General features: G+C 50.0%; 3 protein-coding genes and 1 non-coding gene across 4 annotated transcripts in view; all 4 read left to right on the plus strand.

Moving 5' to 3' along the window:
* GNA11 (G protein subunit alpha 11) overlaps positions 1-7,701 on the plus strand; it is a 21,900-nt gene extending 14,199 nt beyond the window's left edge. The window contains exons 2-7 of the mRNA XM_063111299.1: positions 261-445; positions 3,042-3,196; positions 4,674-4,802; positions 5,303-5,432; positions 5,563-5,716; positions 6,496-7,701. Of these exons, the coding sequence (XP_062967369.1) occupies positions 261-445; positions 3,042-3,196; positions 4,674-4,802; positions 5,303-5,432; positions 5,563-5,716; positions 6,496-6,686 (944 nt within the window). The 3' untranslated portion in view covers positions 6,687-7,701. The remainder of the gene's footprint in view (positions 1-260; positions 446-3,041; positions 3,197-4,673; positions 4,803-5,302; positions 5,433-5,562; positions 5,717-6,495) is intronic.
* Positions 7,702-17,277: 9,576 nt separating this feature from the next.
* On the plus strand, positions 17,278-17,437 carry LOC134389888 (U1 spliceosomal RNA). Its single transcript, XR_010024840.1, has one exon. It is a non-coding gene; the product is annotated as a U1 spliceosomal RNA (small nuclear RNA).
* Positions 17,438-29,243: 11,806 nt separating this feature from the next.
* GNA15 (G protein subunit alpha 15) lies at positions 29,244-50,502 on the plus strand. The gene is made up of 7 exons (XM_063112048.1): positions 29,244-29,388; positions 36,259-36,443; positions 41,758-41,912; positions 42,561-42,689; positions 45,810-45,939; positions 47,148-47,301; positions 49,589-50,502. The coding sequence occupies exons 1-7, from the start codon at positions 29,244-29,246 to the stop codon at positions 49,813-49,815; spliced, it is 1,125 nt and encodes a 374-aa protein (XP_062968118.1). The 3' UTR covers positions 49,816-50,502.
* A 7,985-nt stretch (positions 50,503-58,487) lies between these two features.
* On the plus strand, positions 58,488-59,728 carry S1PR4 (sphingosine-1-phosphate receptor 4). The gene has a single exon (XM_063108970.1). The coding sequence runs from the start codon at positions 58,571-58,573 to the stop codon at positions 59,726-59,728; it is 1,158 nt and encodes a 385-aa protein (XP_062965040.1). The 5' UTR covers positions 58,488-58,570.
* Positions 59,729-60,948: the final 1,220 nt, after the last annotated feature.

Consider the following 60,948-nt stretch of genomic DNA (forward strand, 5'->3'; position numbering starts at 1 on the left):
GGACCGTTGCAGTGGCCATACATTGTGTGCATCCTGATTTGGCCCTGAGACCGTGTGGTCTTTGGTGCAAATACCAAACTCTTGCCCCCCAGAAAAATTTGGTCTCGTGGAACTCTTGGAAAAGGAGTCTGGTGGAGGCCACAGAGATGGTGTCCGGCGTCAAACAAGACTTGGATGTGGGGTGGGGGTGGCTGCGCGGGTCTGGGGCGTGTGGGTGGGGCCGCTTTGTTCGCGGGTCTCACTGCGCTGCTGCCCCGCAGGCACGGGCGAGAGCGGGAAGAGCACGTTCATCAAGCAGATGCGGATCATCCACGGGGCCGGCTACTCGGAGGAGGACAAGCGAGGCTTCACCAAGCTCGTGTACCAGAACATCTTCACTGCCATGCAGTCCATGATCCGGGCCATGGAGACTCTCAAGATCCTGTACAAGTACGAACAGAACAAGGTGAGCCGCCTGGCGGCAGCGCCTACAGAGCCTGGCTTCTGGGCCTGGGGCGGGGCCGCCAGGGGTCCTGGAGGGGTGGGCCCCTCCCATGCTCGGTCCATTCCCGTCCTGCGTGTGGACGTAGTGGCCACCACCTTCCTCGGGTGTCGACTGGCATCTGTGACGGGAGTTGCCCAACTGAGCCCCACAGCTTCCCTCTCATGCAGCTGTGGTGCCCCCATTCTGCAGATGGGGAAGCCGAGGCCCAGCCAGGTCACCTGGGGAGCAGCAGGGCCAGCTCCCAGTTCCCAGCCGCACTGTGGGCTGAGTGGCCCACCACGGGCTTCCTGTACCTGATGTCGCCCCTCACGGTGACCCCACGGGTTTGGGACTTTCCTCCCTGCCTTTTCAGTAACAGTTTTATTGAAGCGTAGCACACATACAGCGTAATTCACCCGTTTAAAGTGTACAACTCAGAGGCTTTTAGCACATTCATAGAGTTGTGCAGCCATCACCTCTATCTAATTCCAGAACATTCCATCGTTTACAAAAGCAATGCAGTCCCCATCAGCTGTCACTCCCCAACCCTCTTCCCCAGCCCCCGGCACTGTGAATCCACTTTCTTTCCCTGTGGATTGGCCTGTTCTGGATGTTTCGTGTAAATGGAATCACACTATGTGGCCTTGTGTGTCTGGCATCTGTCACTGAGCGTGATGTGTTCAAGCTCCATCCACGTGGCAGCATGCGTCAGAGCCTCACTCCTTTTCGTGGCTGAGTGATGTTCCAGTGTGTGGATGGGCTGCGCTGTCTGTCCATTTATCCATCAGCTGATGTTTGGGTGGTTCCCACCTTTTGGCAGTTGTGAATCATGCCGCTGTGAATGTGGGTGTGCAAGTTTTTGCGTGAATGTGTTTTCATTTCCTTTGGGTAGACACCTCGGAGTGGAATTGCAGGGTCACGTGATGACTCTGAGTTCACTCTTGGTAGGACCTGTGCGATTCTCCTGCCCTCTGGGTCTTGGCTTGCTGCCTGCCCTGGTCTCCCTCCATGATCTCTTCCAGCTGGGACCCTCTCTAAGAGCCCAAGTTCACATTTGGACCATAGACCTCCATCAGCACCGGGAACGGGGGCAGCAGACTGACCTGTTGTTGTAAATAAAGTTTTATTAGCACACGGCCACACTGTCCTGGCTGTTTTGCCACGGTGGCAGCATTGAGTAGCTGTAGCAGAACAACATGGTCCTCAAAGCTGAAAAATATTCTCTGGCCCTTTATAGAAGCAGATTGCTGAGCTCTGACCTACAAGTGTCCAGTCAGTGCGATCTTTAGGGGCTTGGTGTGTTTTTCCAAGTCCCCGCAGGTGTGCTTGTCCTGGCCCAGATTGAGAGGCTGTGGGTTGGGATAGGGTGTGGGGGTGAGTCCAGGGCTGAAGGTCATGGCTGTGGGAGAGCCTGGAGCCAGGGACAGAGAGCATTGTTCAGAGGGAAGCAAGTGGGGGGCCAGGGTCTCCAGCCTGGGAGGCCCAGGAGAACCCACTGGGTTTTGGGCCCTAGGGGCAGGGTTCTCTTGTTCCCTGTTTGGGGTTCCACTCACGTGTGTCCCTTGCCCAGTCCCTCAGCCCTTAGGTGAGGGGACAGCAGAAGAGGAGTGGATGGTCTCCCCAGAGCTGTCTGCCCCGAATGATGTGTGTACGCATGTTTGCGTGTGTCTTGTGTGCATGTATGTGTGCTCACGTGTGCCCGGTGTGCGTGTGCATGTGCCTGAGCATGGGGGGTGTGGGTGTCTGCATCTGGATGGCGTCCCTCAGCACGTGTTTGTTGAGGGCTGACGGTGGGGACCTCGGGTGGCAAAGAGTGGGTCCAAGCTGTGGTTGTCGTCCTTTGTGAGGGGCAGATAGCTGAGCCTCAGTGTCTCGGCCTCATCTGCAAACCTGGGGTGGTGACGCACCCCCTGCCCATGGCTTTGAGGGTCAGACGACCTTGTGCAGAGGGGACATCATGTAAAAGTCCAGTGGTGCCAGCTGTGCGGATGTGCGCCATCCTGAGCACCAAGTGCAGCATTTAGTCAGCATCTCTGATGGAAGGCAGAGGCCCCTGGGCAGAGCCTGGCCCTGGACACATGCTCTGTGCCTTAGGGACTGCTCTGCTGCTGATGGGCGGTGCCCTGTGGCTCGGTTCCCCCGGCGGAGTCTCTGGGAGAAGTAAGGGCAGCGAGGTGCCAGCAGGTGTCCTGTTGTCATGTTTGAGGCCTTGCCCTTTTTCAGATTTTAAAGAGTATGCTTACTTTTTCTGTGGTCGTTTCCCATTCCCACGTCCCCTCCTCACTTTTGTGAAGCAAACAGAGTCAGCCACTCCGGTGTTGGGGAACCCGGGGGAGGTGCGGCCCCTGCCTGGGGAACTGCTTCACTGATGGTTTTGCTTCCAGGGACCTGGTGCTGAGGAACCCAGGTGCTGGTTGGCCTGGCTGCTTTCTGGCACCCGTGATTTTGGCTCTGCCACAGGCACAGCACTGCCCAGGCCGGCTGGGACCTGGACACGCAGCCTGTCATGAGGTTTTGGTGGCTCCAAGGCATGTGGCCCCTGGTGAGCTCATGGCCTGTCTCCCTCCCGCCCTCGCAGGCCAATGCGCTCCTGATCCGGGAGGTGGATGTGGAGAAGGTGACGACATTCGAGCATCAGTACGTCAACGCCATCAAGACCCTGTGGAATGACCCTGGCATCCAGGAGTGCTACGATCGGAGGCGGGAGTACCAGCTCTCGGACTCCGCCAAGTAGTGAGTAGGGCGCAGCCCACCACCGCCTTTCTGGAAGCCCATGGTGCTGCCCCTGGCACCCCTCCCGCCCCCTACCCCGGGCTGTGACACCCCACCCGGGCCACACCAGCCCTGCTTGGTTTGGGTGTGGGGGAGGCCAGCGGGATGAGGGGACACGCCCTGGCCCATCTCAGTCCTGCCTGCCATATCAGTCCTCAGGGTCACATCACCCACCAGTGAGCGTTCATAGCTTTAATCAGAAGTCAGAGTCCTCTTGGTCTCACTGGCCTGGGATAAGAGGGTCATCTATGCTTTGATGAGGTGCTGGGGTCATGGCTGCTCCTTGGCTCCCTCCCTGGTCTGAGGGAGGCCCAGGGTCCCTCTCCCTGCCAGTGGACCCTGTCCTGGGGGAGACCTCAGGGGACAGGACCTGGCCACCTACCCATCCCTTCATGCCCATTCTTCCTGTGTTTCCTGCCTCTGGGCTGGTTGCGGGAGAGCCCAGATGAACACAGATTTGGAACCAGAGGCCATTCATGGCCTCTTGGGTGGGATTGAAAAGGTCTGAGAGGGAAGCTGGCCTCTGTGGTCTTCCCTGTACCCAACTCCCCAGGCTGACTGTGAGGAAGACACCAGACAAACCCAACCCAGGGGCAGCCTTTGAAACTCCTGCCCAATCCTCCTCAGGACTCCCCAGGGCATCGGATGCAAGGAACGCCCGAGAACCTGTCTCAGCCCGGAGCAACAGGGGAGATGGTCGGCCAGATGTCCTGTGGGGTCCTGGATGGGGCTTGGGGGCAGGAATAGGATTGGGGGAAACAGGACACCTGAAAAAAGTGTGGAATTCAGTTAATGACGCCGTAGAGACATTGGTGCATTGCCCGTGACACGAGCCCTCTTGTGTGAGACGTGAGCAGAGGGGACCTGGGTTCTCATGCTAGGTTTCAGAATAATCTTTGGAACTCCTCTGTAATTCTGAAACTATTCTAAAAAGATATATATATATTTTAATTTATTTTTATCTTTTGGCGGCTGACAGTACAGGGATTGAACCTCTGATCTTGGTGATGTAACATCGTGCTGTAACCAGCTGAGCTATTGTACAATCATAAGATGGTTTCTAAACAGCCGTCCAGAAAGCCGTCCTTGAGCCCACCCAGGCCTCTATTCCGGAAGCCCTGGTGCTGGTCGCCGTCTCCCTCTGGATCGTCCGTCTGGGTGGCTTTATGCAGAGGCCCCTGAAACCATTGGGAGTTTGTGTCCTGGGAGCTCTTTCTGTTCAGGGCCATTTCTGTCCCCCAAGTCTCAGGGAATGAGCCCATTCCTTCCTGCCCAGGACAGTGGCTGGGAGGCCTCCATCCGAACCCTGGGGCCTGTTACCAACCCGAGAGCCCCTGGCTTCTCCAGCCCCTGCGGTGTGCATCACGGCCCAGTGTCCCTGCTCTCCCTGGCAGGCTGGCCTGCGCAGCACCCCGTCCAACCCCCACGTGTGTTGCAGCTACCTGACCGACGTCGACCGCATCGCCACCTCGGGCTACCTGCCCACACAGCAAGATGTGCTGCGGGTCCGTGTGCCCACCACGGGCATCATTGAGTACCCTTTTGACCTGGAGAACATCATCTTCAGGTACCCGCTGTCCTCAGGGAGCAGGTGATCAGGATAGGAGATCACAATTATCAATAAGCAACTGTCATCCAGTCACAGGCAGGCAATGAGCTACAGGACTCGGGGGCTGGCGGCAGGGGCTGCCTGGGGGAGAGGGCCTTCTGGTGGGGCCTCGAGAGATGGTGCCATGGGCCTTGGGGGGGTGGGCACGTGGCTGGGGTGGTCTGGAGTTCTGGCCAGAGCAGGGAGTGATAGGAACTAATAGATATGGGGGTCTCTCCCAGCTCTAACAGATATGGGGGCTTTCCTGTCTCTAGCAGGTGTGGGAGTCTCTCCCGACTAACAGATGTGGGGGCTCCCTGGCTCTCACAGACATTAGGAGCTCCTTGGCTCTTGCATATATTAGGGGCTCCCTTGCTGTAATGATGTCCAGCTGTGTCAACTCCGATGGCAGAGTTGGCCCTCAGGGCTGCAGCCAGTCTCCCTGTCACCGAGCGCTCTGGGGTGCTGTTTCCTTGCAGGATGGTGGACGTGGGTGGACAGAGGTCAGAGCGGAGGAAATGGATCCACTGTTTTGAGAATGTGACCTCCATTATGTTTCTCGTCGCCCTCAGCGAGTACGACCAGGTCCTCGTGGAGTCAGACAACGAGGTGGGCACTGCGCGGAGCAGGGGAGGACTTGGGACCGGCCCTGCCTCCCTCCGTGCGGGGCTGAGCCCGGGGTGTGGGGCACAGGGCCTGTCCCACAGCGTGGCTTCCGTCCTTCCCTCCCTCCCGCCAGAACCGGATGGAAGAGAGCAAGGCCCTGTTCCGCACTATCATCACCTACCCCTGGTTCCAGAACTCATCGGTCATCCTCTTCCTCAACAAGAAGGACCTGCTGGAGGACAAGATCCTCTACTCCCACCTGGTGGACTATTTCCCCGAGTTTGACGGTGAGTGCCGGCTGGGGACGTGCAGGGTCACACGAGAGGGGTCTCACGGGTCGGTCACACGGGAGTGGGGTGTCTCACAGGAGTGGGGTCCCACGTGGGAGGGGGCCTCACGGGAGGGGTCTCATTCAGAAGGGGAGGTCTCACAGGAGTGGGGCCTCACGCAGGAGGGGTCTCGCACACTCGGCCGTACTCCAGCCCGGGGACCCTGGCAGGGAGCTGAGCGTCCTCGTGCCTCTGGGCCCCGGTACCCCCTCATGCTCTGACCCATTTCCCCTGCGTGGCCCCCAGAACCAGGTGGACTCGGACTCTGTTCTTCTGTCGTCCCCGTGGGGCTGTGCTGGGGCAGGACAGAGTGCTGGGCACCTCCAGCCCGCCCTGACCCTCTCTGGGACTCCTTTTCCTGACTGTGACTTGGGGGGACAGCCAGGGAGTGTGTCATGTGGCCTGTCCCTGTGGGGGAGTGGGAGCCGCGGGGAGAGGGCGTTTACACGTTGTCTGGAGCTGGTGGACACTGGCTGGGGGGTCGCGGCTGGGGCACTGAGTGGGTAGAGATCAGCGGAGGGGCAAGGGGAGGGGCTGGGCAGGGGGAGCTGGGCCAGGGTGGACCCCAGGGTGGAGGTGGGGCGGGCGCTGGTGGAGCCCCCGGGGGCAGCAGTCAGCCAGGGCGAGACCACAGCTCCCCCTGGAGTGAGTGGCATAAACCACGAGAGCAGCTGGGGCTTGTTGCTGGGCACACCCAGGCTCGGGGGAGGGCCTGGCTCACTGGTCCCCTCCCCCAGGGCCCCAGCGGGACGCCCAAGCAGCCCGGGAGTTCATCCTGAAGATGTTTGTGGACCTGAACCCCGACAGTGACAAGATCATCTACTCCCACTTCACGTGCGCCACCGACACGGAGAACATCCGCTTCGTCTTCGCCGCCGTCAAGGACACCATCCTGCAGCTCAACCTGAAGGAGTACAACCTGGTGTGACCTCTACACCCCCAGCGGGCTGGAGCAGGGAGGAGCAGAGGCTGGGAGCGCGCAGGGACCGGCCCTTCTTTCACGGCGCCGGGCGGCCAGCTGCCACCCCAGCAGCCTCGGCTTGGTGTCACGTCTCTGCCCGCAGGAGGAGTTGATTTTTTTTCCTTCATATTTTTAACAAATGGTTTTTATTTCACAGTTATCAGGGGACGTACATCTTTCTTCCTTCACACCTCGTGCACCTTCTCACCTTTTGTCAGCGGCAAGGGCAGCCTTTTTCTGGCCTTGACTTGTGGCTCGCTTTTTTCTAAAAAAAAAAAAAGAAAAAAAAAGAAAAAGAAAAGAAAAACGAAACACAGAGATGAAACAAGCGTGTGCCCCGTGCCCTCAGCACCTCCGACCTCACTCAGCCCCCGTCACCAAGCGCCAGGGGCTCCTGGCCCCAGCTGCAGGTCACCGTGTCCCCCCTGCAGCCCAAGGCCTGGCCAGCGTTGACGCCACATGCCCAGCCGGGGCTTCTGCGCGTCTTCTCCACCCCATTCCTGTCTTCTGAATCACGAAAGACTTGGAGACACCTTTTCCCCACTTTTTTTAAGTTATTGTCATCCTGTGCATCCTCCCCATGTTCGCTCACTGGACTCCAAGACGTGGGGGTGGGTGGCGCCCCCAGCTGCCCGCCCTGGGAAGTGCCTAACCATTTCTTTTTTTTAGAGGAAAACAAAAGCCCACCTGGCTCTGTAGGCTGGAGAGATACCTGTGCCCTCTCTCACGGCGCCCAAGCTGCCGCCGGTGCCCTGTCCCTCTGCTGGGCCACGACAGTCCCTGTGCTGGGGCATTTGGGGCTTGGGGCTACGTCTGGCCGGCCTCCGAGTGTCGTGAGAGCACCCCTGGGAGCCTGAGCAGGCAGGCAGCGAGTTGAGGGCGGCCGGAGGGTCGGTCCCCGTGTGCCTCCTGGGGGCCCAACCGGGAGAAAGCCTACCTGGATGGGTGGGGGCGCCTTTTGTTTTGTTCCATCTTGTTGCCAATTTGGAAACAGGGAGGGTGGGGTGGGGACTTTTAGAATATTCTCAGGTCTGTCCCTGGGAGTCAGAGAGTTGGGAGAAGCCAACTCTGCTCGGGGCGTGGCCCTGTCGCAAGCACTTGCTCCTGCTCCCAGCCACCCGCGGGCTGCGACACCTGCGCTTTCCGGAGTCCTGCGTGGCAATGGGGTGGGAGGTCCCTGTGGCCAAGGCTGCGACTCAGCCAGACCCACGGGGCCGCCTCCCCGGGGCCCCCTCTAAGCACCCAGACCCCCTTCTCCCCGAGTGACCTTGAAGGCAGGGAACAGAGGGCGGGGACTTTTTGTTGGGGGAAGGTGGCTTTTTCATCTGTTGTAGACTGAACACTACAGTTTTTTTTTTTTTTTTTTTTTTTTTTCCACAATCGTACTGGGAACAGGTCGCCAGTGATGCCTTTGTCCCACCGCCATGCTGGGCCCCAGCATCGCAGCTGCTGCTTTGGGGCTTGACATTACAAAAGAATTCAAAAATCAAACCTATCCCAGCCCGTGGTCCAGCCACCCCCGCTGTTCCAGCCGCCCCTTGCTGTCATCCACAGTGCTCTGCTGTGTTCTGGAGGCAGGAAATGAGGGGACCCCTGTTGGAGGGGGATGGGGACGTGGAAGTCGGGGCTGCTACATTCCTGGGGACTAGCCCCGTGGGGGGCCGGAGGGGCCTGGGGGACCCACCAGCCTCCTCACAGCAGTTTTCCTCGTTGGGCTCTACCAGAGGAGGCCTTTTCTGTGCCACGTGTCTGCCTGAGAATGTGAGAGTGGAATGGGTTGCGTCCTCGTGGGAGCAGACATACTAGCTAAGGTGGCGGCCACCGTGTTCATTGTCTGTGAAGGGCCCAGATCACAAAAAGGGAACTGGACCTGGGCTCTGGAGGAGGTGACCCAAGGGTGGGGTCACAACACTGGGGTCAGGGCACCCCCAGCCGGTCAGAGTGTTAACCCTTCCCAGAGAGGGGCGGGTGCCAAGTGTCCAGAGCCAGCCGGGCCGCCAAACGCCTCAGCCCGGCCCTTCTGGAACCCAGCGTGCTGAGTGCCACTTTAAGAGCGGGGGACAGTGCCTGGGGTGGGGGCGGAGGCACCTGACCTGGGAGAATCCAAGATAGCAGTTCCCGGGCCAGTGCCACCCCGGGGCGGCAGGGATCGTGCACGTCTGACCGTGGCGCTTGGCCCCATTGCGGGAGTGTTTGTCCCTCTGTTTGTACCCTGATGAATGCACCTCTGTAAACGCTTTCTCCTGAGTACCAACCACCCCCGGGGCCGTGTCACGTCTGGGCGTCAGCTGCTGCGCACGACGTGACCCGGGGATAGTTGTAGATTACACAGTCCTGATTTCAGACCATTTAAACCTTAACCTATTTAAGAAAGAATATTCTATAAAATGCTGTTTTTAAACCTTTTGCCCTTTGAAATGCATGTCTCGTGTGTGTCGGGGATGGGAGGGAGTTCGCTCGAAGCCAGCCTCCTGCGGCCCAGGCTGCCTGCGGCCAGGGGGGGGGACCGTGCGGTTTGCTCAGCAGGTCGGGGCCCTGACCCCTTAATCCAGAGACACCTGACGGAAATTGACTTTTCATATCTTTCTCCTGAAATGAATTCTGTTTTAAATTGGAATAAATTTTGTTCCTAAACGCTGCGGCCCTCTCCTGGTTCCTTTCCTGTTGCCGGTTAAAGGGGGTGCACGGGAGTGAGCGGAGCACTGGCCCCAGAGCACCCCCAGCTCTGAGCTCACCTGTCCTCCCCGGCTGAGCAGGCTGCCTGAGCAGTGCCACCTTATTTGGGGGCAGGGGACTGAGATGGGGGTGGAGCCCAGATTCAGGACCCAATGTGCCACCTGTCCATGATGCCTGCGGGGAAGGCACGTCCTCCTGGCCTCCGTCTCTGACTGAAGGCGTTGGGTCAGAGGGCCTCTCTGCAGTCTTCCTTCAGCTTTCTTTTCCTCTTAAAAAAATTTGTAATTGTGGTAAAATACGCATAACATAAGATTCACCATTGTAACCATTTTTAAGTGCACAGTTCCATGGCATTAAGTATATCCATATGGCTACCGTCAGCACTATCGCCTCCAGAACTTTCTCATCTTCCCAGACTGAAGCTCTGTCCCCATTAAACACCCACTCCCCGTCCCCCTCCCCTAGACCCTGGCACCCCCATTCTACTTTCTGTCTCTGTGGATCTGACGACTCTAGGGACCTCCTGTGAGTGGATCACACAGTGTTTGTCCTTGTGTGACTGGCTTATGTCACTGAGCACAGTGTCTTCAAGGTTCATCCACGTTGTAGCACGTGCCAGGATTTCCTTCCTTTTCATGGCTGAGTAAAATTCCAGTGTGTGGACGGACCACGTTGTGTTTATCTGTTCATCCATTAATGGACACCTGGGTTGTTTCCACCTTTTGGCTGTTGGGAATCGTGCTGCTGTGAACATCGTTACACCAATACCTGTCTGAGTCCCCGCTCCCAGTTCTTCTGGGTAGATACCCAGGAGTGGAACTGCTGGGTCGTATGGTAGTTCTGTGCGATATTGTGAGGAACCGCCGTGCTGTTTCCCACAGTGGCTGCCCATTTCACATTCCCACCAGCCGTGCACGAGCTTCCAGTCTCCGCATCCTCCTTCAATTGTATTTACTCTTTAATCAGCCAGAGAGGCCTTGAAGGCCCCCGTGTGTCAGGCACTGTCCTCAGAGCTGTAGACACAGCAGGAGAGAGAACTCACCACAACTTCTATGATGAGAAATAGGGCAGGGAAGTGGGCAGGAGGGGCTGTTCTGGAAGGACCTTTCTGAGAAGGTGGCATCTGTGTAGGATCTTGGGGATATGAAAGGAAGGAGCCATACTGTTACCTGAGGGAAAGCATTCCAGGCAGATGGCGCAGCCTGTGCAAAGGCCCTGGGGCAGGACTGAGTCGGGCATGTTGGAGGAACAGCGAGGAGGCCTGTGTGGCTGCAGCAGAGAGAGCGAAGGGAGGGTGGGAGGGGATGGGGCAGGTCATGCAGGGCCTGGTGGGCTGCAGGAGGACTTGGGCTTTTATCCCAAGGGAGGTGGGAGCCATGGAGGGCTGTGGACAGAGGAGGGACAGGACCTGACTCAGGTGCTCAGACGCGCCCTCTGGTGGCTTCTGTGGGGAGGACAGACTGGAGGGCGAGGGTAGGAGCTGGTGGTCGAGGGTGGAGGTCAGTGGCCTGGTCTAAGTGGGAGATGAGGGGCTGGACCAGATGGCAGAAACAGAGGTGGGGGCATCAGGTCGGGGTGTTGTGCTGGGGGAAGGGGCCCCGGGCCTGCGTCAATGTTGCAGGTGGGTGTCGTGCCACCCATGTCCAGCAGGTGTCGCCTGAGGCAGCTCCCGCCCATCTCTGACCTGGGCCTTTCCTGCTGGCTTTAATTCACATCCACCCCTGGGGGGAGACCCTCTTATCATGCCCATTCCAGAAGAGAAACCGAGGCACAGAGGGCGAGTCCCTTGTCCGAGGCAACTTGTCCCCGACGCAGGCCAGCTCTTCTGGGGTGTTGGCACCAGCCCTGGCCAGTCCAGCCAGCCAGGGCTGCCTCCAGCACCCGCTGCAGGATGCGCAGGGCCCAGAGCAAGGGGAAACACAAGGCCTTTGCTGGAAAATTAGGAGGAATCTCAAGACAGCAACAGCAGAGCACGAAGACCCCTGCCCCCTCCGAGCCCAGCAGAGCAAGGACAGGGAGAGAGGAAGGAGCAGAGGATGGGGAGGAGACAAGGCAGGTCTTGCAGGGCTTTGGGGGCTGCGGGAGGACTCGGGCTTTTCTCCCAAGGGAGGTGGGAGCCATGGAGGGCTGTGGGCAGAGGAGGGACAAGGTCTGACTCAGGTGCTCACAGGTGCCCTCTGATGGCTTTGGGCCTGGCTGGCTGCTTGCTAGGGACACAAGGCGGCAGGAGACTGGCTGTAGGGATTCCTGGTGTGGGTGGGAAGTCAGGCCTGAGACCCCCAAGCCAAGATGGGTGTGCATGGTACCTGGGGACACCACCAAGCAGGAGCCTGACTTCTTGGGTGTGTCAGGAAGAACTGAGCTGCTCTGGGCTCCCCAGAAACAGGCCAGGAGACAGGGCACTGTGGGGGGCAGCTTTTGAGGGGTCTCTCTATAGGAGAGGACTGGGCAGGTGAGGTGGCTACCCTGGGGCCTGGGGTGACTCTCCATAGCTGATTGGAAAGGACAAGGTGGGAGGAACAAGAGGGCTTTCATCATGTGTCAGTATGGTAACCACAATACTGAGTGACTGTCCCCAATCCAAGTGCGCTCTCCTGGCTGTAAGGGGTGCGTGCGTGTTACCAAATCATGCACCCCCAATGAGAAGCAGCTCATGGGGCCAGACTGAGATGAATTCTATGGCAAAAGAGAAAAACTGATAAACATGAAATGTTTGGCTTAATGTATGAAAGGAAACAGTGTAGAGAACCTTTTTTTTTTTTTTTAATGGTAATACGTATAATATAAAATTCACCATCTTAACTATTTTTAAGTGCACAGTTCAGTGGTGTTTTAGTCCGTTTTGTGTCACTATAACAGAATACCTGAGACTGGGTAATTCATAAGGAAAAGAGGTTTATTTGGCTTACGAGTCTGGGACAGCTGCATCTGGCATGGGCCTCAGGCTGCTTCTACTCATGGCGGAAAGTGGCAGCAGCTGACGAGCACAAGCAGATCACGTGGCGAGAGGAAGCAAGAGAGAGAGGGGAGGTGCCAGGGTCCTTTAAACAATCAGCTCTCGCGAGAACTCATAGAGCGAGAACTCACGCATTAATCCCCCTCCCCCAGGGAGAGCATGAATCCATTCATGAGGGATCCGCCCTCATGACTCAATCACTTTCCACACTGCCACATTGGAGATGAGATTTCCACATGCGCTTTGGAGGAGACGACACATCCAAACTCCATCAAGTGGCATTCGGCACATTCACGTGGCTGTGCAGCAGCCATCAGCATCATCATCTCCAGAATTTTCTCATCTTCCCAAACTGAAACTCTGTCCCCGTTAAACACTCACTCCCCGTCCCCCTCCCCAGCCCCTGGCACCCCCCGTTCTACTTTCTGTCTCTGTGGATCTGACGACTCTAGGGACCTCCTCTGAGTGGATCACACAGTGTGTGTCCCTGTGTGACTAGCTTATGTCACTGAGTACGGTGTTCTCAAGGTTCATCCATGTTGTAGCGTGTGAGAGAATTTCCTTTCTTTTCAAGGCTGAATAATATTCCGTGGTGTGGATATACAGTCTTCCATGGGTATCTGTGGGGCATTATTTCCAAGACCCCCACAGATACCAAAATCTGCAGATGCTCAAGTCCCTGATATAAGATGATGTAGTGTTTGCATATGACCTGTGCAATCCTCCTGAAATTTTAAAGCATCTCTAGATTACTTGTAATGCCCAACACAATGTAAATACTTTTATACCATATTGTTTAGAGAATAATGACAACAAAGCCTGTGCGTATTCAGTACAGACGCATTTTAAATTTATTTTTATTTATTTTTATTAGAAGATGACTGGTAAGGGGATCTGAACCGTTGACTTGGTGTTGTCAGCACCACGCTCTCCCAGGTGAGCCACGGGCCGGCCCTCAGATGCATTTTTTAAAAAGTGTTTTTGATCCGCAGTTGGTTCAATCCACAGATGCAGAACCCACGGACACAGAGGGCCAACGGGACCACGTTGTGTTTATCCAGACACACGGGCTGCACATTTTTGTTATTGTGGATAACGCTGCTGTGTGCCTCGGTGTACAATTTCTGTTTGAGTCCCTGTTTTCAGTTCTTTGGGGTCTATACTAAGATGTGGCATTGCCGGATGGAGACTTTTTTCTCATCCAAATAAATGATTCATCAGTTTAGAAAAGGAGGAGGGGGTAGGCCTTTGCACCCGAGCCCTGGCCTTGGGCCACCCCTGAGAGGGGTGTGACCTTGGTGTGGCCAAAGGTGGCCTCCAGGGAGGGATGGAGCTGTGGACCCTCAGCAGCCAGTGCTCCTAGCAGCTGCAGGTGAGGGGTGCCGGCCAGGAAGGGGGACCCACTCCAGCACAGTCCCCCGGGTTCATAGGTAACGCCCCAGGAAACAGCGCCAGGAGAGGCCCCAGGTTTCCTGCTGCCTCTTCAGCCCACTGCAGTCCCTCAGCTCATCCTTGACTTTCATGACCTTGATTCTTATGAAGAGTATAAACCAATCCTTTCAGAGAATGTCTGTCAGTTTGGAATTATGGGATCGAATCCAGGTTGTGCATCTGTGGTCATAAACATTGCATGGCGCCCTGCTCACAGTCTTTGTCCCATTATTGATGACAGTCACTTCGGTCACCCAATGAAAGTGGTAACTGCCCTGCTATTCCTCTGTAAAGTACCTCTTTTCCCTTTATGGCTATAAGTATTTTGGGGGAGGTACTTTCAAACCAGGTAAATATCCTATTCCTCTGTCTTAAGAGCCCCCAGCTCAACTGGGGTTCCAGCACCAGAGCAGCTAGAAACCCTGCCCTAACAGGAAATCAGGGGGAGCAGGTGTGGGTGTTTATGGTGCCCTCTCATGGGACACTTCTACCTGGCGGGTAGCCTATGCCCTCCACCCAGCAACACCTCTTTTGCCATTGGCCACGGTGCCCAAAATGCCCCATCTTCCTTTCGTTCCTTTGGGTTAAGGCATCTGTCCCTTTCTAACAGCATCGTTTCTGAATAAAGGAGGTTATTTGTTTGTTTGTTTGTTTATTATTTATTTATTTTTGGCAGGTGGCCAGGACAGGGATCGAACTCTGGACCTTGGTGTTATCAGCACCACTCTCTAACCACTGAGAACCAGCCAGTCCCAGGACAGTCATTTTGATAGAATAAATTTAGTTTTATAAAAACTCATTAGAGCTAGCGGGAGTCTAAATTGGTGCATGCACTTTCGCTAAAGGCATTTAATATGTAAGAAATACCTTCTAACCCAGCAATCCCACAACTGAGTATTTACCCACATAAAGCCATCCATATAGTTACAAAAAGGTATTTACCAAATATTCATAGCTGCCCTGTTCATTACAGCCTCAAACTGAAATTTAACCAAATGTCCATCAACAGTAGAATGGATGAATTGGTTGTGGTATACTGACCCAATGGGACAGTCTATGGCAATTAGAATTAATGACAATATGCAACAATATGACTTTATTACATAAATGTAATGTGGAGTGATAGGAACCCGTTGCTTTGCGTTGCTTTGCCCCCCATGGATTTGTCACCCCACTTCCCCTGGGTGATGGAGGTGAAAGGATTACTCAAAGCCCATCTCTATTGAGCAGTGAGAGGCCCCAAAGTGGTTAATCTCCCTGGGAATGCTCAATCGAGAGCCAACCCTTCCATTCGGGAAATTAATGCCGAATTGGGCTTCTCTTCCTGCATTTATTTTCCAGACCAGGAAGTTATAGGACGAGACATAGGTAGGGTTATAGTTTAACAGTATAGGCTGGTAACTTTCAGTGAAACAAGGCCAGATGACATTCCAGTAAGGCAATTAAGTGGTCCTATCAACAAAAACTTGATCTTAGCAAACATTCTTTCCTATAGCAATTTCTCAGTATCTTTACATGACAATCAGTAACCTGTCTGTCTTTGAGCCAGCAACCTGCTGTGCCACAAATCTTTATCTTGCAACAGAGACTTATAGCTTGAGGAAAATTTCCTGTCCTTGCAAGGTCAATATTTGAAACTGCAAGGCTTTGGAAAACCAGGCCCTGTGAAGTACATATGCTTTATAGTATATTCCACAGGAACCAGACACACCAGGATTCATATTATGCAATTCCATTTAGATAAAGTTAAAAAATGGCATTTAGTTCACTTGGGAGAGTGTGGTGCTGATGACACCAAGCTCAAGGGTTCAGATCCCTGTACTGGCCAGCCACCAAAAAACAACAACAAAAAAGTAAAGTTCAAAAATGGTAACAATTGAACATGATTTTTAGGATTTCTTAATTCTGTTGTAAATCTATAGAGAAAACCAAGGAAGTAAAGAAGGGACACTATATAATGATAAGAGGATTGATTTACCAAGAGGACAGAACAGTGCTAAATGCGTATACATAAAAGCAGATAGAACTGAAAGAAGAAATAAACAAATCTGCAATTATCCTTCAAGACTTCACCAGGTCTCTCTCAGTAATCAATAGAAGCAGAGAAAAAAATCAGCAAGATAGATCTGAACACCACCACCAGCCACACTGATATGTTTGACATTTATGGAACATTCCACAGCAGCAGAATATATATTCTTTTCATGAGCACATGAGATATTCACTATGATAGGTGATATTCTATGTCACAAAGCAAATCTTATCAAATTTAAAAGAGCTGAAATTATTCAAAGCATGTTCTTTGACCATAACAGAATTAAACTAGAGATCAATAACAGAATGATTATGTGGAAAGTCTCCCAATATCTGAGAATCAGGCAACCTATGTAATCTATGGGTTAAAGAGGAAGTCTCAAGGGAAATTAAAAAATACTTTAAACTGAATGGAAATAAAAATACAACTTATTAAAATTTGTGGGATGAAGCTAAAGCAGTACTTGGAAGGAAATTTATAGCATTAAATGCTTATATTAGAAAAGAAGAAGACCTCTAACATGTTTAAGCTTCCACCCCAAGAAATCAGAAAGAAAAGAGACAACTAAACCCAAAGCAAGCAGGTAATAGGGATAAGAGCAGAAATCAATACAATTTTTAAAAAAAATGAAAAATCAGTGAAATCAAAGGCTGGTAATTTGAAAAAAAAAATCAATAAAATTTATAAAACTCTAGCCAGATTCACCAAGTAGAAAAGAGAAGACAAGTTACCAACAACAGGCACAAAGGAAGGAATATCACGATTTACCCAACAGAAATTAAAAGGAGAATGAAGAAATACTACAAAGAACTGCATGCACATGATTTTGACAACTTGGAGGAACTGGACCAATTTTTTGAAAGACACAGCTACTAAAACTCACTCAAGAAGAAATGGATATCTTGAATTGTCCTATGCTTATTAAAGTAGAATTTGAAGTTGAAGATTTACAAAGAACAAAACTTCAGGTCAAGATGGCTTCAGTGGTGAATTCTACCAAACACTTAAGGAAGAAATAACATCACATTTTTTACCGTTGGTTCCAGAAGACAGAAGAGGGCAGAATACTTCTCAACTTATTTTATGAGGCCAGAATTATCTTTATAATAAAGTTAGATAAAGACAGTACAAGAAAACTACAGATCAGTATCTCTCATGAGCATAGACACAAAAATCTTTGACAAAATATTAGCAAATCAAATCCAGCAATATATAAAAAGAAAAATACGTCACAGGTGGGGTTTATCCCAGGAACACAAGGCAGGTTCAGCATTAGAAAACCAATCAATATCACTCATTGTGTTAACAGATGAAAGAAGAAAAACCACATGATCACATCAATAGATGAAGAAAATGCACTTGACACTATTCGACATCCATTCATGATTAAAAATTATCAGCAAATGAGGAATAGAAAGGAATTCCTCAATCTGATAAAGGACACTTATAAAAAATTACATATATTTACCTGGCAGGGGAGATACCATGTTCATGAGTGGTTCTCCCCGGGCGAGGCTTAGCCATTGCACTCTGGATGTGTTGATCTCTGTGATTTCCCCAAACGTGAGAAACTCGACTGCATAATTTGTGGTCGTGGGGGACCATGTTCATGCTCTCCCCTGTTTGTTTGTGGTTTCAAGAAGACAGGCTCTCCCAGCCCCGCAGCACCAAGGCCCACCCGCACTCCTGGCCGGGCCCCCAGCCCAGCCCGGGGACGCGGCCTGCTCACCCGGTAGCTCACCCCCAGCACCTGCACCTCGCCCCTGGCGCCTGTACCTGGGCGGTGGCCTCCAGCTTGCCCTCGAAGGGATTAGAACACTGTGGTTCTATCCAAGTGGGCTTCAGACTAGAATTTTACAAGCTACAGTCCTGAAAGCAGATACATGTTTCATCCTTTTCCCGAACAAGGAATTAAAATGACTTCCCAGCCTCAGAAACTAACCTCCCTCATGACGTTGCTGTGAAGATTGAGTTGGATGAAGAGTGTTAAGTGCACCCTGCGGTACCACCTTGTGACCCAGCAGCCCAGCCGAGTCCAAGCTGACCAGAGAGGTGGCTCCCCGGAGAGGCCCAAGACCCAAGGCAACCACACACACAAGGCACTAGTGGCCAACTGAGCAGTCACTGAGGTAGCCATGCCAAATTGGAAACCCCAGCAACATCTTAGTCAGACAATAGTGTCAAACCTGTGGACTGTGAAACCTTCTGCCACAATAAATAAACATCAAAGAAAAGATACCAGAAATGCAAAAAATCAAGAAAGTACACCACCAAAGGGTAATAACTCTCAAGCTTTAGATCCTATAGAACAAGAAGCCCTTGAAATGTCTGACAAGTAATTTCGAGTGATAATTCTAAGGAAACTGATTGAGATACAAGAAAACTCAGCTAGACATCATGATGAAACAAGGAAAAGTATACAGGACCTGAAAGAAGAAATGTACAAGGAAATCAATGCTCTGAAAAAAAATGGAGCAGAACTTGCCGAACTGAAGAAGTTATTCAGTGAAATAAAAAAACACAACAGAGAGTTTAACCAGCAGGCTTGCAGAAGTTGAAGAGAGAACATCTGAACTTGAAGATGGGCTGTTTGAAATAACACAGGCAGACAAAAAAAAAAAAAAAAAAAAAGAAAAAGAAAAAGAAAGAAAAAAGAATCAAAGGCATTGAAGAAAATCTGAGAGAGATATCAGACAACCTTAAGCGCCCAAATATCTGAGTCGTGGGTATTCCAGAAGGGGAGGAAAAAGGAGATTGCATTGAAAACATATTCAACAAAATAGTGGCAGAAAACTTCCCAGGTATAGGAAAAATCACAGATCTTCAGATCCAGGAAGCTCAAAAATCCCCAAATGTATTCAACCCAAAAAGGTCTTCTCCAAGACATGTTATAGTCAAATTGGCAAAACTCAAAGACAAAGAGAGAATCTTAAAAGCTGCAAGAGAGAAGCGTCAAATCACCTATAAGGGAGCCCCAATCAGACTAACATCAGACATTTCATCACAAACCCTAAAAGCCAGAAAGGAATGGGATGATATTTTCAAAATACTAACAGACAGAGATTGCCAGCCAAGAATACTCTACCCTGCAAGGCTATCCTTCCAAAATGAAGGGCAAATAGTATATTTCTCAGACAAACAGAAACTGCAGGAGTTCAGTACCACACGACCACCCTTACAAGAAATTCTCAAGGGAGTACTGGGTTTGGTTCCTGAAAAATAAATACCACTGCCATAAAAACCCAAGAAAAATCAAAACCCACTAGTATAATAAAAATGGCATTCATGAAGAGAAAACAAACAAACAAAAAGGCTACCTACAACCCAAGGAACCAACAAATACAGAAAACAAACAGTAAATCAGAAAGAAAGGAACAAAAGACACCTAAGACAACCAAACAATAATCAATAAAATGCTAGGAATAAATCAACAATTTTCAATAACAACTCCTAATGTAAAAGGCTTAAATTCCCCAATCAAAAGACACAGACTGGCTGATTGGATTAAAAAAGGAGGACCCAACTATATGCTGCCTTCAAGAGACCCACCTCACCCATAAAGACTCACATAGACTAAGAGTAAAAGGATGGAAAAAAGATTTACCATGCAAACAGAAAAGAAAAACGAGCTGGAGTAGCTATTCTTATATCTGATAAAATAGACTTTAAACTAAAAACCATAAAAAGAGACAATGAGGGACACTACTTAATGATAAAAGGACTGATCCACCAAGAAGACATAACAATCATAAATATGTACGCACCCAATGTTGGAGCAGCCAGATTTATAAAACAAACTCTATTAGACCTAAAGAAGGAAATAGACACAAATACCATAATAGCAGGGGACTTGAACACCCCACTGTCAATATTGGACAGATCATCTAGGCAAAGAATCAGCAGAGAAACACAAGATCTAAACAATACTCTAGACCAATTGGACTTGGCAGATATCTACAGAACATTCCATCCAACAACCTCAGAATATTCATTCTTCTCACCAGCACATGGATCATTCTCCAGGATAAATCACATGTTAGGTCACAAATCAAGTCTCACCAAATTCAAAAAAATTGGAATTATCCCATGTATTTTCTCAGACCACAATGGATTAAAATTAGAAATCAATAACCAAAGAAATTCTGGAAACTATACAAACACATGGAAATTAAACAGCATTCTACTTAATGACATATGAGTCAAAGAAGAAATCAAACAGCAAATCAAAAAATTTATTGAAAATAATGAAAACAATGATACATCATACCAAAACCTATGGGATACTGCAAAAGGAGTACTGAGGGGGAAATTTATAGCATTAAATGCTTACTTCAGAAGAATGGAAAGATGGCAAGTGAACAACCTAACACTTCACCTTAAAGAACTAGAAAAACAAGAACAATCCAAACCTAAAGTTAGCAGACGGAAAGAAGTCATTAAGATCAGAGCAGAACTTAATGAAATTGAAACCTAAAAAACAATACAAAAGATCAATGAATCAAAAAGTTGTTTTTTTGAAAAGATAAATAAAATTGACAAACCATTAGCACGGCTAACTAAAAAAAGAAGAGAGAAGATCCAAATAACAAAAATTAGAAATGAAAAAGTGATACATCTGAAATACAAGGAATCATTCGAGACTACTATAAACAACTATATGCCAACAAATTTGAAAATCTGGAGGAAATGGATAAATTTCTGAACACACACAAGCTACCAAAACTGAGACATGAAGACGCAGAAAATCTGAACAGACCAATAACAATAAAGGAGATTGAAGCTGTTATCAGAAGGCTCCCAACAAAGAAAAGCCCAGGACCAGATGGATTCACAGAAGAATTTTACCAAACATTCAAAGAGGAATTGACACCGATTCCTTACAAACTATTCCAAAAGATTGAAACAGACGCAAATCTCCCAAACTCATTCTATGAAGCAAACATCATCCTGATACCAAAACCAGGTAAAGATATAACCAAAAAAGAAAACTACAGGCCGATATCCTTGATGAATATAGATGCAAAAATCCTCACTAAAATACTAGCAAACAGAATACAGCAACACATACGTAAAATTATTCACCACGATCAAGTGGGATTCATCCCAGGGATGCAAGGTTGGTTCAACATATGCCAATCAATAAATGTGATGCACCATATTAATAAAATCAAACACAAGGACCATATGGTCATCTCTATAGATGCTGAAAAAGCATTTGATAAAATTCAACACTCATTCATGACAAAGACCCTCTATAAGTTAGGTATAGAGGGAAAGTATCTCAACATAATTAAAGCCATATATGACAAACCCACTGCCAATATCATCCTGAATGGGGAAAAGCTGAAAGCTTTTCCTTTAAGAACAGGAACTAGACAAGGATGCCCACTCTCACCAGACCTATTCAACATAGTGTTGGAAGTACTAGCCAGAGCAATCAGAGAAGAGAAGGAAATAAAGGGCATCCAGATTGGAAAAGATGAAGTCAAACTGTCCCTGTTTGCAGATGACATGATCCTATATATCAAACAGCCTAAAGCCTCTACAAAAAAACTCTTGGAGGTGATAAATGATTTCAGCACAGTAGCAGGATACAAAATCAACACACAAAAATCAGTAGCATTTCTATTTTCCAATAGTGAACATGCAGAAAGGGATATCAAGAAAGCCTGCCCATTTATAATAGCCACCAAAAAAATAAAATACTTAGGAATTGAGTTAACCAAGGAGGTGAAAAATCTCTATAATGAGAACTACAAACCACTGCTGAGAGAAATTAGATAGGATACAAGAAGATGGAAAGATATCCCATGCTCTTGGATTGGAAGAATTGACATAGTGAAAATGTCCATACTACCCAAAGTGATATACAAATTCAATGCACTCCCCATCAAAATTCCAATGACATTTTTCTCAGAAATGGAAAGAACTATCCAGACATTTATATGGAATAACAAAAGACCACGCATAGCCAAAGCAATGCTGAGCAAAATAAATAAAGCTGGAGGCATAACACTACCTGACTTTAAACTATACTACAAAGCTATAATAACCAAAACAGTATGGTACTGGCATAAAAACAGACACACTGATCAATGGAATAGAATAGAGAATCCAGAAATCAACCCACACACCTACAGCCATCTGATCTTTGACAAAGGCATCAAGCCTATACACTGGGGAAGAGACTGCCTCTTCAGCAAATGGTGCTGGGAGAACTGGATATCCATATGCAGGAGAATGAAACTAGACCCATACCTTTCACCATACAGTAAAGTCAACTCAAAATGGATTAAAGAATTAAATATACACCCTGAAAGAATAAAACTTCTTCAAGAAAACATAGGAGAAACACTTCAGGAAGTAGGACTGGACACAGACTTCACGAATACAACCCCAAAAGCACAGGCAACCAAAGGAAAAATAAACAAATGGGATTATATCAAACTAAAGAGCTTCTGCACAGCAAAAGAAACAATTAACAGAGTTAAAAGACAACCAACAGAGTGGGAGAATATTTGCAAAATGTACATCTGACAAAGGATTAATATCCAGAATATACAAGGAACTCAAACAACTTCACAAGAAAAAAACGAGCAACCCAATTAGAAAATGGGCAAAAGAGCTAAATAGGCATTTCTCAAAGAAAGATATACGAATGGCCAACAGACACATGAAAAAATGCTCAACATCACTCAGCATCTGGGAAATGCAAATCAAAACTACACTGAGATACCATCTCTCCCCAGTTAGGATGGTTAATATCCAAAAGATTCTGAACGATAAATGCTGGCGAGGTTGCGGAGAAAAAGGAACTCTCATACATTGTTGGTGGGACGGCAAAATGGTGCAGCCTCTATGGAAAATGGTATGGAGGTTCCTCAAACAATTGCAGATAGATCTGCCATATGACCCAGCTATCCCACTGCTGGGAATATACCCAGAGGAATGGAAATCATCAAGTCGAAGGTATACCTGTTCCCCAGTGTTCATCGCAGCACTCTTTACAATAGCCAAGAGTTGGAACCAGCCCAAATGTCCATCATCGGATGAGTGGATACGGAAAATGTGGTATATCTACACAATGGAATACTACTCAGCTATAAAAAAGAATGAAATACTGCCATTTGCAACAACATGGAGGGACTTAGAGAGAATTATATTAAGTGAAACAAGTCAGGCACAGAAAGAGAAATACCACATGTTCTCACTTATTGGTGGGAGCTAAAAATAAATAAATAAATACACACACACACACACACACACACACACACACACACACAAACGGCGGGGGAGAAGACACAATAATTGCAATTCCTTCAAGTTGATACAACAAGCAAAAGGACATTGTTGGGAGGGAGGGGGGAGAGGGAGGAGAGAGAGAGGTTTTGGTAATGGGCCACAATAATCAACCACATTGTATATCAACAAAATAAAATAAAATAAAATAAATTTAAAAAAAGAAGACAGGCTCATGTGTGGTGTTTGCTTATCGCTTCTGTAATGCAGTGGGCAGCTTTTGCAAGTGGTGTGGTTTGCTTTGCTTTGCCTTTTTTGGGGGATCTTCCTTGGACTTACCCCCCTCCAAACAAACAAAAAAAAAACTTTAGCTGACATCATACTTAATGGTGATACATTGAATGTTCTCCCTTAAAGATCAGGAGCTAGGTAGAAATGATTATTCTTATCATTTCTATTCAATATTATACTGGAACTCCTAATAAATGCAGTGAAGCAAGAAAAACAAGTAAATGTCAACCAGACTGAACAGGAATAAAGAAAATGTTTCTATTCACGGATGACATAATTGTCTACAGAGAAAATCCGTAGGAATCTAGCAAAAAAAAAAAAAAAAAAAAAAAAAATCCTGGAGGTAATAAGTGAGTTTAGCAAGGTTGCAAGATACACAATCCACATATAAGAATCAATTGTATTTCAGTAAACAATTGGAAACCAAAGTTGAAAAACAGTACCATTTACAATACCTCCAAGAAATAAAAGTTATAAACCTAATAAAATATGTAAAGGGTCTGTATTATGAAAAGTATAAATCCTTGATGAAAGGAATCAAAGAAAACCCAAACAAATGATGGAAAGACATACCATGGTCATAGATTGGACAAGTCAGTCTAGTTAAGATGCCAGTTCTCTCCAAATATATGTATAGATTTAGTGCAGTCCCAATCCAAATCCCAACAGGATTCTGTGTACATATGGATAAGAGATTCTAAATTTTATTTTATTATTATTTTTTAAATTTAAAGTCAATAATTTTTTTTTATCATGGCAGAAAATGGTGGAGCAGAGAGACTAAAGTCAATAAATTTTTATGGGCCAGCCCGTGGCTCACTCGGGAGAGTGCGGTGCTGACAACACCAAGGCCACGGGTTCGGATCCCTTTATAGGGATGGCCGGTTAGCTCACTTGCGACAGCGTGCTGCTGACAACACCAGGTCAAGGGCTAAGATCCCCTTACTGGTCATCTTTAAAAAATTAAATAAATAACTAAATTTTTATTCAAGGAATTTCACAAGTTGTGGTTCTTTCCGCTGCCATCAAGGTCACCTCTAAAGCTTCAGTCAAGATGTATCTTCAAGACAGCCCTTTTTAGAAGAACTAATTGCTTAATCCACAGTTGTTCTCTCAGCCCATAACTTTTTAAAAAATTTAATTTAATTTAATTTCACTTCTCAAAATACATTGTACTTGGTCCATAATTTTTTTTTATGTGGGCTTTTATCTCCGCTTGAATAGAGACATCTGATGACAACTTCAAAATTCCTCACCAAGCACCTTTGGGATCTTATTTCTTTAAGTAATTTACTTTAGGGCCATTTTTCGAGCAGATGGATCTGCCTTGTTCTCAATTTCTGACACTTTAGAAAAGGAAAACCATTAGTTACTATTGGATACTGTATCCAACTAAACAGTACAAGAAAACCACAGAAATGAGATTCTGAATTTTTTGTGTGGTTGTTTTTTTTCTTTGGTGGCTGGCTGGTCCCGGGATCCGAACCCTTGACCTTGGTATTGTAACATCGCACTCTGACCAACTGAGCTAACAGGCCAGCCCCCAGATTGTAAATTTTATATGGAGAGTTAAAGGAACTAGAAAAACCAAACAATTTTGAAAAAGAACAAAGTATTTTAAGACATGCTGTATTAGTCAGGGATCTCTAGAGAAATAGAACCAAAAAGATAGATGCATAGATAAACAGACAGACAGACATGAACTGGCTAACAAGTTCCAACATCTGCCATCAGAACACTGGAGACCTGGAACAGCTGATGGTGTCATTCCAGTCCGAGCCCAAAGGCCTGATAACCAGGAGAGCCAGTGGTGTAAGTCTGAGTCTGAAGGCTGGTGAGACAGGAGAAATTTCCTCCTGCTCAGCCTCCCTAGTCTATCCAGGCCTTCAGCTGATTGAATGAGGCCCACCCGCACTAGGGAGGACACACTGCTTTACTCAGTTGACCGATTTGACATTAATCTCATCCAGAAACACACTCACAGACACACCGTGAATAATGTTTGACCAAATATCTGGGCACTCCATAGCCCAAGCAAGGCGACACCTAAAATTAACCATCACACATACTATAAAGCTACAGTAATTAAGACGTGTGGTATTGGAAAGAACGACAGACATGAACAACTACAGAACAGAAGAGAGTCTAGAATAGACTCAGGAATACAGTCAAATTGTTTTTGGCAAAGGAGCAAAGGCAATTCAATTCAGAAAGGATGGTCTTTTCAACAAATAGTGCCAGAACCTCTGGATAGGCAAAACCAATCAAGCAAACAAAAATCCTCAACTTCCACCTCACAGTGTATCCAAAAATTAACTCCAAATGGGTCATAGATTTAATTGCAAAATGTAAAACGATAAAACTCTTAGAAGAAAACATGAGAGAACATTTTGGCAGCCTTGGATTTAGCAGAGTTCTTGGGTAAAACACCAAAAGCATAATCCATACAAGAAAAAAATGGATAAACATCATTAACATTAAAAACATTTGCTCTGCAAAGGACGCAGTTAAGTGAATGAAAAAAACAAAGCCCAGACTGGGAGAAAAAACATTTGTGAGCCACAAATGCAATAATGTCTTTGTGTCTAGAATATATAAAGAATTCTCAAAACTCAATAATAAACAAATCAGTGAAAGAAATGGCAAAATATTTGAATAGACACTTCACCAAGGAAGGTATGTGAATGGCCGATAAACACATGAAAAGATACTCAACAACGTTAGTTGTCAGGGAAATGCAGATTAAACCTGTAAGTATATACCATTATGCACACATTAGAGTGGCTAAAAATTAAGCATGCTGACAATAAACAGTGCCGACAAGGAATCAGAGCCACAGGAACTTTCCATTTATTGCTTATAGGGAAGCAACATGGTGCAGCTCCTTTGGAAAACCTTTCTGGAGTTTCTTACGCAGTTAGACATGATTACCATATGATCCAACAATCCCGTTTCTAGGAATTTATCCTAGAGACATAAAAACCAATGTGCACACAAAACCTGTACGTGAATGTGTGTAGCAGTTTTGTTCATGATTGCCCCAAGCTGGAAGCCACCGACATGTCTTCGGCTGGATGAACGGATAAATGGTGTTTCCTCCACACAAGGGAATAACACTCAGTAATAAAAGGAATGAACCTCTGATACACCCAACGGAAGAGACGAGGGCTGGCAGGTGACTCAGTAGGTCAGAGCGCAGCCTTGTAATGCCAAGGTCACAAGTTCGGATCCCCGAACCGTCCAGCTGCCCCCACTAAAAAAAGAAAAGCAAAAGAGAGGAATCTCGAATGCTAGAGAAAGAAGCCAGTCTCAAGAGCTCTATCACGGATGATTCCACGTGTATGACCTTCTCAAAAGGATGAAAACTGTGGTGACAAAGAGCAGACTCATGGCGGCCAGGGCTCAGAGTGGAAGTAGGCTGTGACTGTGAAAGGCCGGCCCGCCGGAGGGGCGTTGGCAGGTGATGGAACCATGTTCCGTATCTTGTGTAGAGTGGTAATTTACACAAATCTCTACATTTGCTAAAACCCATAAAACTGCACACAGAAAAAAGTGAATACAATGCTACGTAAATTTAAAAAAGAAGTTAATCTTATTATGAGAAAAGCCTCCCCAAACACAGAAATGAGGATCATAGGTCAGAATAATAGTTGCCGCTGGGTGGGACAGAGGAGGCTCCACTGGGGTGAACATTGGGGTGATTGAGGGGCTCATGAGGTCTTTGGTCCTGGCCTGGGTGGATCCTGCCGATGCTGGTTTTACAGCAATTCATGAGGTTACATGTTCATATTTTACGTGTTTTTTTTTTTTTTTTTTTTAAATTATATACACACGTAAGCTCACCCTGTATTCCCAAATTCCCAAATGAACTAAACTAACACATGACAAATTTGCAGGACAGGACCCGGCATGTGGAAAGGAAGCAGCTCTGCCTGTTTGGGGAACCAGAAGGGAACTTTGTTTTGAAGCTGCAGAAGTGGGCAGAGGCCAGCCCCGGGGTGGATCGGGGGAGCAGAGCCACGGAAGGTATTAGTGAGGGTCTGACAGCCCAGTTCAGGTTGTGGCATGCTGGGCTCTGCTATGTCCTGTCAGAAATGGACAGCAGAGAGATGCCAGGAGGGGTGGCCCTCTGTGCTCGTGGGCCTGAGGCTCAGCCTGGCCTCCCGGGTTTGCGGGTGATTTCTGTTTTCCCGCAGCACTCCCAGCTTCTGCACGAACACGACCTGTTTCTGCGTTTCTTCACCTGCCCCAGAGGAAGAGGCGTCCCAGGCCTCTGGCCTCAGGCTCCTCACTGCCATCCGGTTGGGGGTGGGACGGGGGTGGGCAGGGCAGCGCCTTCTGGCGCCAGTGACCCGATGGGGGCCCCAATCACACTTTCCATCTGCCATTCGTTATGAATCAACAGCAAAGAAAACCGCAGGTTCGTGCTGGGCTGGTGTGGGACCCGTCAACGGCTGCCAGTGAGCCCAGGGGTGGAGGAGGTGGGGGGACTGTTGCTGCCAATGGCTGTGTGACCCTGGGCACATCACTCACCCTCTTGGATCCTTGATTTTGCCACCAGTGAGGGCTCCAGAGGCCCCCTAAATGATGTGTATCTCAGGGGAGGGGGTTGATCCAGAACTTTCTAGAACATTCTAGAATTTTCTAGAGCCTCTCAAAGAGGGTTCTGTACCCAAACATTGCTGGATTAGAGACAACCTGCCCTTTAGTTGTGAGCGTCAGGAAGCAGTGATATTTTTACCCGCTCCCCAGCCCCCCTCGCATTCTACTTCTAGGGTCCTGGGGTCTGAGGGGTAGCAGGGAGGGGTGGCCCCGTGGCCTCGGGGGGAAGACGCCCTTGACCAGCGAGTTCAGCTCCCGAAGTCTCTTTACTCCCAACCTGTCTGACTTCTGATCCCACGTGTCCCTGGTCTGTGCAACCTTCCTCGATCCCCTATTTAAAGCCACCCACCCAAGTCCCCAACATCTCTGCTTTGTTTTTCTCTGAGAATTTATTACCATCTGACAGGCTCAGATATTTTTAAAAATTTTTTTATTTTATTATCCGTCTCCGTAACTAGAATGTCAGGCAGGGAGGTCAGGGATTTGTATCCGTTTGTCCCCTGCTGAGCCCTCAGGGTCTGGAGCATACAGTAGGTACTCCATAAATGTTTGCAGAATGAAGGAATGGTCTCCCCCCAAAGCTGCCTGCTGTGAGTTCAGATTCTGCGGCCCCACTGCTGGGAGATGGGCTCCTGGCTCTGTCTCGTCCCCTCCAGGCTGCCCCCGGCAAGTCCCTCCATTGCTCTGTGCCTCAGTTTCCCCATCTGTACAACCGGGATGATAACAGTAAGCACAGGTTGACGTGAGCACGAAACAGGCCAGTACAGTGATGCATTTAAAACAGTAGGTGCCACCCGGCCTTAGCTATTTCCTCTTAAAAAAAAATTATTAGTAGCAGCCCTGTGATGCCTGTTCCTAATTGGCTGGGAGGCGTGGTGGCAGCTCCGGGGATGGCATCGGCGACCCGAGGAGGAGAGGCCATCCCTTCTCCAGAATGAGGAACGAAGGCCCGGCGGCCACGGCGGGACCCAGTCTGTGGCCGGGGGTTTTGCTCGCCGCTGCCCTGCCCGCCTCGGGGGACCCACGTCACCTCTCCCGGGCGCCCTTTGCCTGTCAACCTGTTCAGCCGGGTCCAGGCAGGTCTGCAGGTGGGCGGGGAACCCTGGGCCTCCCCACCTTGTCCCCTCCTCCCTGTCCCCGCCCTGTTCCCAGCACTCCTCAGGGAGGGAAGTCGGGGTTCCTGGGGGTCACCCCCCAAACAGAAAGCAGCCCGGAGGTCTCCCGGGGCAGGGTTTGCCCTGCCCGGCGGGGGCCGGGGGCGATGCCGCCTCGTGCCCTCTGAGGCGCCCCCAGCATGGCCCGTTCTCTGACCTGGCGCTGGTGCCCCTGGTGCCTGACGGAGGATGAAAAGGCCGCAGCCCGCATCGACCAGGAGATCAACAAAATCCTCCTGGAACAGAAGAAGCAAGACCGGGCCGAGCTAAAGCTGCTGCTGCTGGGTGAGTCGGTCCCGGCCTGGGCACGGCGGGCAGCGGGACCAGGAGGGGGGGAAGACCCCCAGCCTGGGTTGGACGCCTCCCACGCTGCACCCATGCTACCCCCCAGGGCCAGGGGGAGCTTGGGGACCCATGTTCCGGATGAGAAGACTGAGGCTCAGAGAGGCCAAGTTGCTCACCCTGCGTGTGAGTGCTGGCCCCGGGCCCAGGCCTGTCCACTGAGTGGGGCATATGCCAGAGCAAGAGGTGGCTGAGCCGGGCAGCCCGGCGGGGCCCAGGCTCCTGCCCGGCAGGCCCAGCACGCCCTACCTGCCTGTGTCATGTCCCGGGAATGACAAGCTCAGGTGTGTAAACGGCCCTGGCTGGCAGGCCCACATGGGAGGGGCCGGCTCGAGGACTCGCCCGCTCCTGTCGCCCTAGCAGGGGCCAGGAGGGCTTGTCCAGGGTTGGCTCTGGGGCTAGCACTGATTGGTTTGTTCATTCGTTCATTCATTCATTCAAGATTTACTGGCTGGCTGGTTAGCTCAGTTGGTTATAACTCCCGGGTTAAGGGTGTGGATCCCCTCACAGCAGCCAGCTGCCCCCACCCCCCAAAAAAAGAGAGAAAAGAAAGAAAAAAGAAAGACGTGCTGAGTAACTCCTACAGACGCAGTGGCAAGTGGTGGAAAATACCTCTGCCTCTGCGGATCTGATTTTCCACTGAGGAGGCTGGACATGAAGCATGTAAACTCAACCAAATAAAATGATTTCCAGTAACAAGAAGAGCTGGAGGGAAAACAAAACGGGGTGAGGGGGCAGGACTGACTGGGGAGGCCCTGGGGTCCGTGTCCACAGGACGGGGGGCTGGTGTGGAGATCTGAACCTTGACCGTGGGGTTACAAGGCTACGCTCTGACCAGCCGAGCTCACCAGCAGCCCCCGGTAGCATCGTCAGTGAAGCCATCTGATCCTAGAAGGTTTTTAGTAGAGAATTTAATTTCTCTTATATTTCTATTCGATGTCTCTAATAGATCAGCTATTATTATGTTTGTAATATATGATCTATTAATATATGCTATTGATTATTTTAAATAAATAGGGCTATCGAGGTGATGTAATTCTTGAGTGAGCTTTGGTCATTTTTGTCTTTGAGAGAGTTTGTCCATTTTGTCTAAGTTGTTCAATTTACTGGCATAAAGTTGTTTATAATCCTCCCTCGTTATCCTTTGATGGTCTGTAGGGTCTGTAGTGATGTCCCCTCTTTCTTTCTTGATATCGGTCATTTGTGCCTTTGCTCCGTTTTTCTTGATCCATGTGGCTAGAGGTGGATTGGTTTTGATGATCTCCCCTTGAGCATCTCAAGTTCATTCATCCAGACCTCAGGGCCCTTGCACCTGCTGTTCTCCCTGCCAAGAGCTCTCAGCATCACTCCAGCCTTTGCACAGCGGGTCCTCTCCCTCCATGCAGGTCTCAGGCCATGTGTCACCTCCTCAGAGAAGTCTTCTCTGACTACCCTGGCTACAAAGATGGCTCTATCACGGTCCTTCCTTTTTCTCTGTTTCATTTTTCTTGACAGCCCTCACTAGTGGTTGTTCTGTCAGGCACTTACTTGTTTAGTTGTTTACTGTTCATCCGGTTATACAGCCAATAACACGAGGGTAGGGACCATGTCTGTCTTATTCACTCCTGTGTTTCCAGCATCTGGCAAAGATATACAGTAGATGCTCAATACATGCTTAAATGAATGGACAAATAAATGCGTGAAAGAATGGATGAATCCTGCTTCAGGATTTCCCGCAGACATCGCACCACACCGTCCTGGAGCTGGGAAAGTCCCCACCTGACACCACTCTGAGCACTACTCAGTTAGCTCCAAATCAGCAAGCCCCTTCCAGCTCTGGTAGTGCTATGACTGTGGTTAAGACCACCCCCAGCCCAGTTTTGAGAGATACCTCTACATCTGTCCATCTTCTTGAAAAGAGAAACTGAACCCAAAAGTTACTCATTTTTTTTTTTCTGGAGGCAGCTGATCCTTTTGAGGAAGATGGCAGTGGGGGTCAGGGCCGGAGGGGCTGGGGTGGGTGTGGGGGGTGTCTGTGCCTGACAGGAAGTAGAATAAAGCCATGAGAAAGCCAGCTCTGTCCTTAGCATTTTGAGGTAGGTACTACTAGTATCCCCAGAGAGGGAAACTGAGGCCCAGAGAGGTGGTGCGACTTGCCTGAAGTCACACAGGTGGGATTCGAACCTAGAATTCTGGTTCCAGAGTCTGTGTTCCTGACTGCCCTGTTCATCTGCCTCGGGGATAGAAAAGCCACAGAACCCCAATGACAGGTGGTGAAACTGAGGCCTAGGCAGGCGGCAGGATTCGTCTGGTGTCAGCAGCCGGTCTGAGTCAGAGTGGGACTTAGAAGCTGAGCTCCTCGTCCCCTCTGGCTTCCTAAGCTTGGCTTGGTATTTCCCCAGCAGCCACGTCTCCTGGAGCAGATGAGGTGCTGGAGTCCCCAGGGACAGAGCTGGCGAGGGCTGCCTCGTGATGGCCAGGGCTTGGCACGGCTCACCCGCCTTCTTCCTGGCATCTGCCCAGTTCTACTTCCTCCTTCATCCTCAGGAGGAAGCAGCCACTTCCTGTCTGGGCTGCAGGGACTTTGGGGAGTTTCCTAAAGCAGATATGTCCCGCCCTCCCCCCCCATTTCTGCCCAGGAGCAGGGGATCGAGGGGCTGGAGAGGCTCCAGTGTCCTTCGTGGCTTCAGGACAGTCACGGGCTGCAGAGAGGAGGCTCCGGGGAAGTTTTCAGACTGAGTTATGACCCATTCATGAGTTGCAAAAATCTGTGTTGTGGGAGGCAAGCAGGATTTTTTTTTTTTTCTTTAATGAAACAAAGCAGAAGAAAAGAGGGAAAGAGAAAAAAAAAAATCAATGCGTTGCAACAAAATGAAGTTAGCGTTGCTGGGTGTGACTTCAGTTGGTTCTCTGCACTTTTGGGGGAGACCAAGGGCCACTGGGAGGGGCGGGGTCAGAAGGCCCAGTCCCCTGTCGTTGGTCTCAGTGCTGTGTCCAGAAGCACCCAGGGGAGGTGTTGAGCCCCCAGTATCCACAGAAACATCACATTAACTAGCATTTGCTGATGCCTGGCGCAGCCCAAGCAGCCATGTCCCATTTTGTTGGTGAAAGACTCATAAGGACCCGAGTTTACTTCCCTGCTCCCCCACTAGCTGTGTGGCCCTGCATGGATCACTTAACCTCTCTGATCCCTCGTGTCTCCTCTGCAAATGGGAAAATAGTAGGCATCTGTGAGGATTGACTGAGGATACACGGAGCCCCTTAACCCAGGACCTGGGAGATGGTAAGACTTAAATGACGCTCATTGTGATTTTTTAAATTGTATTATTCAGCCAGGGTAAGGGCAACTTCCAGGTATAGTCATTCAAAAGCTCATAGGCTCTGGATTCAGGCAGGACTGGGTTTGAGTCCCAGCTTGGACACCTACCAGTTTTGTGACCCAAGGTGATTGCTTCCGCCAATCTGAGACTCAGTTTCCCCCTATGAAAATCGAAACCAAGCGTCATCCCCCAAGGCACGGGCCAGGTGGTACGCATCGAGCTCATAGCTCACCGTGAACACTCGGTCAAGGGCAAGCGAGCTCACGGACACCTCTGGGGTCCCCAAATTGCCAAGGCTCCGAAAACTGGAAGGGCTCACCAGGTTTCTCCTTGGGTGCCTCGAAGGATCTGGTGGGAGGATGTTTGTTTATCTCATATTGTACATAATCAGATGTTCCGCTGCAGGAATATGAGTGAGGTTGACGCGTCCCTAACCTAAAATGCAATAAATTCTGGAATCTGAGACACAGACAGCCCACCCTGGAGAGTTTCAGACTGTGGACTTGTGGGTGCTTTTTTTGTTGTTTTTAGGAAGCTTTTAATTTCAGAATAATTTTAGATGCCCAGAAAAGTTGCAAAGATAGTCCCAAGAGTTGCTGTCCACTCCTCACCAGCTCGCCTGTTGTTAGCATCTTGTGTGAGCACCGGGCTTTTGTCACAACGGAGCAATTGACGTGGTGTATTACTGTACGCGACTCTCAGCTACACTCCAGACTTTGTTTGATTTGATCCATCTTTCCACTCAGGCCTTTTCTTTCTGTCCCAGGATCCAATCTCACATTGCATTTAGGGTTTTTGTTTTTGTTTTTTCCTCTTTCTTTCTTAAATTTTAATTTCGAGGCCTGGCTCTTTAGCTTACTTGGGAGAGCATGGTGCTGGCAACACCCAGGTCGTGGGTTCAGATCCGCTACCCGCCCCCCCCCAAATTTGTTTTGAAATAATTTCAAATGTATAGAAAAGTTGCACCTGGATTCTTCTGCAAATGTTAACATTCTGCTACATTTCCTTTATTCTTCTCTCTCCATAGATAGATAGATACGCATATATAGGTATAGACTAGATACATATGCATGAGAGTACTTCAAAAAGTTTGTGGAAAAATAGAATTGAAAGCTATTATGAATCTTTCCACAAACTTTTTGAAGCACCCTTATATACACTCTACATACGTAGTATCTACGTATATGCTTGTAACTCGTATAATGCATAATTGTATCTGTGGTTTATTATACATTTATATATTAAACACACACACATGTTTCTCAGAACCATTTTGGAACAAGTCGCAGACCTGATACCTTTTTACTCCTAAATACTTCAGTGGCTGCCAGTCCCACTGAAAAGCAAGAACTGCAGGACGGTGATGGAAAGCAGGGGACCGGCATGAAGCCCCCCTCCCCAAACTGCAGACCCGATTCTCATTTTGCTGGTTTGCAAGTATTTTCTTGGGCCTTGAGTCCAACAAACTTGACCCCTGGGGAAACTAAGGCTCAGAGAGGGGTGGTGGCTGCCCCCAGACCTGCCACACAGCCATCAGATGTGCCTGGTGCTGAGCAGTGCTGGGGGAGCTGGGAGACCAGCCCTGGGATGGGAGTGGGGGAAGGGGGTGATGACCTCCTGCCTCCCCGCCTTCCACAGTCCTCCTGCCTTGGCTCCTATTTCCTCTTTCTGGGCTCCAACCAGGCCACTCCCTTCCTTTTTTGCCCCTGTTTCATTTCCTTCTGCACTAACCCTCTACCCTTATCCCGCGGGAGGCGGGAAGGACTCCCAGCCCCCCTTCCTATCCTTCCCATCCTATCTGCATGCCAGTGTCCCCCAGAAGCTGGGGTCGGGGGGAACACGATGCTGAATGAGCCTCCCAGCCTCGCCCCTCCCACCTGTAAAATGGGCATACTGTGCCCATTTTGCAGATGAGAAAACAAAAGCCCAGAGCGGGGGAGGGGCGGTCTTGGGATTTTGGAGCTCAGACAGCAGGGAGCCAAGCCTTGGCCTCTGAGCTTCTAGTCCTGGGCTCCCGAAGATTCCTGTGTTGTTATCACAGACCCAGGGCCGGCTTCGTGGGTGTGCACCTGGGAGGCCCCCAGAGCCCCCTCCTATCATCTGCACCTGGCCCTATAAATTCTGTGGCTGGCTCTGCAAGTTCCGCTCCCTGTTCTGTTCGGCCCATCGGCAAGGCCACGCGATCTTGTCTCCCAAATATCTCTCGAGTATGTCCCCTTCTCTGCAGCTCCATGGCGGCTGCCGTGATCCACCCCCATTCTTGCAGTCACTTCTGCCTGGACCCCGGTTCCCACCCTTGCTCCCCACAGCCTGTCCTTCCTGCAGCCGCCAGAGGGCTCCTGTGAGCACCTGAGTCAGGCCCCTCCGTCCTCTGCCCACAGCCCTCCACAGCTCCCACCTTCCTCACGGTGAAAGCCCAAGTCCTCCCGCAGCCCACCAGGCCCTGCACGACCTGCCCCGTCCCCTCCCTCCCCTCCCCTCTTCCCTCCCCCTCGCTCACTCTGCTCCAGCCACACAGACCTCCTCGCTGTTCCTCCAACATGCCAGGCCCGGCCCTGCCTCAGGACCTTTGCACATGCTGTTCCTCTGCCAGTTGTGCCCTTCCTCCAGATCTTGGCTCAAGAGCGACCTTCCCAGTCTTCAGATCTCAACCTCAGAAGTCTCTTCTGCTCAGAGGCCCTTTTTGACCACTCAGCTATAGTAATCACTTACTCTTTTTTTATTAAATTTTTTTCTTTTATATTTAATTTTCTAATTACTTTTATCCTCTTTTATTTATTTCCTAAAAGTTTCTCTACATGAAATTATTAAAGCAAACAGTAACAGTCATTATTATTATTAATATGGTAAATCAGAATAATATAGAACACTTATGCAGCTCTTACCATGACGCTAAGCCAGGGATAGTCAGTACACTTCTTCTGTAAAGGGTCAGATAGTTTCTGCTTTTTGGGCCAGACAGTCTCTGTCAGGACTACTCAGCCCTGCTGCAGCCAAGGATGCTGCATAAACAAATGGGAGGGGCCGTGCGCTGATAAAATTTTATTTCTGGACATCGAAATGTGAATTTCGTGTAATTTTCACCTCTCGCAAAATATTATTTTGGTTCTCTTCAATCTTTTAAAAATGTAAGAACCATAATCATAAAAAGTATTAGAAATGGCAAAACGATACAAAATATAAAAACTTGCTGGACATACAAAAACAGGCAGCTGGCTGGATTTGGCCTGCAGGCCCCTGGTGTGAGCATTTTAGTATTAACTCACTCGACCCTCACGTCCGTTCAGCAGGCGGCGTCTAGGGCAGTCCACATTTTACAGATGAGGAAACTGAGGCACAGAGCAGTGAAGTCACTCGCCCAGGGTTACAGGACAAGGCCCTAGCCATGCTGAAATTTGAACCCAGGAGGCCTGGCGATGGGGCAGGTTCGACCCGCACTGGACGACCTGGGGTGTCTGGCGGTGGCAGGAGCCCCTGTGCAGGGCTGACCGCTTGCGTGGCCTTGTCTCCCCAGGGCCCGGCGAGAGCGGGAAGAGCACGTTCATCAAGCAGATGCGGATCATCCACGGGGCCGGCTACTCGGAGGAGGACCGAAAGGGCTTCCGGCCGCTCGTCTACCAGAACATCTTCGTGTCCATGCGGGCCATGATTGAGGCAATGGACCGGCTCCAGATCCCCTTCAGCAGGCCCGAGAGCAAGGTGAGCTTCCCCAGCCTCTCCACGCGGGCCCCAGGGTAGGGCTGGGTCCCCTCGGGCTCCCAGGATTCAGCCCTGATCTCCCAGGGCAGGACTGTGACTCCCCTGCAGACTGGGCATTTTAAACCACTCTTCTGCTTTGCATGCTATCCTGGGAGTCCTGCCTGATGTCTTCCTTCCTGCAGCAGCCACAGCATGATCCCCTGGTCTGCCCTGCACCCCACCCCACACACCATCGGTCACCACCTGGGCTGAGTCTGTTTCCCCATTCTGTCTGGGCACCGCCCCTCCTCTTTGTCCCTGCTGGCCCAGCTCAGAACTGTCAGCGACGCCCCCCCATATGCACCTGACCACAAACCCGGCCTCCCCCAGGGTCTCTCCCCACACCCCTCATCCTGATAAATGCTCTCCCAGCAAAAATCTCGGCTTCCTTGTTAAGAACACCCATTGGATCCTCCATGCATTCCAGGCAAGTGGGCACCGACATGCTTCCCGCCTCTGTTGTTTTCCCCCAAGGGACCCCCAGCACAGAGTTGCCTGGGATGGGTGTCCTGAGTCCTGCCGGGCCCTGCCAGGACAAGGCAAGGGATGCCACAGGGTGCAGGCAACATATCACCTTTCTGAAATCTGAAAGCTGCTGAATTTTGAATCCACGCTGGTTCAAGGACTTTGCACAGGAGATTGGGGGGACTCCTAGTACCCACTTAGGAAGATTATATGAGAATGCGGTAACTTAAAAGCACCTAATGCTCTCAAAACAGTGACTGGAATGGAGAATGGGCTTCATACGTGTTAGGAGGTGGTACGAATACTTAATCCTCACAGCGGCTCCTTTCTGCAAGCGTCCTCATCCCCATTGTATAGATGAGAAAAAGAGGCTCGGAGAGATGAACTAATTTGCTCCAGATACACAGTCCACAAACAGAAGAGCAAAGTTCTCACTATCCAAACTACCAGCCTGTACTGGCTTTTTGAAAAAGTACCATTTTAAAAATCAAGGGCTGGCCAATTAGCTCAGTTGGCTAGAGCGTGGTGGTGATAACACCAAGGTCAAGGGTTCGTATCCCTGGACTGGCCAGCCACCAAAAAAAAAAAAAAAAAAAAAAAAAAAAAAAAAAAAAAAAATTGAGATATAACACGCGTGCAAAAAACGACATAACTGACAAGCTCAGCAAATGGTCACCAGGCAAATACACATGTAGCAACCACCAAAGACAAGAAGCAGAATGTGTCCTGAGAGGCTCCTTCCCAAGGAGTAACCACTACCCCCAAGGGTAACCACTATCCATCTTCTATCACCATAGATTGGTTGCCTGTTTATTTTGTTTATTTTTTATTTTTTTATTCCTACATAAAGATGACCGGTAAGGGGATCTCAACCCTTGACTTGGTGTTGTCAGCACCACGCTCTCCTAAGTGAGCTAACCGGCCATCCCTATATAGGATCTGAACCTATGGCCTTGGTGTTATCGGCACCACACTCTCCCGAGTGAGCCACGGGCCGGCCTGGTTGCCTGTTTATTTAATTTCTCATAAATGGAATCGTACAGCATATTCTCTTACATGTGGCTTCTTGTGTTTAACACCATGTCAGTGACTCATCTGTTTTCGTGGGCGTAGCTGTGGTTTGTTCATTTCCACCGTAGGAATATGCTGCTATTTCTTTATCGACTCTATGGTTGTTGGAAGTGTGGGTCATCTCCAGGTATATTATGAGAATATGTGCATTTCTGTTGGGTATCTACCTAGAAGTAGATTTGCTGGGTCATAAGGGATGTCTCTACTCAGCTGTAGTGGGAAACACCAAAACTGTTTTCCAGGTGGTTATACCAATTCACACTGGCGCCTGCGAGCAGTATGGGAAGTTTCAGTTGCTCCACATTTTGTCAGCACTTGACATTGTCTGTTGTTACTTTGTAGCCATTCTGGTGGGTGTTTGGTGATATCTTATGGTGGTTTCAATTAGTATTTTCCTGACTCATAATGAGGTTGAGCACCTTTTTATGTGTTTGCGGGACACTTGGATATCCTCTTTTGCGAAGCACCTGTGCAAATATTTTGCCCACTGTTTTCATTTGTTTTTGTTTTGTTTTATGCACATTCTTAAAAGTATTGCATGTCAGATTTTTTCTTACTGATTTGTAGCAATTTCTTTATATATTTAGATATGAGTGCCTTGTTAGTTATAGATTTTTCCTGTATTTTCTCCCCATCTATAGCTTGCATTCTCACTGTTTTCATGGAATCTTGATGAATAAAAGTTCTTAATTTTTATGAAGTCCAATTTATTGATCTTTTATGATGTTTTTTGCTGTGGCCAGTTTAAGAAATAGTTTTCTATCCCAAGGTCATGATAAAATTTTGTATTGCTATTTTTTAGGAGACATTGTTTCACATTTAGATTTACATTCCACCTGGAATTAATTTTTGTGTAGGGAGGCAGGAATTAATTTTCTTTCCTTTCTTTTCCCCATGTGAATGTCCAATTATCCCGGCACTATTTATTGAAAAGACCATCCTTTCTCCTGCTGTATTATAGTCTTGCTTTTGTGATAAATCAAGTGTCCACGTGTACTTGGATCTATTCATACTTGCTATTTTATTCCATCTTCTATTTATCTACCCTTGAAAACAATTGTAGCTTCCAAGTATAGTCTTGAAATTCACTAATGTACAACCTCCCACTTTCTTTTTATCCAGGATTACTTTGGCTACTCTAGGTCCTTTGCATTACTATATAAATTTTAGAAATAACTTGACACTTTTCTCTCTCTCTCACACGCACACATCCCTTTGTGGGATTTTGGTTAGAATTGCATTGAATCTATAAATCAATGTGGGGAGAATTGACAGCTTAAAAATACTGACTCTTACAGTCCATGAACATGGTATATCACTTAATTTATTCAGGTCTTTTAAAATTTTCTCTTAGCAGTGTTTTGTAGTTTTTCGTGTAGAGGTCTTTTAAGTTCATTGTTAGATTGATATATATATTTATATTAATCAGTATATATATATATATATATATATATATATATATATATATAGGGAGTCTGAATATGTTTGAATATATTTGATGTCTTTTAATGCTATGGTAAATGGCATTTCTTCTTATTTATTTATTTGGCAAATGGTATTTAAATTGATTTCCCCCCCCACTGGTTAGCAGCTAGCATACAGACACAAATAATTGATTTTTGTGTGTTGACCTTGCTTTCAGGGACCTTGCTAAATGTGCTTGTTTATTCTAACAGTTTACCTCTAGAGTACATCAGATTTTCCTTTTTTAGAATTATGTCAGCTGCAAATAACTGTAGTGTAATTTATTCCTTTCCAAACCTTATATCTTTAATTTCTTTTTTCCTGCCTTATTGCACAAGCTAGCATCTCAGTACAGTACTGATTAGACATAATGAGAGAGGACACCCTCTCTCACTCTCCATCTCAGAAGGAAAGTCTCCTGCCTTGTAAGAGCTTCAAAGGACCCACATCCACTTCATTCAAAGCATGTTAAGATCTAATCAGAGCCTACTTGGAATATAATTATTCCTGAGAATTTTTAAAAGGCTGTTGACTCTCATTTTTGCTTTTAAAATTATTATTCTTGTTGATTGTCTCTGTTTTTCAAAATGTTGGAGCCAATATATTTTCAGGCTGTGTATTAGTTTTCTCAGGCTGCCATAACAAAGTATCACAGACTGGGCAGCTTAAACAACAGAAATGTATCTTCTCATAGTTCTGGAGGCTGGAAGTCTGAGATCAAGGTGTAGACAGGGCTGGTTCCTTCTGAGGTCTCTCTCCTTGGCGTGTAGACACCGTCTTCTCCCTGTGTCCTCACATGGTCATCCCTCTGTGTTTGACTGTGTCCTAATCTCCTCTTCTTATAAGGACACCAGTCAGATTGGATTAGGGTCCATCTTAATGACCTCAACTTAATTCCCTCTTTAAAGACTATCTCCAAATACAGTCGTGCTCTGAGATCCTGGGGATTAGGACTTCAGCATATGAATTTGGTGTGGAGAGGCAAAATTCAGCCTGTAACATGCTGCAAACTTTTTTGTAGTTCCCTGATCCTATGCAGAGGTTACCCAAACATCCAGGCATTACCCATTTCTGCCCACAGACACTCCATGTTCCCCAGGCTCACCAGCCTTTACCCACACACACTCAGATGTTCTCCACACACAATGTAATTATGAAAGAAACACATATCCACTATGGAAAATTCAGACACTGCAGGGAAGCACAGATGGGGTTGTGACAATCTCAAATTCCTTTCCTCGTGGCCCTGCTGGGGCCAGCCTTAGCCTGGCCACCCAGACTTGGTGCAAAAGGCCTGAGCCCATGGAGGCTGATGGGGAAAATGTCTTGGGACATGGCCTTTGTGTGCGCCCTGCCTGAGGCACAGGGATGGCCAAGTTGGCACCCAACAATGCATCTTTGGTCGTGGGACCCCAGATCCTGCCCAGGACTTCTTACTCCTTTGGCCCCCTAGCCAACATCCAGAGAATGGTGTTTGGGGCTGATGCTTAAGAAGTGCATGTATAACACCGACCTGGCCACACACACTCATATGCACACTTACACATGCACATACAAATGCACACACGTGCATGCACAAGCACACACACACGCCCCACATATACACATGCACATAAATGCACACGCCAGCACCCACATATAAATGCACACGCATACGCATACCTACGCACACACCCAAATGTATACAAGCATGCACTCATGTACCCACAAACACATGCCCACACCGACACACATCTGCGCACATGTGCACACACAAGCCCACACACGTGCACAAACACAGAGTCCATCGCAGAGGTCTGAACAATGCTGGTGCCTGGATGGAGCAGAAGTCACTGTGGGGAACCTGCTGGGGGACCCACTCAGGGCAGATTGCTTCACTGCTCTGTGCCTCAGTCACCTAATCTGTAAAATGGGGACAACCCCATAGTGACTTGTGTCAGAGGAGTCAATGAGGCATCAAAAAGCCACTCCATGTAAAGAGCCAGCAGGCTCCGGACACTTAGAAGGTGATCAGTACCCATGGGTGTCATTTCCATCCTGCACACGTGTCCTCTGCTGCCGCTTGTGCTGTGGCCTGTGCCCTTGCCTCTGCAGATCCGTGCGTGAACAGATGAAGGACTAATCAGAGGCACAGGGGCCATCAGACGGGTTTCAGGAGGGCAAAGAAGGCAGAGGGAGAGAATCTGCTTGAGGGAGAGGCAAGGGGGGCTTGCAGAGATGGGGGGCAACCTCACTCCAACAGGCTGCCCGACTGGCCCTGTCTGTCCGTCTCCAGCACCACGCCAGCCTGGTCATGAGCCAAGACCCCTACAAAGTGACCACGTTCGAGAAGCGTTACGCCGTGTCCATGCAGTGGCTGTGGAGTGATGCCGGCATCCGGGCCTGCTACGAGCGCAGGCGCGAGTTCCACCTGCTCGACTCGGCCGTGTAGTGAGTCTGAGTCTTTGGGCGTGGGCTCGGGAGCGTGCGGGAGGGCTGAGGGCAGAGCCGGCACCGGGCACGCTGGAGGCTGAGATGCAGCCAGTGTAGGCCCTGCCCCGGGGGTCCAAACCTGGCAGAGGGGGCCCCAAGCTGACTCCAGACTGCGGGAGATGCTGTGGGCACTGACTGGCTGTGGGATGGTCCTGCTGTAGGGTGGTGTCCTCCCTGGGGCGACCCTGCCGGAGGGTGGTGTCCTTCCTGGGGTGATTCTGCTGTACAGTGGTGGTGTTCTTGGGGGTGCTGTTGTTTAGGGCATGATATTGGATGTCCAGGGTGATTGGGTGGCCTGGGACCCCCTTCTCAGTCTGTCTCTGTTCTTGGGGCACTGTCACCTTTGGGGTGACACCTGTCTGAAGGTGATGCTGCTCCCCAGTGAGGCTATTCTTGATGTCACACCATCCTTGGGGTGAGGCTCCTTCTCGCCCACACTCCACTGCCTCATGGGGGTGCTCCTGGCCACCTGCAAACCCCAGAGATCCCGGCCCCTCCCAGGGGGCTCTCCTTGCCCAGCAGGGTCTCGCGGGGCCCCATGTGGGGCTCTGGGAAGCATAGGGAGGCTGGCTGCAGGGCCGGGCCTCAGGGCTTCTTGCTCCATAGTTACCTGTCCCACCTGGAGCGCATCACCGAGGACGGCTACGTCCCCACGGCCCAAGATGTGCTCCGCAGCCGCATGCCCACCACCGGCATCAATGAGTACTGCTTCTCCGTGCAGAAAACCAACCTGCGGTGAGCGCTCAGCCTGGGGTGGGGTGGGGAGGGCGTCCTGCAGGAGGGCACAGGAGCTGGGCCCTGAAGGACGACTAGAAGTTTCCTAGTCCCGGCCCTCAAAGGGCTTCCAGGCTGGAGGAGGCAAAGTCGGACACAGACACCTCCAGCCTTCCCCACCCCTCCCACAGCATGGAGTGAGAACTGGGACCTGGAAGAGCCCAGAGTGTGGCACCAGAGCTCCAGAAGGAGAGGTCTTCCTGGAGGAAGGGACATTGGTATTGGGGTATTGAAGGGTGGATGGGAGTTCGCCAGTCCCAACCCTTCAGGGGCTGCTGGGGAGGAGGAAACAGAGGCTCTGTGGTCAGGGCTATGCCAAAGGGACAGAGGTAGATGGTGGAGCCAGCAGGTGGGGGTGATCATACAATGAAGTCATTTGGGACAGGATGAGTCTGGTGTGCCTGGGAGCATCTGGGAGGTGGCCAGACCAGACGCACACAGGTGCAAGCTGGAAGACAGAGGGGTCGGTGCAGCAAGGGGTCATCCAGCAGAGTGATGGCCAGTGTCAAAGGTCAATGAGAGGTCAAGAAGAACACAGTGAAAGACGACTCTCTGATTGGCAGTTAGAGGGTCGTTGATGGCCTTAGTGAAAGCTGTTGCCATGGGATGGTGGCAGGGAGCTGAGGAGGGGTGCAGGGCAATGCCTGAGAAAGACCCCTGTTTGGTCCCTCCTTTTCCTGGATCCCCCAAACATGCTCTTCTGCCTCTGCAATAGTCCTCACCAGGCAGGTTACTAATCTGTCCATTTACCATGGGTGTCCTCCACTAGACAGAGAGCCCCGCAAGGTCAGGAGCTGAGTGTGATTCTTCTGCTTTAGTCACCAGCACAAGATCAGAGTGGAAGTTGGTAAATGCGGGTGGATGGTTGAAAAGATGGAAGGGAATGGATGGGTAGTAGGTGGATGGGTGGATGGTAGAAGGATGAGTGGATGGGTGTGTGGGTGGGTGGATAGATGGGTGGGTGAATGGGTAAATGGAAGGATGAGTGAACGTGTGGATGAGTAGGTGGGCAGGTAAATGAATGGATGGATGGATGGTTGTATAGATAGATAAATGAGTAGAAGGATGGATGGTGGATGGATGAATAGATGGATGGATGGTGGATGGATGAATAAATGGATGGATGGTGGATGGATGGTGGATGTATAGTGGGTGGATGGTGGATGGTGGATGGATGGATGGTGGATGGATGGTGGATGGATGGATGGATGGATGGTGGATGGGTGGGTGGATGGTGGGTGGATGGTGGGTGGATGGTGGATGGTGGATGGATGGATGGATGGTGGATGGATGGATGGATGGTGGATGGATGGATGGTGGATGGATGGATGGATGGTGGGTGGATGGGTGGATGGTGGGTGGATGGATGGATGGATGGTGGATGGTGGATGGATGGTGGATGGATGGATGGTGGATGGTGGATGGATGGTGGATGGATGGATGGTGGATGGAAGGGTGGATGGTGGATGGATGGTGGATGGATGGATGGTGGATGGATGGATGGTGGATGGATGGATGGGTGGATGGTTGGTTGATGAGTGGATAGATGGATGGTGGATGGATGGTGGATGGATCGATGGATGGTGGATGGATGGATGGATGGTGGATGGTGGATTGTGCATGGTGGATGGTGGATGGTGGATGGTGGATGGATGGTTGGTTGATGAGTGGATAGATGGATGGTGGATGGATGGGTGGATGGTGACTGGATGGTGAGTGGATGGTGGAAGGATGGATAGTGGATGGATGGATGGGTGGTTGATGGGTGGATGGTGGATTTATGGTGGATGTATGGTGGGTGGATGGTGGGTGGATGGTGGATGGATGGCGGATGGATGGTGGATGGTGGATGGATGGATGGTGGATGGTGGATGGATGGTGGATGGATGGATGGGTGGTTGATGGGTGGATGGTGGATGGATGGTTGGTTGATAGATGGATGGTGGGTGGATGGGTGGATGGCGGATAGATGGATGGATGGTGATGGATGGATGGTGGGTGGATGGGTTAAAGTTTAGGAGTGAAGGTAGAGTTTGGGGAAGTCCAGAGGAAGGCCGTGCTAAGGAGGTGATTTTTAGGTGAGGAGACTTGAGAAGTTCTCAGCTGAGGAGAGGGGCTAGTGAATGGAGCAAGAGCTGAGAGGAAACTGAGACTGGAGACAGAGCTGATGCCTGAAGCCCCTCAGCCAGCATGTCACCAACCCCACACCTGTCTGTCTGCAGAGCCCCACTCTCGATCACTGCTCCCCCATCCCACTCCAGATATGGGGGTTTGAGGGACTCTGAATACGTGTGAGAGGGGTTGGTCTCAGGGATCAGGAGAGGAAGACACCAGTCATAACCCAACTGCTGAGTCACCGGCCTTGGATTCCCCTCCTGTACAGGGGTCAAGTCCCTTCCCGCTTTGAGGTTTCCGGCCTGGGCTCAAAGCCTCCACACCAGCCTTTCCTGAGTCAGAGTTGCACCCCCAGGGAAATGATGCACAGATTGTTATCAGCGACCCACACTTCTTAGAAGAGAGAACAAGGAGGTGGGGGAAGGGTCAGGCTTTTGTCGTGGTGTGTGGAGTGGCAGCTGGTCTTTCTCCTAGGCCACAGACGAGGGGCTGGTGCTTGCTCTGGAACAGCCCTGCGCCCACCTGTGTGGCCGCTGGATACTCCCAGGGCCACTCAGAACACAGTGGCCCCATTTCACTGATGGGGAAACTGAGTCCTGGACTCATTTGGCCATTTCCTCCCGGGGCACCCAGCCAGAAGCAGAGTGGACCTCAGATCTCTTCAACCTGCCACCTTCCACCGTGGGGTAGAAAGCAGGCGGGCCAGTGTAACCCAAGCTTGGGAAAATCTCCTGTACTCCCTGCCTCTCAGTTTTCTCCTCTGTAAAATGGGCATGAGATTAATTTCTGCCTCCTGGGGACGACATGAGATAAACCACTAGAGGCATCGGCCCAGTGGCAGTCACGAATTCTTGCTGTTGCTGTTACTGATCTTGGAGTATCCCTGATGTGACTGGGGTCAGGTGCCACATAGTGGGGTCCTCATTAGGCCCGAGCTCTGAAAGGGGGCGTCCCGGTTGCCCATAGGATCGTGGACGTCGGGGGCCAGAGGTCTGAGCGCAAGAAGTGGATCCACTGCTTTGAGAACGTGATCGCCCTCATCTACCTGGCCTCCCTGAGCGAGTACGACCAGTGTCTGGAGGAAAACAACCAGGAGGTAGGTGGGTACAGGGCCACCGTGTCCTCCACTCTCCTCCTGTTGGCCCAGTGACACTCATCTGAGCAGGGAGCTCTGTGGCTGGAAAGGCCCATCCTTACTTTTTTTTTTTTTTTTTTTTTTTTTTTTTGCTGCTGGCTGGTACAGGGATGGAACCCTTGACCTCGGTGTTATTAACACCGTGCTCCACACACTTAGCTAACTGGCCAGCCCGCCCTTGCTCTTGAAAGGTCCTGTGTGTGCCTGGCCTGGCTTAGAGCTTTACCCTCTGCCCTTTTGTCGTTAGCCTGTTGCATCCTGAAACACAGACCCACAAGCATGTGTGTGGCCGGGACCCCAGACACACACACACACACACACACACACACGGAAATTCCTGTCCGCGTGCTGGCCACACCAAGGGACAGCTGGGTCTTGTCTCACCCATTCATAGATATGTCCTCTGCTGAGTCATACATACCTCCATGGTCACACGGGCACATGCATGCATCAACTTTGTGCCCAAATTTCCTCTTTTTATAAGGACACCACTCATATTGGATTGGGGACCACCCTACTCCAGTGTCTGAGTGTCCCTCTCAGAGTGTCCTGTGGCTGCCATCACAAGTGACCATAAACTGGGGGACTTAACACCACAGAAATGTATTCTCTCCCAGTTCTGGAGGCCAGAAGTCTGAGATCAAGGTGTTGGCAGGGGCGAGCTCTCTCTGGAATCTCTGGGGGAGGATCTTTCCTGCCTCTTCCAGCATCTGGGGGCCCCTGGACATCCTTGGTGTCCCTTGGCTTGTGGCCACATCACTGCCATCTCTGCCTCTGTCTTCACGTGGACTCCTTTCTTCCCAGTGTTTGTGTCCAAATTTCCTCTTCTCAGAAGGACACCAGTCACTGAACGTAGGGCCCGCCCTAATCTAACATGGCCTCATCTGAATTAATTACATGTTCAATGACACCATTTTCAAATAAGTTCCACTCTGAAGTTCCAGCTGGACATGAACTTTGGAAGGACACTCTTCAACCCAGTATAGGTGCACACAGGCAGCTAGGCACCCCGAAGTGTGGGCACACCCCATCTGACCCAGCCGGCAGGTAGGGCCAAGGCCAATCCCGTGGATAGTTGGCCAACAGCCCCATCTCCACGTGGGGGAGGGTCTCCTGTTGGGGCCGAGCTGGCCTGTTGGAGCAAGGACCTGTTTCTCCCTGCAACACAGAACCGCATGAAGGAGAGCCTGGCCTTGTTTGGCACCATCCTGGAACTTCCCTGGTTCAAGAGTACATCCGTCATTCTGTTCCTCAACAAAACCGACATTCTAGAAGAGAAAATCCCCACCTCCCACCTGGCTACCTACTTCCCCAGTTTCCAGGGTGAGTGGTTCTAGGACGTTCTATACCTTTCCCCTTCCAAAAGCAGCTCTCACCTAGCTATTGCTGAAAAACAAACTCTCCCCAAACTTAGTGGCTTACAGCAGCCATTTTACTTTGCTCATGACTTTGTGGGTCAGGAATTTGGGAGGGGTTGAGCTGGGTAAGTTTGTCTCTGATCCGTGTGGGTGTCTGGGATTGGAGATACATTTCCAAGATGGCCTCTTCTGCACGTGGCTTGGGCTTCCTTACAAGATGGCTGTCTCGGGGTAGACAGACTTCAGCCCAGGTGGAAGCTGCTTCTCATGACCAAGCCTCAGATGTGTCAGAACGTTACTTCTCTCACATTCTATTGGTCAAGCAAATCGCTCAAGCCAGACCAGATTCAAAATAGGAGAGGGAGGGAAGCGATGGCCACCATCTTGAAGACAAGCTGTCTTCATTTCCTAGGGCTGCCGTAACAAAATACCACAGACGAGGTGTCTTAAAACAACGGAAATGTATTCCTTTACAGTTCAGGAGGTTAGAAGTCCAAAATCAAGGTGTTGGCAGGGTCGGTTCCTTCGGAGACTCTGAGGGAGAATCCATTTCATGCCTCTGTCCCTGTTTCTGATGGTGGCCAACGCTCCTTGACTTGTAGACGCATCACTCCAATCTCTGCCTTCATGTTCAAGTGGCCTTCCTCTCTCTATGTCTGTGCATCCTCTTCTCTTCTTATAAGGTTACCAGTCACCGGATTTAGGGCCCACCCTAATTCAGTATGAGCTTATTTTAAGTTTAATGACATCTGCAGACGCTGTTTCCAAATATGGTCTGAGGATCTGGGTGGATAGGAATTTTGGGGGACACTGTCCACCCCAGTATACAAGCCACCGTGGTAGATGAAGCCCTTAGTGCATGCCTGGCACCTGGTCAAGTCAGTAAACATAAGCTTTGGTGAAGTCACCAGGATTTGACCCCTGGTCTTGTCACATCTCAGAGCCCATGAGGCCAATTTCAGTCAATAACACCCACAAGACTCAGGGTCTGGGAGAGAGATGTTGAGTTGCTGCAGGATGGAGACCTGGACTTCTGAACCCCCTTCCCATCTGAGCAGCCCCGGGAATCAAGCCACGGCTTAGAGGATTTGAGAACAGGATAAGGTGGATAGTTTTGAGGGATTTGTCTTTTATTCAGGTCGATGGGAACCCCCAGAAGTTATCCTTCCTCCCGGGACAAGTGACCAGAACACCCTTTGCCAACTATTGGCTCTCAGCCCTTCCTTCCACTGTACTAAATAATATTATGACAATAATAATAATAATAATAATAATAATAATAAAACAATAGCAACAGTTAACACATCTACCACCCTGATGGATACACTCTACCTGGCTAAGTTTAATTCTTACTTAAAACCCCTGTGCAGTAGGACGTATTCTTCTCACATTATAGAGATGGGGAAACAGAGGCACAGAGTGGTGCAGTCCCTCACCAACAGTCACAAAGCTGTGAGTGGCAGAAGCAGGATTTGAACCCAGGCTATCTGGACCTGGATGTGGAAACACTGGCCTTAACCACCAAACTTCCCTGCCAATTCTGAAAGAATGTTGATCTCTCACAACCACGAAGGCTTCTGTTGAGTAAACACCGAGACCTCTACACAATGTTGAATCTTCACAACAGCTTTATGAGGCTAGATCCTTAGTTTACAAATTTTACAACTTTACAAATTTTACAAATGAGGATCCTCATTTTACAAATGAGGAAACTGAGGCTCACAAAGCTTACAGAAATTAACCCATTAGACAACCCAACCAGTGAGTCACAGAGACACAGGAGTAGCGCTCCGGAAGCCCTTACCTGACCTTGTGCTTTCACTATGTGTGCATTGAGCTCCCCAACATGCCTCACCAGGGCAGCCTCCCAGGCTGACTGTGGGCACTCCCTTTTCCTCTTTGGGCCTCAACTTCCCTATCCGCACAGCCCTGCAGCTCCCACTTCTCCCAGCTCCATGCCCAGCCAAGAGAGAGGGTCTTTCTTTAACCCAGTTCTGTCTAAAGTCCCAGAGCTGAGTCTCATTGGTTCATTTCAGGTCATGTGACTCTTGCAAACCTTTGATGCTCCCCTTGGCTGGGCATGAGTCATGTGACCAGCTATGATGACTAAAGATGGCATCAACCCAGAAAGGACAGTGGGAGAATTTCCCAGATCTTTCCAGCCCTGGTTATGGGGAAGAGGGTCTCCGGAGCCCCCTTATGTCCCAAGAGGGAGGGTCCTGACTCCCCCTGTCCCACTTCTGTCCCTGCAGGCCCCAAGCAAGATGTGGAGGCAGCCAAGAGGTTTATCCTGGGCATGTACACCAGCATGTACACAGGCTGCCTGGACGGCCCCGAGGGCAGCAAGAAGGGCCCTCGCTCCCGACGCCTCTTCAGCCACTACACGTGTGCCACAGACACGCAGAACATCCGCAAGGTCTTCAAGGATGTGCGGGACTCGGTGCTCGCCCGCTACCTGGACGAGATCAACCTGCTGTGACCCAGGCCCCGCAGGGGGCAGGTGGCACCTGTGGGCAGGTGGGTGGCCAGAGTGGCCCCCAAATGCCCCTCCTGTGGCTCCAGCCTCAGGCCCGGGTGGCAGGAGGCCCATTCGTGAGCGAGGCGGAGGATGGGTGGCCCGCCCCCTCTCCTCTCTGTTTTTCACCAGGACAGCCCCCCTGAGTTCCCCTTCCTTTGACTCAGTTTACCTCCTTTGAAAAGGAGGGAGCAAAGTGGTCCTTTGGGATGCCAGCGTGTAGGAAAAGGTGAAGAAATCAAGGATCGAGGACTTGGGTGGGTGAGTGTCTCTCAAGAGCCCCACCTCTGGGCATGTGACCTCCTGGGCAGGAGTCTGGGAGTGATGTGGTCTTTCAGGCGCCTTCTGGAGTGGATTGTGGGGTCCCCTAGTGGACAGGAGGAGGAACTCCCTTCCGGAGGGCATCTCCCAGCCTGAGAATCAGGGTAGGGCAGGGACTTGCCTTTGCCAGGGGGACGAGACCCCAAAGAAACGCTGTCCCTTTCAGTGTATCCTGCCCCGGTTTGCAGACGAGGGAAACAGAGGCCCGCAGGATCCCCCTCCTTCCCAGGCTGGGGGGCCGAGCATGCTGTATCGTAACAACCTGTATTTATTCGCTCACCTTCTGCGGGGCCCCTTGTGGGGTAGACATTAAAGAAGTGACATTCTGGAGACCTGTGATTTCTTAGGTGCCATGTCGCCAATGTCATCTTTACCCCGCCGCCACGTTCCCTTCTCAGGTTACCTTCCCCAGGTGCCAGCAGCTGCAGTGGGGAAGGAAGAAAAAGTTCTACCTGTTATCCGCCCACCCGCGTGGGGCGCGGCACCTGGAGCTATGGAGGACAGTGCTCACTTTAAGCCACAAGGTGGAGCCCCGCCTCTCTCCCCAGCTGGGGGGACATTTGAGCACACCCCTCCTTTGCTACTCACCCAAAATTCTAGCAGCAGCCCCCACCCAACTTTGATCAGGATGAAGGCGTTATGGCTTCACTTACTCTGGATCACGGTTTCCCACCATCCCCAGGGCAGCCCTATATAGTGCAAATGGTTTCATCCCCATTTTACAGATGCAGAAACTGAGGCACAGAGAAATGGAGTAATTTGACCAAGGTCAGACACCTGGGAGATGGCAGGGCCACAGTTCTATTCATTCATCCAACACATTTGTTTTTACTTAAAAAAAAAAAAAATAGACCTTGTTTTTTAGAACAGTTTTATATATACAGAAAAATTGGTAAGATAGTATGAAGAATTCCCATATACCCCATATCCAGTTCCCCCCATGATTTACATCTTCTATTAGTAGGGTGCATCTGTTTACAATTAATGAACCAGTTTTGATACATTATTATTAACTCAAGTCTGTTGTTTATTAGGATTTCCTTAGTTTATCTCTAATGTCCATTTTCTGTCCCAGGATCCCATCCAGGACCCCACATGACATTCAGTCATCACGTCTCTTTAGGTTCCTCAGGGCTGTGATGGTTTCTCAGACTTTCCTTGTTTTGGGTGCTCTGGACAGTTTGGAGACGTGCCAGTCAGGAATTCTATTCATTTCCTAGGGCTGCTGTAACACATTGCTACAAACTGGGGGGCTTAAAACAACAGAAATTTATGCTTGCACAGTTCTGGAGGCCAGAAGTCTAAAAGCCAGGTGTGACAGGGCTGCGCTCCCTCCAGAGGCTTTAGGTCCTTCCTGCCTCTTCCAGCTTCTGGTGGCTCCAGGTGTCCCTGGGCTCATGACCACATCCCTCCAGTTTCTGCCTCCATTTTCACACAGCTTTCTCCTCTGTGTGTGCCTGTGTCCAAATTTTCTTTTAAAAACGGTAGTCACATTAGATTAGAATCTACCCTAATGACCTCATCTTAAACATATCTGCAAAGACCCTATTTCTAAATAAGTTCACATGCACAGGTACCAGGGATTAAGACTTTGGTGTACTTTTGGGGGGCCACGTTTCAACTCATAACAGGTATTTGTAGAAAGTCCCTCATTTGGCATTTGTCTGACGTTTTTCTCATGGGTAGATTGGGGTTATGGGTTTTGCAGAAGACAACCACAAAGGCGAGGGCCACGTTCATCACATCGTATCAAGGGTACAGGCCATCAAATGACTTAAGAAATAATATTTCCTTCAGTCATCTTGATTTAAAAAATATTTCAAACCTATTGAAGTTGCAAAACAATTACAATGAATTCCCATATACTCTTCATCTAAGTTAGGGGTTGGCAAACTACCAGTACTTGTGGGCCAAATCTGGCCCTTTGCCTGTTTTTGTAAATAAAGTTTTATTGGCACACACCCCCATTCATTTATATATTGTCATGGTGGCTTTTGCTACAATGGCATGGTTGTGACAGACTGGCCTGCAAAGCTGAAAATATTTACTATTTGGCCCTTTGCAGAAAATAGTGCTGATTTCTGAGCTAGATTCACCTATGATTAACTTTTTGCTTTGTAATTCTCTACAAACATACCTCAAAATATATTCTATATTCTTTTTTTTTTTGCTGGTGGCTGGCCAGTATGGGGATCCAAACCCATGACCTTGGTGTTACCAGCACCACACAGTCCCAATATTCTATAGAGAATATACACATTTTAATACTTTTTCTTAATTTTTTACAAATAATTTGTTTACCCTTATTAACTCCAAAATACCATGAATTTCCTAAGAACAAGGATCTTCTCTTATGTAATCAGAGGGCACTGGTCAAGTTCAGGAAATTTAGCATTGACAATAATATTATCGTATATACAGCACAATGAAAATGTCATTAATTGTCCCAATATTGTCTTTTTAAAAACTTTAAAAAATTTCTTTTTTTACAGTGGTCAAATATGCATAACATAAAATTGACCATCTTAACCATGTTTAGTGCACAGCTCAGCAGCATTAAGCACATTCACGTGGCTGTGCAGCCATCACCACCGTCATCTCCAGAACTTTCCCATCTTCCCAAATTGAAACTCTGTGCCCATTAAACACTCACTCCCCATCCCCCTCCCCAGCCCCTGGCACCCCCCATTCTACTTTCTGTCTCTGTGGCTCTGATGACTAACTTAACTTGAATGTCCCAGCCAGTTATTTTGTAAGATGTCCCTCAGGTGGGTCTGTCTGATGCTTCCTCACCATCAGATTCGGGTTATACATTGTTGGCAGGGAAGTCACAGAAATATGCATCCTTCTCGGTGCACTATATCAGGAGGCCCACGATGCCCCTTTATCCCATTACTGGTGCTGTGAACTTACACTGCTTGATTAAGGTGGTATCCATCAGGTTTCTCGAGTAAGACATTTTTCTCTATGTAATTAATACATTAATAGATAAAATGAGTTAATAAGGCACTGATTAATCTGTAGCAAGATGCTTTGAGACTCTGTAAGTATCCTGCACCTGACAGACTTCTACCCCATAATTTTAGCATCTATTGATGAATCTTGCCTGCATCTGTCATTGCTATGATGGTTACATACTTATGACGTACTAAATGCCGCTGAACTTAAAAATGGTTAAAATGGTAAATTTTATGTTATGTATTTTACTGCAATAAAAAAAGCCAGCCCATAATGAAATAGAGAGGCAGCAGTGTCACGATGACAATGATAATAGCTATTGTTTTCACAATTTTTGCTTTGTAGCAGGCATTGTGCTAAGTGCTTTACACATATTATCATATTAGGAAAACCTAATGTGTATGTTTGGTGATTTTCTAACTCTGCTATTTCTTTCACATGTATTCATTGTCATCCTACTGTAAAGAGAACTTCCCGTCCCCCTTATGTATTTGTTTCTATCTGATTGCATGTTAATATCCATGTGGACTCACTGACGTGTTATAACCCATTACATTCATTTTGTTTTTGTTGGTATTTTTTCATTATTTTTCCTCGTTCATTTTTAAAAAAATAGCTTTATTGAGATATAATTTATATGCTTTAAAAGTCACTCACTTAAAGGGTACAGTTTGATGGCTTTTAGCGTATTCAAAGAGTTGTGCGATCATCACCACTGTGATGAACATTTGTATCACCCGCAAGAGAAGCCCTGTCCGGGCCCCGCCTGGGGGCCTGGGGCATTGAGCCGGGGACCAGACACCCCGCCCACACTCAGGCACACCGCCAGTGCCTCAAGGCTCCTCCTGGGGGCCTGGGGCTTGGAGCCAGGGACAAGACTGCCCACCACAACCAGGCACACCACCAGTGCCAAAGAGCACGCCACAAACATCACCTCCATGTGGGTGGCCCACCACAGCTACCATAGTAACCCCGGCTGCCATGAAAGTGGCTAGATGCCACAACCACTGTGCAGATGGCCCACCAGCCACTGGAGTGCAATGACATAAGGAGAGCCACCAGCAGAGACCAAGGAAAAGAAGAGGATGTCTCTCTCCACAAAGCCCATTCCAGAGTGACAGAAGAAGCATGTGCTCTGTGATAATATTGGGGGACCTGAACACACCTCTCAGCATTGGACAGATCATCTAGGAAACAAATCAACAGAGTTACCATGACTCTTTCAGAGGGAGAGAAGAAATCTAGGGCTATCAGTGGTGGGAGGGGGATGGGGATGGGGAGAGATTGGACAAGGGGCATAAAGAATAAGTGTGATTTGTAACGATATATATACTAATAATATTGATTTGATCAACATATGTCAACACTGAATCCCCAAAATATGTATAATCAATTATGATTCAATAAAAAAAAAAGAAGCTCTGTCCCCATCAGCTGTCACTCCCGTCCCCTCCCCCAGCGCCCGGCAACCACAAACCCACTTTCTGTCTCTGTGGATTGGCCTGTTCTGGACATTTCATGTAAATGGAGTCACACACTGTGTGGCCTTTTGTGTCTGGCGTCGGTCACTGAGTGTGACATGTTCGAGGTCCATCCACGTGGCAGCGTGTGTCAGAGCCTCGCTCCTTCTCATGGCTGAGTGAGGTTCCACTGTGGGGATGGACCATATTTTATTTATCCATTCACCGACTGAAGGACGTTGGGGCTGTAGCCACCTTTCGGCTGTCGTGAAGAGCGCTGCTGTGAACACGGGTGTGCGAGTTTATTCCTCTTGCGTGAGTACCTAAGCATAGACTTGCTGGGTCATAGGGTAAAATCATTCCTTTTTGCTGCTCAAATTGTTCCAGGTTTGGCCAGCAGCAGCCCCTTCCAGCTGGCTCCTGTGTCCTTTCACAGGTCCCCATCTTCCTCTGGGCACTTCCTGACTTTCTGTCCCAGCAAGAGGTTCCAGGCTCATTTCATATCCCCCTACCTGACTCCTGGAGGCAGCCGTCTCTCCCAGGAGCCCCGGGTCCTTTCTGGGAGAGGCAGGCAGGTGATATCTAGAAGGCAAGATCTAGGTGCCAGGTGCTCTTTGCTGTTGGGTTGTCTCCATAGACAGGGCGAGGACATAGATGTCTGCTTAACCCTGCATTCACACCCATACTTGCGATCCTTTTCTGCCCCTCGGGGCCTTTCTCTTGCCGTCCTGATTCATATAAGCCTCTTTTTTCTCCCCCAGTGAAGAATCTAGTTCCTAATCATATCTATGTATTTGCTACTTTGCTCAGTCCCATAATACATGCAATAGTTTCAGAATTGCTACGGCCATACCACTCTCGGTGACAAATCTGCTAGGCCCAGTTCAAAACGTCTTTGTGGTGTTGTCTGTCTTTGGAGCAAGTGCTGTGTTCAGACCTCCCATGATTGGTTCTTTTCTATCTCTGTGGGGTTAGTTTTCACTTGAAACACAGTTTGGCTTGTTTGTTTTCTCTTTATAGTCCAACTTCAAGCTTTTTTCTTTATTCTTGTTAGTTTCGTTTTATTTTTGAATGTAGACAGCATTAACAGGGCTTAAAAGTGGTACCGAGAGCAATATTCAGAGGGTGATATCCCTTTACTTTTGCGTCTCAGTCCTCTGCACCTCCTGCAGGTAACCAATTTTATGAGTTCCCGATTTATCTTTCTTGTGGTTTTGTTTTTTGTTTTGGCAGCTTGACAATAGAGGATCTGAACCCTTGACCTTGTTATCAATACCACGTTCTAAACAACTGAGCTAACCGGCCAGTGTCCTTGTGGTTTTTTTTGCAAAAATAAGCAGATATGTGTATACTTTATTCCTACTTTATTCCTTCTTTATTACGTAAAAGTAGCATGACATAGTCTTCCACGCTTTGTGGCTGATTTTTCCTCGCTTAACAGTGTGTCCTGGAAATCAGTCCATTCCGTTCGTGGAGATCGTGATTCTTCTTTTACACAGCTGTGTAGTACTCCGTGCTGAGACCAAGCACAGTTTATGATATGGTTTGGATATGTTTGTTCCCCCAAAGCTCATGTTGAACTCTGATCCCCAGTGTGGCAGTGTTGGGAGGCCCAGCTTAGTGGGAGACGTTTGGGTCGTGTGGCAGGGGTGGGTCCCTCATGAGTAGCTTAGTGCCCTGGGTAGGGACTGAGTTCTCACTTTATTGGTTTCCAGGAGAGCAGGTTGTGAAAAGGAGCCTGGCACCTCCCGGCTCTCTCTTGCTTCCTCTCCCGCCATGTGACTTTGCCCCACCACCTTCTGTCATGAGGCCCACGGCAAACGCAGCTATCCCAGAATCATAAGCCAAATAAACCTTTTTTAAAAAAATAAATAGATTACGCAGTCTCGGGTATTCTGTTACAGCAACACAAAAATGGACTAATACCGTTTTATCGGCTTCTCTCCTGTGTATAGACATTTGGGTTGCATTTAATTGTTTGCATTTACAAACAGCATTTCACGGAATAACCCTCCGCACATGTACTTGTGTATGGTTAGGGCTCTGTCTTCAGGATGAATTCCTAGGACGGGGGTGGTTCTCTGCAGCGTGGAGATGACCATGAGATTAAATAAGGTATGACGCACATAAACGCTTTCACCCGGGAGGTAAGTCGCGGTGGGAGGCCACTGTCGGCCTCAGGTTAGGCTAAATTCTATTCTCCCTCAACACTTCACTTGAATCCTGAAATTGTTCTCTGGGCCTGGAGTCAGGGGCTCAGCTGGGGCTGGGGTTCATTTGGGGCTGGGGCTCAGCGTGGGATCAGGAATCAGTCCAGGGTTGAATCTCAACTAGGGTCAGCAGATGCCTGTGGCCACAGGCTTGGTCAGAGTCAGGGTTCAGCCTGGGATCAGGGCTCAGTCCAGGGGTGGGGGCTGGGCTTGGGATCAGGGCTCAGCCAGGGTTGGGACTCAGCCTCAGAGCACACGGCATGTGTCCCTGTGCAGGTGCCTGGGTCAGGTGGTCCTCTGGGGCTGGGACTGTGGCTGGGCTGTCTACTGGGCAGGGCAGTGCCTGGGCAAGAAGTGTCTGCTTGTCCTATCCTAGCCTCACACCCCAGCTGCCCTGCCCTTCTCCCCACTGCCGCTGGCCCCCGTCATGCCCTCTGCACATCACTTCCTGCTTGGTCACCTCCAGTGAGAAGACACTGTCACCTCCCTAGGCAGTGCCCCGCTCCGAGCTTTCCTGTACTTGTCCCGCCCCACAGCTAAACAGTAAACAAGGGGGGTGGGTGCCGGCAGGGGTCCCGGGCACCTGGGCCGCCCCCAGCCCCAGTCTCCCATCCACCCTCCCCTTCATGGGGACACCTGTGCCCTTCATGGGGACACTGTGTCCCTTACCGAACACCTGGTGGGTAGAGTTGGTGCAGCTTCCCCTCCCCACGGCCAAGGGCACCGCTGTTTGGGGAAGGTTGGTGACCACATGGGCCTGGTGGGGTGCGGGGGAGGCCCCAACGGAGATGCATCCTGGGTCGCTGCTCATCCCCTACGTTATTCTCCAAACCACCGCACACCCCAGTGCTCTCTGGCCGGGAAAGAGCAGAGTCGTAGGCCCAGGGGAGGTGGGGAGCGGAGGTGCCACCGTCTCTCCCAGACTGATGATGTTCCAGGGCAGGGCAGGGGCGTGCCCTCCCCCCCAGACCCACAGCCATCTCAGGTTGAGTCAGCCTGAGCCCGGTGTTGCCAGAACATGGGTGGGGTCAGTTCCCACCTTCCCTGTGTACTCCTCCCTCCCGGGTGAGGGGCTGCTAGGGCTGCGGTCCTGCTCCTGGCAGGGGGTTAGGGAGCACTAACGGCAGCGTAAACCTGGGAAGGGGTCCTGGCCCCAAGTATCATCTCCCCAGGGTGTCTCCTCCCTGTCTGCCTTACGTGCTCGTGGTGGAACACGCCCCCAGTGTGGCAGGGTGCCTCTCCAGGCCTCAGTTTCCCCTCCTGCAGAGGAGCAAGACGCATGCTGGCCTGGCCCTGTCCTGGGGATAAAGTGCCTGTGAGTGAGAGTCTTTGAAGGGAGCTGGTGGGCATGCGGGCCCTTGACAAACACGGATGAGGCACCTACTGTGTGCCACTCGTGCTTGCAGCAGTTGCGGGACTGCAGTGGAACAGACGGTTCTTGGTGGGGTGGAGCTTGAGGGGGCGGAGAGGGGTGGCAGGCACCGCCTGGGGCCCATTTCCCCTCTGTAGCTGACAGCCCTGTGCTCAGTCCTCTTTGGCTTTCGAGGACCACAGCCGGGCAGCGATGGGGGGGGAGTTGCACAGCACCCTCCCCAAGCCCAGGGGGACCCAACCGTTGGGACACCCCTCCCCACCCGCGGCCTCACCCCCACCCCGGGGGGTATCTTGAACATAACAGGAAATTTCGAATAACAGGAAACCAAGACCAGGCAGGGCCCCACCCCGCCCCGGGAGAGCCACCCTGGCCTCAGTCTGCCCCCGGGGGAGGCCATGAACGCCACGGGGTCCCCGATGGTGCCCCCCGGCTCCTGCCAGCAGCTGGCGGCCGGCGGGCACAGCAGGCTCATCGTCCTGCACTACAACCACTCGGGCCGGCTGGCGGGGCGCGGCGGGCCGGAGGACGGTGGTCTGGGGGGCATGCGGGGCCTCTCGGTGGCCGCCGGCTGCCTGGTGGTGCTGGAGAACCTGCTGGTGCTGGTGGCCATCGTGACACGCATGCGGTCCCGGCGCTGGGTCTATTACTGCCTGGTCAACATCACGCTGAGCGACCTGCTCACCGGGGTGGCCTACATGGTCAACGTGCTGCTGTCGGGGACCCGGACCTTCCGCCTGGCACCGGCCCACTGGTTCCTGCGGGAGGGCATCCTCTTCATGGCCCTGGCCGCCTCCACCTTCAGCCTGCTCTTCACGGCCGGCGAGCGCTTCGCCACCATGGTGCGCCCAGTGGCCGAGAGCAGGGCCACCAAGACGGGCCGCGTGTGTGGCTTCATCGGGCTGTGCTGGCTGCTGGCCGGGCTGCTGGGGCTGCTGCCCTTGCTTGGCTGGAACTGCGTGTGCGCCTTCGAGCGCTGCTCCAGCCTGCTGCCCCTCTACTCCAAGGACTACATCCTCTTCTGCGTGCTGGTCTTTGCCTTCATCCTGGCCACCATCATGGCCCTGTATGGGGCCATCTTCCGTGTCGTGCGGGCCAACGGGCAGAAAGCCCAGCGCCCCCCGGCCCGCCGCAAGTCCCGCCGGCTCCTGAAGACGGTGCTCATGATCCTGGTGGCCTTCGTGGTGTGCTGGGGACCGCTCTTTGGTCTGCTGCTGGCCGATGTCTTTGGCTCCAATGTCTGGGCGCAGGAGTACCTGCGGGGCATCGACTGGATCCTGGCCCTGGCCGTCCTCAACTCCGCGGTCAACCCGCTCATCTACTCGTTCCGGAGCCGCGAGGTGCGCCGCGTGGTCCTGGCCTTCATCTGCAGCGGGTGTCTCCGGCTGGGACTGCGAGGCCCCGGGGACTGTCTGGTCCGGGCCACCGAGGCCCACTCCGGCACCTCCACCACCGACAGCTCGCTGAGGCCCAGGGACAGCTTTCGGGCCTCCCGGTCGCTCAGCTTTCGAATGCGGGAGCCCCTGACCAGCATCTCCAGCGTGCGGAGCGTCTGAGGTCTGGTCCCCCCTGTGCATGCCCCCGAGGAGGGCCCTCCTGGGACGTGTGTGGCCGGACAGCCAGCAGAAAATGGGGCAGGCCCTTGGTCCTCTTGCAGCCCCCAGGGCCTGTAGACACCAAGCAGGTTTTCTTCCCGTGGTCACTTTGGACAAAGAGGCAAGTGGCCCTCAGAGCAGAGCGTCCCAGAGTGGGGGCAAGTGTATTTGCTGCGTCCCCACTCCTGTGTGATTTTGTGGCAGTCTCAGCCTCTCTCTGGGCCCCTGTGGAGTTCCCAGGCTGTGAGGGGCAGCTGGAGGGTGGACACCCTGAAAACACTGAAGTTCAGGGGTGGTAGGAGGCGTGACGGCCTGTCTCTTGTTCACGCGTGGTTGTCAGCGTGTGAGTCTGCGGGCAGTGTGCCGGTGTAGGTGTTTTTCCCTTGGCTAGAGAGGGCTGGGAGTGTGTGTGACTTAGGGGCATGGTTGTGAGTGTTGGGGGTGTGTCTGCGTGAATGGACTCCGTGTGTGTGTGTGTGGGGGGGGACAGCAACCGCATTTGAGCGTTGCAAGGCTGTCCGGTGGAGCTGGTGACAGTTGACACGCCTAGTCCCGCTCACTTCCCCTTTGAGGAAGGCAGGGCCCCCTGGCAGGCTCCTGCCCCAGCTTGGCTTCTGCATCTTTTGGGGACCCAGTCTGGGGACCAGCCCGGGGTGGAGGCCTCACCTTCCTGGCCTGGGGGAGTCTCGTCGAGCGTCCCCTTTAGCACTAACTACCTCTCCCTTCCCCATCTGTGAAATGGGCTAATCACAGAACATGTTCAGTACTGGCCACGGGGCCTGCATCCAGATAAAACGTCCAGTGATGGTGGAAATGTTCCATCTCTGCGATGTCCAGCACAGGAGACGCCTGACCTTTCAATTGTAGATTGTATTTAATTTGAATTAGTTTACACTGAAGCATCACCATGGGACTCATGGCTACATATCGGTGCAGGTGTAAATCCACAACACTTGGCACCTGTAGCAGGTAGAAATCGCTCTCTGTCCACCCTCCCAGGACCAAGCAGGCCCTGAGGGTCTTCTTGCCTGTGTCCAGTCAAGTGTTTGGAGCAGAGGGGTTTGGAATCCACCCTGCCCTCCTCTTGGGCATGGGACAGCTCTGCTCTAAGCCACTATTTCTCCGTGGTATGGTGAGGGACTCCGTGATTGGAAACTAGTTACTGCACTGCCCAATAGAGT

Source organism: Cynocephalus volans, chromosome 10 (assembly GCF_027409185.1).
Source record: "Cynocephalus volans isolate mCynVol1 chromosome 10, mCynVol1.pri, whole genome shotgun sequence".
In the NCBI taxonomy this organism is placed as follows: Eukaryota; Metazoa; Chordata; class Mammalia; order Dermoptera; family Cynocephalidae; genus Cynocephalus; species Cynocephalus volans.

What these genes read in the sequence shown, in the direction of transcription:
- GNA15 (XM_063112048.1), top strand. Translation starts at nt 29,244, where the DNA reads ATGGCCCGTTCTCTGACCTGGCGCTGGTGCCCCTGGTGCCTGACGGAG. An exon ending in CTGCTCGACTCGGCCGTGTA is followed by an intron (nt 41,913 to 42,560) that starts GTGAGTCTGAGT and finishes CTTGCTCCATAG; the next exon opens with TTACCTGTCCCACCTGGAGC. An exon ending in CTACTTCCCCAGTTTCCAGG is followed by an intron (nt 47,302 to 49,588) that starts GTGAGTGGTTCT and finishes CTGTCCCTGCAG; the next exon opens with GCCCCAAGCAAGATGTGGAG.
- S1PR4 (XM_063108970.1), top strand. Translation starts at nt 58,571, where the DNA reads ATGAACGCCACGGGGTCCCCGATGGTGCCCCCCGGCTCCTGCCAGCAG.